Source organism: Anomalospiza imberbis, chromosome 6 (genome assembly GCF_031753505.1).
Source record: "Anomalospiza imberbis isolate Cuckoo-Finch-1a 21T00152 chromosome 6, ASM3175350v1, whole genome shotgun sequence".
Taxonomy (NCBI): Eukaryota; Metazoa; Chordata; class Aves; order Passeriformes; family Viduidae; genus Anomalospiza; species Anomalospiza imberbis.
This window is the reverse complement of record NC_089686.1, coordinates 60,448,162-60,520,250: the sequence shown is the minus strand read 5'-3', so window position 1 is coordinate 60,520,250 and position 72,089 is coordinate 60,448,162. Positions and strand designations below refer to the sequence as shown.

Below are 72,089 nucleotides of genomic sequence, written 5' to 3'. Positions count from 1 at the left end.
TGCCATCCATAATTTACAGGCTTCCTTCCAACGTTGCTGTCAATACAGTATTGCTCTTATCAGCTGCATAAATTATTTCTATCACTGACATAGAATCAAAGAATGGTTTGGGTAGGAAGGGACATTTAAGGTCATCTAGTCCAACCCCCCCTGCCGTGGGCAGGTGATGCCTCAGGTTTGGCTTTTCTATTTCTCACATTCTGTGCTGCTTTAGTGTGTGGGTCTGGGCTTCACACGAGGGGATGGTGAGCTCTCTGCACAGAGCAGGGAGACAAAACAATTCCTGCTCCAGCTGGGCACCAAGGACAAATGACCCAAATCTCAGCCCAAGAGCACCAACAGCGTGGGCTGGAGAGAGAAAAACAAGCAGGATGGGACTGCATGGGCTAAAGCTGGAATGGGACAATGAACTCCAGTGTGCCCATGGAGCAGAGCTGATCACAGTGAGAGCCCCCGGGAGCGCTCGTGCATTTTGGGAGCATTTTGGTTCATCTTGGGTGCAGCCCTGGCTGGGCTCTGGTGCTGCCCAAGGTGGATCCATGGAGGAGATCCTTTGAATAAATCCCTGCTTTATTCTTTAATTCTGTCCAGCCTCTGCTCTAGGTCAGCCTTCACCAAGCATCACAGGAACACCTTCAACTACATCAGGCTGCTCAGAGCCCCATCCAACCTGCCCTGGAATGTTCCCTGGGATGGGGCAACTGTCACCTCTCGGGGTAATCTGTACCAGTGTTTCACCACCTTCATTGTACAAAATGTCGTCCTGCTAGCTAGCTAAATATATCCTTTTTTGGTTTAAACAATTATCCCCTGTCCTAACTCAACAGGCCCAGCTTAAAACTTTTTTCTTTCCTTTCTGATAAGCCTTGGAAGGCCACAGTAAGGCGTCCCCAGAGCCTTCACTTCTCCAAATCCATGTTTCCCCAATTTAGCAAGAAGGATTTTGGGGCACCATGTCAAAGGCCTTACAGACATCCAGGCAGGTGACATTTGGAGCTTTTCCCTTACTGATGTGGCCACTCCATCACAGAAAGCCACCAGGCTGGTAAGTGTCCTGGCTTTGCACCATGACCAAAACCACTGCAGTAAGGCAGGAGCTGCCGTGTGGCTGTCCTGAATCACCTCTCTGTTGTCCATGCTCCTCAACAGAGCTCCTGGGAGGATCTGTCCCATGACACAGACACAGAGGTGAGGCTGACAGGTCGGCAGCTCCCAGGGTCCTCCTTATTTCCCTTTTAAAAGATGGGAGCAAAGTTTTCATTTTTCAGCCACCAGGGACCTCACCTGACTGTGCCACCCTTTCAACAAAAGGAGACATTAATCATTTTAATTCACACTTAAATTGCTGGAGATTATCCACTGTCCATTAGATTTCAACAATACGCAAACGTTAGCTGTTCTAATCACATGCTAAAATACAATAACTACCAACTCTCACAACCATCAGAAAAAAATCAATCACTCCCACACTGATCAAGTTGCTGCCTGTCTCAGAAGCCTTTTTTCTCTTCTTTTCCTGTAATTATGTGTGCCCAGTGTGATTTCAACTCAATATGCAGCCAACCCTTATTCCTCATAGCTGCCTTCAGAAGATGACCAGCTTGTGTTTATACCTGTTTCAGTCCACAGATATGGTTTAGAAACACTTGCTCTTCTCTCAGGGCATGAGGATAGGCTGGAGGAGCTCCTGAGGTTTACTGTTGTCTTTAAAAATCTGTTCCTCAAGCTTAAAAATGTTGTCCCAGATTTGGAAAGGGAGCACTTACTCAAGAAGGAGGGATGAAGTACCGCAGCTGTCAGCACCACTTCAGGCATTTCTGGATCACAAAATCATTCTCTGTCTGCTTTCCCTGCCCTTAAATAAGAACAAAATGAATCTCCAGATAATGCAATTTAGTGGTTTTATCTTTTTCATTTTGAGGCTGGAGGTGAGCTGAGCCCTTCTCTGAACCACAGCAATGAGCCCCATTAGACCAAGCCTGCATTTCCAGCAAATGACCCTGCAGTTAAAGCAGGAGCCCCAAAAAACTCTTAGAAAATCAAGGCTCACGTGAAATTGTTAAGATCCAAATTATACAAGTATCAAAGAAAGCCCATTATGTTATTCCAGGGTTGGTTTTTATGCATCATTTTTTTCTTCCTAATATTGCCAATCCATGTCTGTAAAAATCTTCCTCCTTCTGTTTGCTGAATCATGCCTGGAATCCATATTAGAAGTCAAGTGTAAAAAAAAAATAAAAAGAGGGGAAGCTGTGCTACAGGCAGCTGTTGTTGTCAATGCCCTTTCTTTCCCTGCAATAAAAGTCACACAAAAACTTCAAACCTTGCTGGGCCCCTGCTCCTTACTGTCAACATTACCTCCCTTCAGATCTGTAAAAGGGCAAATCTTTTCCTAGCAACAGCATTAACCCATTCACCGGGATTTGAAAACAGCCGGGCTTTCTTTTCTTCTTTCCCATAGCTGGCAACACCTTTTGCTGTTCCTGCGTGCCCGTGGTTCAGAGTGCTGGTTCAGAGTCTCTTTTTAGGATGAGGAGCTACTCCACAGGAACCCCAACAGGAGCAGAGGCTCAGGGAACTCACCAGAGGACAAGTTCTGCTCTGGTCAAGAACAACACAGCAAGGGAAGGGCTGTGGCAGCACTTAGAGGAGAGGGCTACAAGCACCCAGCCACAGCAGGAAGTTTTACAATCCAGCATTAATTTGAATATGTGGGATTTTTCCGACACCCAAGACATTTTTTTTCTGAATGTCAAGATGATAATTAGGTTGTTAATTGACAAGACTCAATAAACCATGATTGTGCTCCCAGTCACTGTGGAATGCCCCTCAAATAAGAAGGAACACAGGTAAGTATGACCACATAGGAAAGGTCTACAGTTCATTTCACATACATAAAAATAGATACAGAGGTAGCTATATTTTCTAGCAGCACCTAAAATGTTTTATGTATGTGTTTTTCAATCTTCTGGACCAAATTGTACTGTATTCCTTTTTCACAGACTACCAGCTCAATAATCTCATTTTCTGTCATCACTCTGAGGCACCAACACAATTGTCTGCATCTCCTAGCAGACTTTGGCTATGGAGCTAAAGGAGCTTTTGGTCTAAAGTGCTTGGGAGTCACAGGGCTACCAAGCTGTGCATCCTTATCCATGCTAAGAGTGGCCTGTTGAAATCCTGTCTCTTTCTGGGGAAGGGCCTATGCAAAAAGAATGGACCATACCAATCGAAGGCAGGTGGAAGTTTAGCTCCAAATCTGAACTTTCTACTGAGTCCCTCACTGCTGAGACAACACAGAACACTAAAAAACCCCAAGGAATTCAGATTACAGAACTGAAACAATGGTGTGTTGGTTTTTTTTTTTTTCCTTCTTCTTCTTTGCATACTTGTGAAAATGTGGTATCTGTGTCTACAAATGCCAGGCAATTCCAAAAGGGATAGGATGGAGGTCATTTAAAACACACAAACCACCTGGTAATCTGAGTTTTATCATAATGCTACCAACATTTTGTGAGCTACTGCCATGCCTGCTATCCACTGACATTTCTCACACACGACAAGGGTAAAACCTAAAGATACCTATTTGGTGATACATCCAGGCTGAAATGAAATGAGCAATAGAAACCTGATATAATTTTTTAAAACATCTCCTATCATCTAAGAGGCATTTTATCAAAGCAGTTCAAAAGAGTTTTTCATTCAGAAATTACTGAAGGAAGCCTCCAGACAGATGACCACAGTGGGTCCCCAAAAGTGTTGTGATTTTTTTTCTGAAAGGAAGCAAGATGCAGAATCCTGTAATCTGCTCCTCAACCTATGATCTCCTTGCCAGCAGGTGAGGTGGATTTGGAGAGGGGGGGACTGGGCAAGAACTTGAAAGAGATTTACTGAGGGCACTAAAACAGACAAATTGCATGATTCTCGGGCAGGCTCTTGAATCAAACCCAGTCTGAGCCCAGGAGGGTATGTAAATATCATGGATGCATGCCTTGCTCCCAACCCTACCCCAGGCACTGGCTGTGGTCACTGCTGGAGACAAGGTGCTGGGATGTGCCTTCCTCTGAGCCCTTAAGGCTGTTCTTATGTCTCTTTAAAAAATATATTTCACAGTCTTTAGTGCTTCACTTTCCTCTCAAATATCTTTACCTACGAAGGGATTAATTCCTAACAATACATAAATGGCTTTTCTGCTGGATTACAGACGAATTACATCTCAGGTGTTTTAGACAACCTCAGGGTGAGATGACTTTCCTTATACTTCTGTGATACACCTGAGAAAGTGGTGACACATCCAGAGCAATTCCTTTGCCTAGCACTTCCTTCCACATATGCATCATCATCCCTTATTATTCTTATAACTTATATTTTTGTGTGTCACAACGAGGAAGTTGCATAAGGTGATTAATGCTCTGTGACTGTGTAATGACTTCATTTGATTTGTGAAAAAATAATTAGAGAAGAAAGAAACCGCCCTTAGAAAAAGCCATGAGACCAGATGGAACGGTATGTCTTGGGCGTGGGAATGGTTCCACAGCAGTTTTTGGGAAACAATCACTGGGGGATTTTGCTCTCCTGCTCTGCTTGCTCAATCACCACCTCAGTGACCAGTGTCTCTTCTAAATAATCAGAAAAGCTCAGGAGAGAAATTCGTTAGGGAAATTTGCCCTTCTTGGCCAACAGGTTCATCCGAGTCAAGCTTCTCTAAAGCTTTTGACTGGCCAGGGCAGTCCTTCCCCATAACTCGAGTATTTATCAGAGGGTTTGGTTCCTTTGCAGAGGACAAGTCATCATGCTGGCATCTCCACACCCAGGTGGGAGTGAACACAGACCAACCTCTGCCAAAATAATAACAACAATAAGGAGAAATGTGTTGAATAAGTGCTTACACTCAGCCACTTCCTCTGCTGACGAAGGAGGAAGCGAAGGGGAGATTTTCAGAAAACAAAAGCAGCCCAGTGCCATCTATAAGCACCTTGCAGTAGGGGCTTCACCCTTCAGTGCCAGGGATTTAGGACTCCACAGATTGCAACAGACCTCAAAACCCTTGTAACCCTTCCTGTAGGATTTGGAGCAGCAGTAGTTACCCCGAGTTAATTTCTAAGCCCATGTCTCATTAGTGAGGGAGTAAGGCTGTTGGGCTGCGTGACTGCCCCTGTCCAAAATGCTGCTTTAACCTAAGGAATGACTCCATCCAACATATTGGATTGCATCAGCCATACAGAACTGGAACCAGCCCTACAGGGCTCTGGAAGATGTCACTGAAGTATTTGTGCCTAAGCTGGGTATTCAGGCAGCAACTGAAACAGAGTTGAAAGGGAAGGATGGTAGGGATGCACAGATAAAGGTTCTCACTCACCCTTGTGTTTCACTACTGAAGCCTGATTTTGCAGCAACATCAAGTAGGTTCCATCAAAAACAATATCCCCTTCAAAAACAACAAATCCACAAAAAATGAAGAAACATTAGGAGCTGCACTTAGGGTCTAATTCCACTCTCCAGCAAAGCCAGGGTGTGCAGAATAGGATTCCCTTCAATCTTAGAAGCACCTGTTAGCTCACAATCCAAATGATCTATACTGGCTTGTTTAATCAGAAATGATGAGAATTTTAAGTCTTGGGAAAAAAAAAAAAAAACAACTCAGGATTTTAGATTCTGAGCTTTCTCTATTTACCTTCCCTAAAATTCTTAAGCTTCTTCCAACATTAAAATACACCTGTATTTGTGACACCAAGAAAAATGTGGGATTTCAGAAGCCTCTCAGCATTTGCTGGTAGAGAGAACCAGCTGGGACACAAATCGTGTTGATTAACTGTTATTTTAATACACTATTTATGCTTAAAATTTCAACTTAATTAAGTGGCTGGTTGGGGTAGAGATCACAGGGAGATCATATGTTTATTTCTATAATACGAACCAAGCGTGTTCTCAAAATCTTATTTAATTCTGAGAAATGAACTGGGGCAGAGTAACGAGTGCCAGGGATGAGTAATCAGTGCCAGGTTAGGCATGCTTCACTGGCTTGCAAGGGATGGGAAGCTCCCTGCCACAGCAGCTCCTCAGCCCAGACTTACCCTCTCCCTGGCACAGTGTTTGGTCACCGTGGATTCCCACTGTGCTGCTTTTCACCACCTCAGATGGCCGCTTCAGTCAAGTTTATATCAACTATTTTTGGCTTTTTGAGGTAGGTGTCTCCTTGCTCGTCTCACAAAAGAGCTTTGGTTGTGCCTGTGACACCAGCCATAATTCAGACTGGCAAATGCTATTCAGCTCCACGGGGCGTGCTGATGAGTTCCCACAACCATGGCTCAGGCCAATTTCCCAACTACACGTTTCCTCTTGCCTGGAGAGCGTCGGCCAAGAGCTCACGAGTGAGCAGCGCACTCTTTCCTGGAGAAAAGGAGGCCTGCGCGTTGCCCAGGTAGAAATTCAGATGTTGGAGGGGTGCTTGAATCAGGGCTGGCCATGCAGACACAATTAGGGGACGTTGCACCTGCCAGACCTGCAGCAGATATTAACGTTGCTCAGAAAAAAGGGTCGTGAGCAGAGATGTCAGACTCTGAAGCTCCCGAGGAAATTATGCTGTCAGCAAAAGGCCAGGCAGACCCCCGAGACGGGGGAGCACGCCAGGAGGTTCCTTTTGCTGGGAATGCAGAGATTTCCCTGTGGGGAATGGGGGCTGGCAGCTGCACACCTGCCTCCTCTGCAGCTTCCCAAGTGCCTCCCCAGATGGGAGCGTTTGCTGTGGATGGCCCACGCTGCTCCGAGCAGCTTCCTGAGCCCCGTGGCTGCTGTCAGGGGAAGAAACAGTATGTGAAACATGGCATGGTTTCATCTCCCTGAAAGGAAGCAGATAGCACAGTGGATAAAATAATGTTACAGCCCCCATGTGTGGCTCAATACCGGTGCTCAAAAGCATTATTCAGATCCGGTGGACCCACAATAAGCACACAGGGAAGAGCTGTTAAATGCCTCTAAATTACCTTGCAATGAATTCCCTGTGTTTGCCACCAGGTTTTGCAGTCTCCATCACCATGGCATGTAAGTAGCTGATGTAGTGCCTTGCTCCACGGAACGTCTTGTTCCTGAATCAGCTGGGCTGTTCTTTGGGCATTCTCCTTCCTCTTGGACTCTGAAGGACAGACGTTAAAGAGCAAAAGAGCGTTGCTGGAACTTCACCCGTGAAAGGCCACGAGACAGGACGGGAGTGGAGCCACAAGCTTTGCCATGGCTGCTTCCAGGAGATCTGGCTCCAGAAAATGCCCTCAGCAGCCTGTGTCTCCAGTGCTTGGTGGGAGTGAGGGATCCAGCCTTCCCTGCGGCCAGGTGTGGAGGCAGAGCCCAGGGAAAGGGCTTTCCTCTCCCTCCTGCCACTCTGGCTGGGCAGCTGAGCTGTTTGAGGCAAAATGTGTCTGGGATCCGGTGCCAGGAAACTTCTCCTTCAAATAAGAGCCATAAGGGAGGTCAGGGAGCAATCTTACTTCCTAAATGATGGGAGGAGCTGACGGAGTTATTCAGTCACAAGCCACTGAGTGAGAGCACTCAACAGAATGTGAGGGCCTGGGATCCCCTTAGCAGACCCAGTGTCTTTGAAGTGAAATCCTGAAAGAAATCCATTGCAAAGCAGATAAGCCATCCCAGGAAGAGGAGCAATGCCCAGGTCTCCTCCAGGACTCCAGTGAGCACTGCAAAGGCTTTCTTCTTCTCTTTCAGCTTTCCAGAATATGAGTCCTTGGGCTAAATCCAGCGCAAACCTCACCTGATCTGCAAGCTGGGAATGAACCAGAAGAACTGGTAAAATATGAAATTAGGAGTTCATCCCTTCCTCCTGCTTCCACCTCCTCTCCTCCCACCTTGTTTCCTAGAACTACTTATTCTAGAACTTATTCCTCCTTATTCCTAGAACTACTTACTTGTGTTCTGCCACGAAGGGTCACTGCAGGAGCCACACTGGGAGTTCATTGGGAGTGCTTGACAAAACACTTCTGCTACCCAAACCTCAGCAATCCACTTGCAGCAGCGTGAAAACGTCAATACCTGTGCACCGGTGAGAGGAAAAAAAAAATTGCCATACATTAAAAAAAAAATTAGGCTCTCTAATTTTTTAGAGAGGGCCTGAGGTGAGCAATGAGGAGCCTGGAGGTTTGTCCTGCAGTGAGGAGGGAGGGAGCTGCACATCCACGGGATGCCTCAATACAGTTACAAAATGAAGTGAAGGGCACCCAAAGAGGGACATTCTGTCACCTATTCACTTCTCCTTTCGTGAAGCCACACATAACACAAAGTTAATTAAAGCCTCTATCCTGAGGAGAAGGAATGTTCCATTTGGTAAATTTAGAAACAGCTGGTTAGTTTTATCCATTACTTTTGTGCTAACATCAGTTGAGCTCATTCAACTCTCTCTTTTTATGAAGCTGTCCTTCCTATGCTACCTGATAGCTACTAATTGCTGCAACTACATTTCTGAATTGCAAATTTTCTGCACTGATAAAAACTTTGATTGCCTGTCAGCTACACATAAGGAAAAGATCACCAGTGCTAAATGAGGTGTTCCACGCTTGGATAATAATGCCTAATGAATTATTCAAAAAAGAATGCTTGAATGAAGCAAACAATTTGAAGGGTTACTAGCAGCCGTAACAGTTCAACAGCCAAAAGAACAAAAGTATCATCCTGAAAATTACACTAATGATTAAAAAATGCGTATTAATTCTACATTTGGAGAAAAAAGAAATGCCAATCTGATTTTAAAGGTTAATCATTATTTTTTCACTAATGCTCTAATCTCTGGGAAAAACACCCTTTACCAATATTTTGGGAGATATAATATTATGACATAGCATATTTATATAATTTTCCAGGCATTAACCCTCTCTGCAAATTTCAAATTTCACTGTGGAAGAATCAAAATCCTGGTTTGAGAGCCTGTTCCTGCCTACAAGATTCTTTCAAGATGCTTTGATAAAATGCCTCTTAGATGATAGGAGATGTTTTAAAAAATTATATCAGGTTTCTATTGCTCATTTCATTTCAGCCTGGATGTATCACCAAATAGGTATCTTTAGGTTTTACCCTTATCGTGTGTGAGAAATGTCAGTGGATAGCAGGCATGGCAGTAGCTCACAAAATGTTGGTAGCATTATGATAAAACTCAGATTACCAGGTGGTTTGTGTGTTTTAAATGACCTCCATCCTATCCCTTTTGGAATTGCCTGGCATTTGTAGACACAGATACCACATTTTCACAAGTATGCAAAGAAGAAGGAAAAAAAAAAAAAACCAACACACCATTGTTTCAGTTCTGTAATCTGAATTCCTTGGGGGTTTTTAGTGTTCTGTGTTGTCTCAGCAGTGAGGGACTCAGTAGAAAGTTCAGATTTGGAGCTAAACTTCCACCTGCCTTCGATTGGTATGGTCCATTCTTTTTGCGTAGGCCCTTCCCCAGAAAGAGACAGGATTTCAACAGGCCACTCTTAGCATGGATAAGGATGCACAGCTGGGTAGCCCTGTGACTCCCAAGCACTTTAGACCAAAAGCTCCTTTAAATGGAGCCGGGCTCAGGCCCACTTTGCAGCACAGCAGCATCATACTGATGCCTTGGGGTCAGGCACCACTAAAGGTGCTCTCCAGGGAGTGACTGCTGAGCCACGCGTGGCCTCAAGCACACCAAAACACAGCCCAGAGTGTCCGAATTGCTCCAGACTGGCTTTGCTGTGCAGAAGCCAAAACCTCACCGTTCATGAGAGGAGAGATTTGCTAAATGAAAAAATGGGCGAAGGACACAAAACCCACGCGTTCAAATTATATTAAAACCAACTATATTCATAAAACTGCTGTAATATGTAACTCTTTCCATCCCAGAACTGATTGTACCTTGAAAAAAAGTGGATGGTTATTAAGGGAAGAAATATTTTCTCTAAATGCTCCTGGCTAAAATGAGAAGCATAATAGAAAAAGAAATCCTTAACAAACCATGAGAAATTCATGGATGTCCAATGCTGACACATTTTCAGCTTTCATAAAAATATATTTCCAAGGCCAAAAGCGATAATTTATAATGACAGACTCTTTCTGGTTGCCAAAAAGACAGGAAAAAATCTGAGAACTAAATCCTAAAGAGCACCTCCTGCAACATATTAGCCTTACATGAAATACATGAAAAACAGCAGCACGATGGCAGTGTCATGTTCATCTGCTGTGCTGGTGAAACACTCCTGGCTGCTGTGTTTGGAGCTGAGCTAACACAAACACACCATTACAGCAGAGAGGCCTCCCAGTGACAGCACAGTGTGGACAGCACTAAGGAAGGATTTGGAAAACAGCATTTCTTAAAATGAAACCCAGTCAACCACTTAGCTACCTCTGCTGCATTTTTACAGCTATAAAGCCTTTGGTATTAGAGGCCAATTAGTGATTTTATTATAAAGATGTTCAATGTCAAGATAACACTTCTTCTCATTTCTGGCAGTGACACTGAATGGTGGATAGAAGAAATGACTTCAGGAAAGCATAGCTGACCATCTGCTTAGGCCTGCTCACTCACTGATGATTAATCCTTTCCCTCGAGGACAATGTCTCCATGTGTTTCTCTTGCTGTCTTTTTAATGTCACAAAAAGAGGTTGATAAACACATTCAAGTCACAATTAAAAAACATTTTAACTGACCAGTTGCCACTGATGATATTATTAGACAGTTTTAGTCACTCTTGTAACAATGTGTTTAGTGGTGTTGATGTGAAGTGGAGATGAAGTTTCTTTAATGTGCCTCCTACCTATTTTTATGTTTAGGTGACATTTAAATGTTTACCTTGATGCAAACAAGCAGCCTGCAGGAGACAGGGGGAGAGGGTCATTTTTTACTCTGCAAAAGCAAAAACTCTGGAGGACTGCAAGGCAACTGCTGTCCTTCGGCTGGGATGGGGGAGGAGGAGGAAGAGGAGGGGCAAAAGACCCATCAGAGCCTGTGGGATCAGAGATTGCAGTGTCTGTCCTGCAGACCCTAGGAGTTAATACATTAAATTGTGACTCAACAGGAATCCATCAAGTCACGAAAGAGGAGGCGGCAAGAAGAGGCACAGAAAGTGGTTGCTTGTTGAAGGCAGGTTTGACTTCTGATTTCATCCCTTAAGAAGAGGAATTTTCAAAAGCCCTGGGGTAACTTGGAAAACCAGGTCCCATTGACTTTTAACTAATTAGACATATTTTTGAAATTCATGTAGATAATGAGTGAGCAGGCTTACAGCCCAGTCCAACCTGGTGGTGAAATTGATGGCAATGTTTGCTTTATGAAAGACAGTTCTAGTACTTAAGTAGATTTCCTGTGGGTATTGCAGGGAAAAAAAAATAGAGAGGGAAAAAACCAAACCAAACCAAACCCAAAAAAACCAAACAAAAACATTTGTGGTTTATGTAATAAAAAAGCAGTTTACCAGTTCAGAAGGAGCATTTCATGGGATGAGAAATGGTAAGAGAAGAAGAGAAGACAAGCAGGATCTCATAACTCATAATCACTGGTGGACATAACAAATCAGCTGCCATACCATGATCACTGGTGGCTGGACCTTGTGTGGCACAGAGGGGACCCAGTGGAGGAACAGGACTGAGGAGGACAGGTGATTACAGAGGTGAATTCAGGAAGTTTTGTCTGAAGTATTTTTTCTGTATAATGGCAGCAGGAATGGATTCTGAAAGCTTATTTCCTCACTAACCCAAAAAATAGGTAATAAGGAAAAGGACAGGATTTTAAATGCTGGACCCATTAGAAAAAGTTGTTGCCTATAAATGATTTCTTTTAAAATCATCAGGATATATCTGCACCAATTTTCAGTGGAATTGAATAGATGCTTCATAAAGGGAGAAGAGGAATAACCCTTGAAGAGGCTCTCAAGGGATGGTTGCTGACATGGAAAACCATTTGCCCCAGTCAAATTTTTGGCTTTAATCTGAGATGAAGGGTCTAAGTCATTTAAGGGTGTTTCTGTTTACCCCTCAAGCTTCCTGGAGGCAAGAGAGAAGCTTCCGTGATCAATATTATCAAATGGCATGGGGAAGCACAGGGCATTACGTACAAACATTCCTTCTTTTTCAAATCCTGGGGACATCTCGTCTGCTAAATAACAAGTCACTTTCCACATCATAACCCACAAGAGGTCAAACAGACCAATTCAGTGTAGTGGTACAGGACAAAAAGTCTGATTTCTGGTTTATCAGAGTTCTTAGAAAATGGAAATTAGGCAGTAGGTGGTACCTTGAGCACAATTTTGAGGGTGGATTACCACAACAGATTTAAGCAAGTATCAGCAGGTAACAATATCTAAAATTTCATTTAAAGACTTCTTCCTCCAAAAAACTCCTATGCCTAATACAGACTTGTAGTGCTGGATGTGAGAGGTAAATTCATCAATTCCCAACATCTAGTTCATATATCTTCCCTCTTAAAAAATGCTATACCTCATTGCTTTAGGATATTCTTTCCAGTGACAATGGAAATAATCCACTCTCTTTTTAAATTTTCTATCCCCACATTTCCTTTCACTTAAAAAATCTTTTGTTCGAACAATTTTTAACAGAATAGCAAACAAGATTCTTCTTCATTAAAAAAGGCTATCAATTTTTTTTCCAGACCAGTGATAACTTCCAATTAAAATTTTATGACCAAAATGTTCATAACTTAAAACTTTGGAAACCAAATTATTCAAGAGTCTCAAGGAGACTGCTCAAATGTTGAGACACTGAAAGTGTTCAGACATTCAGAAAAATAGGCTTTTTAGTTAAAATCAGCCTGCTAAGTTCAGGAGAGGTCCAATTTAAAATTAAATCATAAGGAAATTGCACTGACAATTTCAAAAGAAGGAATGGATCTGGCCTATGCTGTTGAGCTAGAAACCCATTATTCATAAGATATATTTTAAGAGTTGAATCAAAGGCTGTTTTGTTTGCAATTGAATTCTGTCAGGGGTAAATCCAGAGGAAAGTAAAACGTGCCACAAAGGTAAGCTTTTAAATTTCTTTCTCTTTGTGCATTTGGTTTGTGAGATGTTTCCAATTAATAAAAAGATGACTTGGTGAACAGAAGGCGTAACATGATCCTGTAACAAGGGGCAATTCCTTGCCTTCAAGAAGCACAGCTCAGATGGCAAAAGAAATGAAGTAAAACATTAGGAGGATAGTGACAGATTTTCATAGAGACGTTTCAAAATGTTGACATCCAAAGTAAATTCAAAGAGATTAAATGGCTTTGAGTAGTCATGAAAAAAAAAAAATCACATAGATGTGTCATCAGCATAACACTGGGAGCTGGAACTCAAACCGCCCTGATGGCTAAAAAACAGGAGGAGAAGCACACACCACAGAAATAATAATACCACAGAACCCACCAGCAGCAACCAAAAAGACTAATTCTAATAGGATGTTAATTTTAATGAGTGGCATAGTTCTAACTGTGATTAAGGTGTCAGCAAAGCTCTACAGGGATCCTGTGGTCAGCAGGGCCATGCAGAGGGACTGGGCTCTTGTGATTTGCCCCTGTGGCTGTGGCACCCCCTCAGCTATTATGAATTTGAGCACCCCAGGCTTCTACCCAAAAGTCCCAACTTATCCCTTCCTTAAAAAAAACACCCCCCCCAAAAAAAAAAAAAAACAAAAAACAAACTTATTTTTCTGTTTCTCCTCTGTCACTTGGCAGCCCTGCTCATCTGCTTGGCCACCTCTCCTACAAGTGTCTGAGTGTTTTTCTGGTGGCTCTTTTTGCCTGAAAGCCCTTACCCCTTCTCTTCCTTCCATCCCACATTCCCATGGCCCCTCCCAAACATCAGCTTGTAATTCTCAGCAAGAACGTGCCCGCCACACCAGGCAAAATCAGCTGGAAACTGAGAAGCTAAAGTAGAAAAGTAGACTCCAGCTTGACTTAAGGCAGTGAATTCTGAGATACACAACTGTAAGGTGAAAATAAAGTGTTGGGAGTCACAGCAGCCACACAGGAGGATAACTGCAAGTGCTGGTGTTAACTCTGGAAGACCAAAACAAATCACAGGACACTGCCCTGGGCTGTTAGATCTGGATTAAGTAATTAGTTCATCAGATCTCCCCAGATCCAGCTGTGTGCCTCAAATCTTAGCCATGAAATGTTTAAAAACACAGAGTGCGCACATTGTGAAAAGCCAGATGTGTAACCAAACCCACATCACCCATTTCACTTGAGCCTTGCTACACTGTCCTGTGAAACATCTATTTCATTTATCTTTACTTTACTGCACCAATAAAAAAAAAGAGAAACTGGATGGTGTCACCAGGGTGGGTACTCCAGCACATTTTAAGCTCCAAGACCGAGGCACTTTTCTTCACGCATCCAGCTCACTTCTTTGGTTTGCATCCTAACAAACCCATGAGGTATGGAGAGGAGATTTCAGAAAACCTGAGAAAGTGAGGAGCCTTGGGTCGAGCTGGAAAAACAAGTAATGAATGGGCAGGAGAAGTCCACTGTAACAGAGAGAAAATTAAATGCCAAAGCCAGTCCCTTCTGTTTTCAGCTTTTCCAGTGTTTCTTTCTCCTTGTGTACATTGCCTAGGACAGCCATCATCTAGTAAAGACTATTTTGTAAAATATTCTAGAGGATCTTTATGTTTGTCATCCCTATATCAGGAACAATGTGCATTATTTCACATTTCTCAGTAATAAATTTAATTTGCCATGTGTCAGCTCAATTACTGAGCTGATCTAAGGCACGATGAATGTTTCTTGCCACTCACTTTGTGCTCAGTATGCATCATAATTTAGTATCATCAGCACATACAGTGCATTATGGTGGGCCTTTCTAGCTAGGTAATTTATTTAAAATCAAGCTATGAAACCAGGTATTAATCACACTTAACTCTTCCCTTTTGGGGGGAACCCTCAGCACAGAAAATTCATTTTCTTTCTTGTATTTCTATGCCACGTCCTTCTCAGCCCCTGTTAGGTTCATCTTCAGAAGCAGCCTGTCATGTAGATCCTTATCAGAGATTTTCTGAAAACCTAGATAAAATATGTCATATGCACTGCAATTATCTACTTTATAACTCCTAAGCTCATTAAAGAGGTCAATTAGTCATTATTGCCTTTTTTAAACCCCCTCTGGCAGCCTCAGGTTAGACTTTGGCTCCTTAATGCAGGCAAAGAGAGCGAGTGCTCCCAGGAGCCAAGAGCTCCTGCAGCCAGAGCTGAGCGCCAGCACTTTTAGAGGGAAAAAAAGGGAGAAGAAAAAGAAAGTAACTGCCCACTGTTCCACTCACATATTAAATATTGATGAAAAGACTGAGAAAATAGAGCTGGAAATGTAGAGAAATCACATCTGAGTGAAGGAAAAAAAAAATCACAGGGGGAGCAGGAGGAAGGGCGGGGTAGTGAGCACTGCAGAGCACTTTTGTAAGCAGAAGCTGAAATTAGCAGGGGGGGTATCTATTTGCAAGCAGAACAAATACAATTAGATGCTCCCCCTGCTAATTTTGGCTTCTGATTGCACAAGTGCACTGCAGGGCACACACCTTCCTTAGCATTTGCTCCTGTTCTGTGCTTTCCAGGTGATACCTGAGATACAGCAAAGGAGCAGCCCCTCCATTTTGAGTGCTGACCAGATGAGTCCTAGCACTTCATCCTGAAAATACTCACGCAGATTTTGGGGTGGTTATTGCTAACAAAGCCTTCCTGGCAGCACTGCTTCTGGGTCATGGATGAACCAACACAGCCAAGCATCCAAAAAGTCTCGTGGCTGTCGTCTTCTGCTGCTGCTGCCTCAGTTTCTCTTGGGTCCCAGGCAGGACCACAGAGAGTCGTGTGAAGATGGAGACACCCAGCTCAGTGGGGAGGAGAGGACAGAAATGTGTCCCAACCCCAGCTGAATCTCCACCTAGGACCCTCTGCAGAGCATCTCTTCATTGCTGACCTGTTCACAACTGGCCTCCTTGATGCTTCTGCTGCCATTGCTGTGGTGCAAATTGAAGGAGAGAAATGAAATGGAATAAGAGAATGAAAGAAGGCTATCCCTGCCTTGATCTCATTATCTCTGCTGAAAAAAAATGAGCAATCATGGCAGTGAGAAACAAAATCTCTGAGGAGTGCTACTCCAGGCAGAGAAAGCAGCGTCAGAGGGAAGGAGAGCATTAATATGTGCTTTTCAACCATCTGCATTTCAATTTACTGCTGGACTCTACCTCTCTTTTATTAATTTAGGAGTCTTTATTCTGTAGTCTGTGCTCTACATTTTACCAGATTAGATGTCGATTTTCTTTTTCCTTAGTTCTGTTTAGCAGTGTTTCATAGGATCCCATTTCCTTCTATTTACAAGTTTGTTTTATCTAGATTTCACAGTTGCAGTCTGGGCTGTCCACTATCTCATTCCTGCATGATAAGTGATATCTGCTAAAACTGCACATGAACTCCTTTTTTTCTGTGTTCCCTTCAAATCCCTTCAAAGTTGGCTCATCTGAAATAACAAACTGTTGTCTTGCAACTGGCAATTATTAGTTCTGGCTTATGAGTTTTGATCTCTAAAGTAATTTAATGTGTAACTGTACTATAGTTACTCACAGCCCAGGACTCTATCTAAAGTCCAATTTGGCATTGCCTTCTTAGCTATTAATTGCAACCCAGCTGAGCTGTGCATGTATGAGAATGAAACAATGCTTTGATGAATAAACCTCTGCATCATTTCCTAATACACACATTTTTAAGGGCATCCAGCTAATGAGGACAACTGAGGAAGGTCACACACACTATACTATTTGTGAGAATGTCTTTTGTATTTACTAGGATTCAGGTAAAAAATAAAACAGAATGGATATTTTTGTAGACTAAGCCAATCCTGCACAATGACGGGCTAACAGTTATTAATATCTTTATATCTGCAGTATCCTGAGTTCATTTTATAAATAAACAGTCCTGCTGTTTTTCTCCCTGATCCTTCTGTATCATCCATGCTAAATCCTCTGAAAGGCAGGAATATGTCCATTTGCAGCCAGTCGAACGTACAAAGAGCTGAGTTATTCTAGCAACCAATACTCAGATTTTTTGCATTGCTTCCCAAACTAGAGATATTAATCACTAACCTTGTTTCCAAATGACCCAATATGCACTGGGTATACTTACATGTGCTAAAATTCCTGATGACTTGAAAAGCTGATGGAGCTGAAGTTTATTTGAGAACCTGAAGGAGTCTAAAATAACAGAATGCAAAGAAAAGCTTCATCCTGAAGAAAGGCTGGAGTCTAGACTGCCCTTTGCATCTCCTGTAGGAGACAAACAGGAATAGTTACAAAAGTAAGCAATAATAAATAGCTTCTTGATACTGGATGGGAAATTAGGGAGTTTTGCCTTCGTTTATTTAAAAGTTTCCCTGTTTTTGAAGACTCGGTGTCTTTTTTGGGGGTGGATGTGGGAGTGTGTTAACACATTCCTCTGCTCAAGAATACGATCATGCAAATCTGCTCATTATTGACAAATAACAGCAAAGGTATGGTGCTGCCAGAAGGGTATTCTGTGGTGATCACTGAGGAAACAATGCAATTTCAAATTTGGCTCACACTCCTGGATCCTCTGTAGTAACTCTGGTTCCTGTGAAACAAGACCACCATGGACAGGAGCGCTTGAAGTCCATCACGCTGGACTATGACTATTTCAAAATGTTTCAACACCCAGACCTTCAGGCTTCCAGCAGTCCTCACAGTCTCTGCAATACTCAACCCACTAATTGTTCTGTAGCAAAACCATGTGTCTGGGAACAAAAATCCTGTTATGCTCAGTAAAAGCCACCCTACTGCCAGGCAGCCCTTGCCAGGACCGTAGGCATTAAAAGAAAGTGCTACGTAGATTAAATGTGGGCTCACCTGCCAGGCAGCATATGTTTCACTCCTGTCAAACCCAAAGAATTGAGACAGATGCTTATCTCACCTCCTGCACCTTTTGGAGAGATCGTGTCACGGCACCCCCACCACCAGAACGCTTTGCTGAGAAACACGGCACCCTTTTTAACACAACCTGAGACTTGCTGCTAGAGGTTTGCTTCCACGTCAGCTAGTCTTGGCTATCTTAAGTTTTCCTAAAGTGACATGCTGGAATTCCCTCCACGCCTATCAACCTGGAGATACGTGAGGTGCAGTGAATTGTAAACTTTCACAACTGATTTACATGTTCCAGGTTTTAATACCCTCTCAATTCTTAAACGGAGTAAGGAGGACAGTCTTTAGCTACCTTTGACAGAGATTATTCCAGACATGGCCTATTTTTCATGGTAGTCATTTATTGTACTTGGTAATTAGCTATATGGCCTTCTGCATTGATTTTTTTTTTTTTTTCTGAATCTACTTTAGGTCTTCTTCCTAAATGCTGGATATGGTGTTTAGTGACACCACTTCTGTTTATTCTGCAATCTGGCATATTTGATCATTCATTCATTTCTTCACATGACATCAATTGGCAAGGAATAATCTAAGGCTGGAAATAAAATGGGTTTGGCTGTCATAAGATGGATAAAAGCTCTGGAATGGCTGCCCAGTAACAGGAGTACTGGAGGCCAGAAGTTCAAGTGGTTTTTTTCACATGAAGCTTACCCAGTTTCAGAGAAGGTTTGTAAGACCTGCCATATTCTCTCTGCTAATGAGCAAGGGGGTCCCAAAATACAAAATGCCTATTTCAGGCATTTGAGAGATGAGTGCGCACACACAGGGTGATTCATCACCAAACAAAACATCCAAGCATTTTCTTGAGTGTGTACAAAACAAACAGAAAATTAATCACAGCTTGATTACTTATAAACTTTCCTTTGAGCCTTGGAAAGGCTAACTAATTTCAACAGCACTGTTTCCATGGGGGAAGTCTGACTTCTAAAAAATTGAGGGGCACATGCAGTTGATTCCTGATGCACCATACACTATGCAGTTTGGAAGGCTGCCCACACTGGCAGTCAGATCCTGCTTTATGATATTTTCCACAAAGATCATCCATCACATCAGCTATGTGTTTACTTGCCTACATAGCTGCAGCCTTGCTGGTTTGCTAACCAAGCTAACTTTTCCCCAGGTTTCTGTATTTATCTGGAGACAGATTTCAGGAGGCTGCTCCACCACAACATTCTGCTCTCCCACACTTCCTTCTTGCTGCTTCTGTCTCCCAAGTCTTCTGCTGCTCCTCTCCCCCAGATATGTCTCATTGCTGAAGCTCCTTCCAGCTTTACCTGCATCTCTGGTCCTGTGGTCCCTTTTTTGGGATCATAGCAGGTGACAGAATTCAGTGTCTGCTTCCTTTTGGTTCATTCTTCACCCTCACCACACCTCTGACATTACTGGAGAGGGCTGGGAGCCACAGAAGCCCAGAGAAATACCCTCCAAAATACAAGTCACTTTAGCAGAGGAGGCAAATGACATCCACATCTACAACATCTAGACTACACCTGCAACCTTTGTGCTGAGCTCTTGTGCAGCACATGACAAACATTATCAGCTCCAGGATGGGTGCCCAAAACCCCTGGAGGAGCTTCAGCACGGGACAAGCCCAGCCCCACCTGCCCTGCCTCATGCACTGTAAGTGCTAAGGCCACCCGAAAGAGAGCAGAAAAGCATTTCCTGTGGTGTGTCTGCGAGCAGAACAGTCACCAAGGCTGTGGCAGTCTGCAAAGAGCCCCATGGGACCCATTGCACAGCTCTGTGAAGGTGAAAGGCAAACCCAAGCACAAAGGCAAGAGGAAGCACACGAGCCCAGAGCACAAGCATTTAAACAAATCAATATGCTGCTCTCCAGCAGAGCAGGCTCGGGGCTCTGTTTCACACATTCCAAGCTCCAGTCATGGCCAGCAGCGATGTTTCTGCTGCTGCTGCTGCAGTGGCAGGGCAGTAGAACCTTTCAGAAGGTGTGGGGGCTGGGGTAGGGCTGAATTTGTGTGACACAGCAAAACAGCTAAAGGGCCAGGAGGGACACTCGGGTGAGTACCTATGTCTAATAGTAAGACAAACAGATTCTGTGTCAGATGGGGTCTGTAAAGCTGCCATTGCCTCATGCAATGACAGATTTGGAAGTTGTTTGTATAACCCTTTATATTCCCAAAGTTTGTTCTATGTACTAGCACAGTGCATCCGTGCTCTTTTACAGGAGCTCAAGGAGTGTGGAAGGAGGCTTACCACTCTCAAAGTCTTATTCAAAGCCAAGTCAAAGCCACTGCAGTCTCAGTTTTGTTACTCACAACTATTTTAAGTATTTATTGTTGGAAGTGTGAGGAAAATGCAGAAGCTGAATTGAAAATTGCTGTGAAGAGGTGACAGTTACAGTAACACAATGCCTTTGTAGGATGGACTACTCACAAAATGCCTCATATAACCAGGTGCACAACAAAAGTGTCTGACTGCATCTTGCCATGTATCAGATGAAACATGGAGTACCTATTTGGCATCAAACCCAGCTGCTTTTCCTTCAACATCCATCCCTCTTGCAATAGCTTTAGAGAGAACAAGACACAGAAGCATGAGAGGGCAGAGAAAGAAGACAATGATAAAGATATGAAAAATGCCTGTTTAATTATGCTCCAGATTTTATCTCTGTTTCATATCAGCTCTCTCTCTTTCCCTTCCAAGAGAAATACCTGGCATATGTTTTATTTTGAAAGTAGATTGACACCAAAAAACCAGAGAATTGGCCATGAATGCTGGCATCAATCTCCCTCCACAACAGCCTGGGATTGAGTCAGAGCTATTACTCTCACGTTCAGGTCTGAGGCACTACCAAAAAGGAAGCTATTTCCCCAGCATCCTTCCCAGCAGCAGTATGCACTGTCTAGCAGGGATGTTCCAGAGCACTTCAAGTGCTACAGAATTTTCTCTGACTCTTGCTTTCAGTCTGTTCATTCAAAAACTCAAAGCCAAAAGGAGGATAAGGAAATAAATAGAACTGCTATTCCAGTTTCCTTCTTATCTGCGTACTCACATCCTTCATCTGTTCACTCCATGACAGCACCCAAAATGTTATCTTCCCCACTACAACCACACTGCCTCGTGGAAACCCTTCCCTGCTTAATTTGAACTCATCTCTTTTACTCTCTTTGTACAAAACACAATGTCCCCCACTGTGGCTTCACTTTCAACTTCTCTGCTCCTGTGCCTTCTGCTTGCACGCATCGAAATCTTCCTAAAGATCTGTTGGCTTTTTTATTTTTTTTTTTCTGCTCTGAACTTGAGACAGTCCTTTACAGGCCACCCTAAATATTCCCAATTACTGCTCACACAAGGAATTTAAATAACCTGCAGGGTAACTCTGCAGCCCAGCTGCTGAGCTCAGCACAGGACACCAGGTACTCTGGAACACAAATTCCCATGATTTATAACGGGTCTGCTCCCTGCCCCAGCTTCACCTGGGCAAAGCCCTGCACCCCAGCCTCTTCTGCAACAGGAGGAGGAATGATCCTGTACAGCAGGAACGTGCTCAGAGCCACAGCTGCCTGCCAGCTGCTGAAATGGTGCACTGTGTAACCCACGGAGCCTTACTTTAAAGCTTCCGTTTTTCACCTCCCTTCAACGCTGTTCAAAGTAACCATGGAGCTTTTTACTTGGGTGGGGAGGTGGAGGAGACTGACTTCAGATGCAGCACTTGCTCCCTGAGTATCCCCAGCTCTCACCAAAGTTTCTGGACAGCTAGGATGAAGAGAGCAGCCACCTTAGGGGGTGGGATGGAGAGCACACACCCAACATCCTTCCCCCAGTGATGAGAGGGACCCAGAACCAGAGAGTGCAGTGCTGATCCTAACAAATGCTCCTGGTCTGCTCTACTCTGGTGCTGAAGAGCATCTCTTAACTGAAGATTTAATTTTTTTCTCTTCAAGAGAGCACCTGAGTGCTTTCCTCAGCCAAATGTCCCGGCTCGCCACCTGCATTCCCTGCAAACACCTATGGAGAGCTGAAGGCAGACTTGTGCTGCTTGTTGTAGTTGGGACAGTGATGCTGGTGTCAAATAATGCTGTTTCTATGCTTGGCCCCTTTAATCAAGAAATTTTCCTGAAGCATTTTACTGAACTCTCTTCAGGAACAATACTTTTAGCAGTGCAGATATTCAGTGTGATGGGCTGTGGGACTTGGTGGCAGAGGGGAACAGCTTCAGAAAAGAGACAAGGGTCCCTTCTGGCAAGTTTTGGATGGGACCATTTCTGTACCTCAGGAGCTCACAGGACTACAACTTTTCTTTCTTTTCTATTTTTTTTCCCCAGTTTGTTTGTTTGTTTACATAAAGCTTATTTTCCCCCAGTCATCTAAAAAATAAATTGAGGTACAGCTTAGGTACATTTTTGTTTCTGGACAAATCTCCTTGAGCTATCACTTATCCCTTCCTTCAACATCACACTTCGCTTAAGTGACTTCTCAGAGCTAAGCCTGTATGGAACTGACTGTAGTATTTTATCCTCACTGTGAAATATTCTTCACTTCTGTGACACCAACTAGTCTTGAAATGCTGTAAAATTCTGACAGAAGAAATACCAGAGAACAGTTTTAAAAAGCTTGTGAAGGATCGGTAGGTCCAGAGGTGTTTTTGCAGCATCAGAACAGCTAGGGGACATTTAAAACCAAACGGAAAAAATTCTAGAGGACACAGAGGATTTAGTGTGTTTGAGGGAGTCACCAACATGAAAGGTAACATATTTTGGTGGAGGCTGGAGGGGACAGGAGCTGATGGACAGTATGTCAGCCCTATAGTAGTAGCAGGGGGCAGGCAGTGCTGCTGGAACATGGGGAAAGCAATGAAATGAGAAAGGTAAATGAAGCGAAGTGTAGCATCAGGCAGAGGCCCCAACATCACTAACACAGTTGCAGTGTGCAGTCTCATAGATCCCCTGAGTTTTACATTGAAGAGAAGTGACAAAATCATCAGGAGAGAAATGAGAATGACCAGCAGAAGCCTGAGGAGGAGCAGTGTGAGAAGGGAGTCAAAAACGCTAAAGAGCTGCCTGAGGTTAGTGCTGCTGGACTACGATTTATGAAGGGATATATTCAAAACTGCCTCAAAGGTTAAATGTGAAGCTTGGACAAGAGAATGAGAGAAAAGAAAACCTTCAAGAGTCCAAGATGTAAGCAAACTACGTGGTATGTACAGCTCAGCCAGCACAAGTGTTCTGGAAACCAAATTCCTGAACAGCAGCTCTTTGTTTGGCTGTCTTGAAGTGGCACTCCCATGGCATCCCGATGGCTTCCACTGCTACAGCAACTGTACCACAACAAAGGAAGAGCCCTTAAAATAAGCCCTTAAACAGAAGTTCATCAAAAGCACATCAGGCCTCCAGGATTTCCTTTTCAGATGTAAGCACCAGCCCACGTATGTGCGTACACACAGACGTACGTGTACACACACAGATGAGGATGCGTTTTCTCCTGCTCATCAGAACTCTCAAAAATCCTTTTTAGCTGCGTTTTAAAGTTTTTCTTAGAAATCCAGATACAAATAAAGGTAATTTATGCCAACACGTTCCTCAGCCTCACTTTGGAGACCAAAGCATTACCTCCCAAATAAAAGTCATGGTAGAGTTCTATTTATAAATCCCCCTCTCATTTAGGCTTTTCCCTGCATTCTGGAAGAAGCCATTCCCCTTCCAATGCAAGTGCTCCTATGGTTCTTTCCTGGTCCCACATCCCTGGCTTCCCCTTTGCCTATGTCCAGCTGCATCAAACAGAGTCTTGCCCACCTACAGACTGGGCGTGGCCCCTGAAGGGTGGAGTTTATGGCCAACTCACTTAATTTTTCACCCTCGACAATGATGGGGCTTGTTCTGCTTTTAGTTCCATTCATAGAGCCCTTTCTCACTTAGCTTTGTTACATCTTTAATTATGACCTTAGGTTGAGGTGGTATAATTTTACTTTAAGAGATATGCCAGAACTCAGGTACTGACATCTCCAGGTTTCATAGAAATTGCAGGGATCATAGGAATTTAACCTGATAATTACCTCAATATTCCAAGTCAGACAATTACCACATAAAATAATTATGGGTTGTTGTTTTTCCAAATTCCCTTTGTGGGTTACTGCAGGTGACTGCAGGTTAGAATATATGATGTTAGATAGATATAGAAACAGAGATAAAGAGGTACAATAAACATAAATATGAGATCATTCATGTATAAGGAATGTCAAAAGACAAAGAGAGGCACCTATTTTAAATGCATAAAATAGAAAATACCACATTCCCAGTTAAGGAATAGGAATGTTCAGATCAAGGAGTCTTTTCCACGACCTCTTCAGCCACAGATGTGTTTTTCCCTATAGGGCTTGCAAGGATTGGCACAAATGGGAGCAAAAACACCTTTTGTACACTTCTTGCAGGAAACCTTCAAGAACTGGCCCTTATGTCACCCATATAAATTGCCTCTTACTAACAGAAGCCTTCTTAGCCAGCACTTCATCATTTCCCTTGGTACAATTGTGGTGATTTAAGCTATTAGCTACTACTTCCTAAGATTTTCTTCCTTTAATTAAAAAAAAAAAAAAAAAAAAAAGAAAGTAAGTCCAAAAGGGGAACATTTGAATATACTGCAAACTGATTACATTTTATGGGTTTTTTTTTTCCCCTCTTCAAAATGCCAATGCTTTTGTTATCTCTTGCAGGTAAAGATGCAAGGAAAAAAAAAAAATTACTTGGCGTGGTTTCCGTCATGTTGATCCTTCTGGGTTCTCAGATATTATGATCCATGGAAAGTCTGGATTCATGCTTACTTCTGCTCTTCATTAAGTCAGTTGTAGTTGAATTGCTGGTGGGGCAGGCTGCTGATACAGTAGGTGGGCATGCTGAATAAAATACATACCACAGCTGTACCTGCACTTGTCAGGGAGCCAACCTGCTTTACGCCAGTCTGTTCTCCACTGCTTCCTGGTCATAGCCCATCTGTTTCTGAGTTTATAAAATGCTGAAGAACACAAATATCTGAACCTATTATAGGTAACATGCTTCAATTAAATTCTGATTGTGGAGATGTGCTTAGACTATCATTGGTAATGTATCTCCTTCAAGTTTGCCAGTAAAATAGACACCCATCCCTAGATATTTCTGTGGAATTCAGAGGCTTTTCTGTGTAGTGGCTTCCACATATGGTGCACCTGGCCAATATTCTTGCACTTGCAAACAAAATAAAAAAAAAAAAACAAAAAAAAAAAAAAAAAAAAACAAAACCAAAACAAAAAAAAACCTGCCAAGCCAGAGTTTGGAAGGTTACTAAGACAGATTAGATAAAAACCTACACAGAAGGAGAGGTTCCACAGTAGGAGCCCTCACAGGTGAAGTAAGCCAGACAGCTATTAACCTGAAGTTTTCCAGTAGCTTAAAGCAGTGCTTCACATTTCAGGTGGACTCAGAGATAACACAGAATGATAATGCACACAAAAATGATGAAACTAATAAAAGCTTATCATATACATGTAATTTTTGCACTGGGTGTGAAACACTCAGCTTTTCAAGGACAGTTTCATAAAAACTATGATTTAAAGGAACTCAGCAGGCTGTCAATAACTGATTTAATAGGAACAGACTTTAAACAGAAAAAAATAGGTGAGGGATATACCCCCAGGAAATTTGCTGAGGATACCTACAGTACCTAGAATTAAACTATCTGTCCTCTGGATGTCATCATTGCTCTTTTTTTTTTTTATCCTGTTGGTTAAAGATGCATTTATGTAGAAGATAACCACAGTCCTAAGGAAGGGGTGCATTATTTCTGGTGGCTCAGTGCATTTCCAGTTAGAACTGAATTCACAAGAGTGCGGTCCATATCATTACTATTTATAATCTATCATTAACCTTTTTCTATAATGCAGTGCAAGAAAAAAAAAAAAAAAAAAAAAAAAGACCCCCTGGATACATTGCATTTGACGTGAACTCACATCTCTGCTTCAAGAAGCACTTTATGCCTCTTCACTAAAAATTTCCATCCTTCCATATGTGCAGCTGAGACATAGCTGCCAGTCAGCAATAGTGTTTGCAGTATTTGCAAAAATCTTTGCTTTAACCTGGAACCAGAATTTAAGATTTCAAAATAAGGTGGTTTCTCTGGCAAGGGAATATTCCATTAGCAGTGATGCACCAGAGCAGAAAGGAAAAATATGGAATACACCTTACTGTGACAAGGCTGACCCTGAGAGATTTGATAGAGAAAACAGAGCAATGTGTGGCACTGCAGATATCTACCATATTCCTACAAGATCTTTTAGAAGCTATTACAGCAGAATAGTCTAAGCAGGAGCAGATCCAGGCTGAATCATTCTCCCAGCATGAGGTATGATCTGCCGGATCGGTCCGTGTCTCACAAATGGGATGGGACCTGACTGGCTGCAGACTTGGGATTTATTATCTCTCTGTATCACACAAGCAAAAAGCAAGAGACACAGGAAAATGACAACACCCATGCAAACACACATCAGGGACAAGATGGCAGCCCATGCAAAGCCTTTTCTACATATTCTGTGAACCAATAGCATAAAAGAAAAGGTGTAAAGTCATTATACTCTAAGCAATTGGAAAAGGACCCACGTGGGTTTAACATTAACAAAAGGACTTCTGTCAACCTCAAACAATACACAATAATTCATTCTTTAAGATGGAAACTTGTTCTATCTTTGCAAAGCATATATCTAGGACTTTTCACATCTTGAGCTATCAATAAGTTCTTGTTCTTTCTTGTTCCTTGTGATAAATATCAACATATTCACTTGGTTCTTAACTTCCTAGCTTCCCATGATAAGGTTTTGAAATTTCTCAGCCTTTCTTATCTTTATGTCTACTTTCTGGGGCCTTTCTGCACTTTCTAAAGTATTTTACCTTTTTATATTCCTACAGTATGAGGTTGGATTCAAATCTTCTCGGTACCTTTCAAGTCCAGATGAATCCAAAGACAAGGAGGGGGTGCCTGTCCTGGAGCACTGGAGCTGCTGGCAGGTGGTGCACCTGAACTGGCCCCAGCCAGGTGGGAAGGAGATTGTCACCTCTTCTGTTCTGAGCTGTGCCAGATGCTCATCAGCTGCTGTCAGCAACCCTCCAGAAATCTCCTGGAAAAAGGTTCAATTTTAGCAGCATGGTGGCCACTCCAGAAATCTTAGAAATACAAGTATGATGTCCTTCTCCCTTCTGCATGGCCACTGTCAGAGAGCTACCTAGCACCAAACACCTCTCCAGCTTTCACAGAATTACCATGGAGCTTTCAGAGAGAGATGATGCCCAAGCAGTGCTTAACATACTCCTTCCCAGCAATAAACACTCCTCACTCACCTAATTGCCCAAGGCTGAATTTTCCAGAGGCGTGGGGATAGGTGCTCCATTCCCAGCTCTACCCAAAGTATCAGTTCACACAGCTTTCAGCAAAGCACTTGCACATAGCTCTACAAAAAGAACCTAGACTGAGCTTGCAAGAAACAGAGCTCAAGCCAGCAAAGCAAGAGGCACCTATAGTCTGGTAGTTTTCCATGTGTCTTTGATTTTGGAAACACTCAGAAGCCTCACGCTGTTATCAGGGCTGAGCAACTCAGCATTTTCCTAAAGCCTCAGCCCTAAGAGGATTGTAAAATTCAATAGTCCTGTAGGTAGCTGACAGGTAGAGCAGAATGTGTTAGGTGAGCTAACTGGAAAAATCTTTCAAAATGGGCCCTTACCTTTTTTTTAAGGAAGAAGTGGAGGGTTCCTTCATCCTTATTCTCAATGGCTATTAATGCCTCAGGTTCAGCTTTTGCATTTCTCACATTCTGTGCTGATTTAGTGCGTGGCTCTGGGCTTCACACGAGGGGACGGTGAGCTCTCTGCACAGAGCAGGGAGACAAAACAATTCCTGCTCCAGCTGGGCACCAAGGACAAATGACCCAAATCTCAGCCCAGGAGCAACAACAGCGTGGGCTGGAGAGAGAAAAACAAGCAGGATGGGACTGCATGGGCTAAAGCTGGAATGGGACAATGAACTCCAGTGTGCCCATGGAGCAGAGCTGATCACAGTGAGAGCCCCCGGGAGCGCTCGTGCATTTTGGGACCATTTGGGTTCATCTTGGGTGCAGCCCTGGCTGGGCTCTGGTGCTGCCCAAGGTGGATCCATGGAGGAGATCCTTTGAATACATCCCTGCTTTATTCTTCAGCTCTGTCCAACCTCTGTTCTAGGTCAGCCTTCTCAAGGCATCACTGTGAGGTAAAAAGTCAGCTTCTGAGGGAAGAGCCCATTTCCAAAAATCCTTACTTCTATTTCAGGTGAAACTCAGCAACAGGTGCCAGAAGAGGAATAAATTCCACCCTGCTGGGGGGCTGTGTGTTTCTCAGCAGAGGCCAGCCAAAGCCCCTCCACCTGCTTGCCACAGCCTCAGGACATGGGCCAGCACAGACCTGAACGTGGCAGAGCTGCACCCGCGCAGCACTGACAGGATCAAGCTTTGAGGAAGGCTGATGGCTTGGGACATAGCAGTGTGCCACTTCATGGCTTGTGGATCAGAGCTGGCCTGGGTTTCCTCTGGGGCACAGAGAGACTCTGCCCCTAGAGAAGCCCTTTATATGTCCAAAGGGCTGTGCAAATATTGATGGGCTTATCTCAGAGCAAACCCCCTTGGAGGATGTGTTCTTTATCTTCACCATGGCATCTTCTCCTGACTACCCGAGATTTTCAGGGGAGCTGTGACAATTCATTTATCACAGCCAGTCCACCATTTTGTAGTGAAGTACAAAGCAGAATTATTAAAAGATATATTTTAGGATGTTCATTCCATTGTTTTTAAGAATCCTCTGGAGATGTGAAAACATGGCCAGAAAAATAACCTTAATGTGCTGCCCCATTTCAACACTGGAGTTTTGCCTTGCATGTTAATGTGTATGTTTTCATGCTTCAGCTACACTAACTGTACTCCTTTCCTGTTTCTATTTATTTTGGAAGCAATATATGTTTACTAAATCAGTTGAAAAGTGTTAATGATCAGCTCATAGAATACTAATGTGGATTCAAATTACTTTCACATGAATCAGGACAAATTAAGAAATACTATTTGATCATAAACTGCTTCAAATCCATGTCACAAAAACTCTAGTACCTTGAAACAGAGATTCCTTTCTTTCATTTTGTTAAGACCTCATTAGATAGTTAAATTGATCAAAAAGGTGTGGGGACAAAACCACACGGATTATCCATGGTTCATGAAACAAAGAGAATGGATAAACAAAGAGGAGGGTACCAAAACCAGTTGCTCTACAAGCAGTGCCTCTTCCATGTGCCTGAGAAAGAAGAAGGAGACCTGTAGGTGCAAGGAAAAGAGTGGTGACATGGCTCCAGCCAGCCCTGACCCACAGCACAGCTTTGAGCCCTCAGATACAGACGTGAAACCTGGTAACCTACGAGCACGCCGGGCCAAAATATTCCCCAGAGAAATTTTGATTGCATCCCAGAACGTTCAGGCACCCTCCAGAGACAATCTCATTCCAGTGACATTTCAGCATGATCCTGCCTTGATCTGAAACAAGGCTGTGTTTCAGAGCTGCCTTTCAAGTACATCTTACAGTCTGAAGGTAGGAACTTTGTGGAGTTTTTCTCCTCTACTCTGCCATGCCCACTCACAGGTGACAAGGAGCACGCCACCCCTGGCAAACCAGCCTTTGTGGTGCTGCTGCTGACAGAAAAGCCTTTTACACCCCCAGTCTGTTAAAATCTGCCCTTCCCAGGCTCCCAGAAGCTGGAAGTGAACCTCTCAGTGCTTCATCACTCAGGATGTGGTGTGCTGCCCTAGAAAAACATTTCTGACTTGGGTGCATCATGAGAACGCACACGGTGGTTGCTGGGCAAGTCAAACTAGCATTGCTGAACAAATCAATATTGGAGGGTAAAACCAGTTTGGGGAGGCAAACTGTAGCAGTACCAGGGCACTTGCTGGATCCCAGCACAGTGAAGATGCACAGGAAGAATTTAGCTCTGCTCACCTTTTCCTTGTTTATGATGGAAAAATTATGGGCACAATATTTCCTTAATCGTGGTCATCCTGAATTGTGGTTTAGGAACCTAAGGCAGGATGGCAGGCTGGGTTTGCCTCTTCCACTACTGTTTTGCAGAGACCAGGTAGAACATTCAGCTTCCTCCACTCCTTTATTTCCCTTTTTTTTTTTTTTTTAATTAAAAATATGTACTTTATCATGGAAATTTTAAGCATGACAATTCAGACTCATTTAGGAGACTATCAGAAGGAATAAGCTCTCCAGCCTACTCTATTTCATTCAAGACAATTTTGTCTAACCGATTTTTAACAAATTTAAAACATTGCCCAGATCTACTCTAGCTATGAGGCACTGGTAATCAAGTCAAGCACCATTGACTGTGAGAATAGTGAACTGTAGAAAATGACTTCTCAGCATTATGTAGTGCCACAGCACAATTTAAATAACACGTTCATTATTCAAGGTCTCATAATTCCTACATATAGAAATAGATACAGGGAGCTGAGAGAGGCTTTCAAGCTTTCAACAGTTAAATAAATAAGCAACCTGTATCGTTACAACTGCACTGTGCATTCTTTAAATACCTGATAGCTTGTTGGAAAGTCCCTTTAAAATGAAATCCAGTAATACTAGGTGCTAATTTCAGCTGAGAGATGCATATACAGACAGCTGTTACATATTGATGCTGCTTCTACAGGAATGAACAGAAGATTTGAGAGAAACTCAAATTCTGGGGAGGAATCCCAGCCATTATTATTATTATGTTTATGTACAACAGGGCTCTTACAATTGCAATTACAGAAATCTAATATTAAAGCCATGCTCTTTTCTATAACTTAAGTGCATGTAGGTATTTGTTTCTGCACAAGATGGAATATATTGCAGATGTATTCATATGCATTCAGAAGATTTTAAAGTGGAATTGTTGCAATCACATTCTATCTGACACTTCTGGTAGAACCATGGTTGAAGAAGGGTATTCCACAGTTTTTTTTACAGCACTCAAATCCAGTCTCAGAATTTCCTGTAGCTCAATAATTTTCAATATACTTAGAATATATACTTTCAATACATACTTAGCTCAACATACTTAGAGTAATGTGATTTACAAAATATAATCATGTGACCCTTAATATAGAAATAAAATGTACAGCTATATTAACCTGAGCTGTTTATAAGTAATTTTTAAAGAAATGTACCAATTTAATATTTGCTTTTGTATTTTGTAAGGCAAATAAATTTGGCAAAAACTGTTTCTTCACTATGAGGGCAGCGAGACAATAAAGTGTGTTTGCCAGAGAGGCTGTGGCTGCCCCATCCCTGGAAGTGTTCAAGGCCAGGCTGGATGGGGCTCTGAGAAGTCTGGGTCAGTGGGATTTGCCCCTGACAAGAGGAACTAGATGATCCTTAAGGTCCCTTCAAACCCAAAGCAGTCTCTGAGTCTGTGATTCTATTTAACAAAGACAAACATGAAAGAAAAAGGACAAACAAGTTTCACCCATCAATTCTTGCCAATGCAAAAGAATCTCAAAAGTCTTTCCTACACCCGATACTTGCCCACTTGGGACCTGTTATGTGTGTCTGCTGAATGTAATTTGTGACTGAGAGATTAATTTCTGCCATGCTGCTAAATGTTAAGAATCTCAGGAGAAAAAATTTCTCCTTGTTTCCTGAGGAGAAATTCTGTGTCTCTCGACAGAGCCAGGGCAGGCAGCTGTGTTCTCTCCTTACTGAGGAAGAGATGAGAAACCCTGTCCTCTTCTGACTGACACTGGAGCAAATCTTGCAGAAACCTGGCACTTCTGGGGCACTTTTGAGTTTACTGTTCACTGCTGACCTCACAAGGCAGCCTTCCCAAAGGAAACCACGATTCCCCTCACCTCAGAATACACAGAAATGTCCATGGGTTCCTCATTCAGAGTAGTGCTGCCCAGACACCCACTTACCACCAGGGCAGGGATTGAAAGTATTCTTGAAGCTTTATAAAGCTTTGCTCTGCCATTTGCCATCTTTGATGATACTCCAAGCTTTCCCCTTTGTCTTTTAGCCCCACACATGACTATATAGGCTGCCTCCATCACTCCCTGTGTTCCAGCAACTTCTCACTCCTATTTCCTGGGCCAGCTGTGAACACAATCCCTCCTGAATCCCTCCACTGCCCTTTCCTAACTTCCCTCCTTTATTTCACCACATCACATAGAATTTGCTCTATAATTTTGCCTTAGTATTGTTATCATGCCACATCCTATATTGAAAGCATCCTTTGTTTCTTAGTATTTCTCAATGTAACAAAGCTACTGAAGTTTTAAACCAGGTTTTAGGCATTTCTTCCCATTCTCCACGCTGATCACTTCTTCATGCACAATCATTGCTGAATCCTTGTTCATGACTCAGGGGAGATATTTCATATTTACCAGTGGATAAGAGCACACGTGAACTCTCACCTACTGCAGGAGGCCTTGCAGTACCTTGCTAACGTATTGTTGCCGTACTTCAGCACCTCAAAACAGGATCTGTCCTGCCAACCATGTATTTATGTTTCACAGTACATCCTCATCCTCCTCTGAGTGCTCCTGGCACAGCTGAGCTGTGCAGTTGGATGCTGTTCCTCTGTGCAGCCTGATTTCCTTCAGTGGAAAAACTGGCTCCGAGAGGAGAGAGGATGGTCCCCCACGTTCTGTCAAGTCCTACGGTCTGGATGGCCAGGAGACCATGGTTACAGGCACTCTGTGGAAAACCCTTCCCAGCAGGGCACCACCACACCTCCTTGCTGGTGTGTACTGGCTTTGCTGAGGTACTGCAGGAAGTTGTAGTGGATTTGGCATTTATCTGGCTATTAAAAAAAAAAACAACCCACCAGGCCATGTCATTCCTTCAGTGAGCATATCCTGGGTTCCTGTGCCTCCTCTGCTGCCTGTGATCTCTTCTGGATAGCTAGCTGTGTACATGGACACAAGCCTGTAGGTCAGACTCAAATCCATCCTTGCCCTGCGTCCTGTCTTTGGGCTCTTAGGAGGAGATTCTTAGAGGACAAGAAGAAGAAACAGGACAAATCAGAAATCCCTGTGTACACCCTCTCAGCTTCCAGCAATCAGCTGCTTAGGGGACTTGGAACTGGAGCTTGCCACTGTACCATCATGTTAATAGTCCCCCATGGACCTATCTTCAGTAATATATCTTATTTTTTTGAACTTGTAACATCCTGTGCAACGAGTTCCACAAAATAATTATGCCCTGCATGACAAAAGTTTGCTTTAAATTCCCCGTGTGATTATAACACTGGAAGCCCCTTAGGTCCTGTATTGTCAGAAACAATGCATTAGTCACTCCCTAATCACTTTCTCCATGACACTCATTATTGTGCATATCTCTGTCTTTTTCCCTTTAGTGGATCCTCTGAAGGGTCTGGATTATTTACTCTCTCTCTGTTATATTTCCCTGTACCTCCCTAGTTCGACCTCTTTGAAACACAGAAATCAACCAAATACAAGATGCAAGATGAGGGCACATTAGAATTGTGCCCAGCACAGATGTAGATAGTTTGATTTGGCCAGACTTGATTGTGACTAAATTGTGCTTAGCAAGTACACCTCTAGGACAAAAATCCAAATAAAAATTAAAATAGCATTGGCTAACAAATGGTAGTAGAAATAAACAGACTGGTTTCTCAAGAAATAATGCGTAACAAAACAATAAACTAAACAGGTGGAATAAAACATAATAATATAGAAGAAAATTTCCAAAACTAAACAGGCAGTTTTTATCCCCAACATCTAGTGAAAGATCCTTTGCTCTAGGGGGAAATTCTTGAAGTTTACCACTTCAGGGGAAGGAAAATAAAGGGAAATGCAGAGTTGACTCTCGAGGTCCCTGCGATACAGCAGACAATTGCATCTGCTCTGCTATTGACCCCTTGAACAGGGTTTCAGAAAATCCATGCATTTAAGAAACACTACATGACAGCTTATTACTTCCCAGAACTGTCACTTATCTCTGGCTGCAAGTGACTCAGCTGAACAAATATCACCTCACACTTCATCCTGTATCCATTAGCAACAAGATTGGCTTCCTTATGCATGGTCAGCACAACACCTCTTCTCTTCTGAAAGAAAATTTTAAAAAGGTATTTTTAGGCTGAGCAGCACAATATTTGCATAAAACACTTCTCGAGGCAGCTGCACCTCTGGACAGTTTCAAAGCACCTGTATCAGGAGCTGGGCTCCTCAGCCTTTGCTTTGTCCTGGCAAACTCTGCTGTTCTTCCTCAACCCACAGTGGTTTGAGGCACCTCTTCACTCAGACAAAGAAGTGTGCAGTCACAGGTGGCTGTCAGCAGGCAAAATCCTGCAAGGATGCCACAGCCTGTGGCCACCTCAGTCCCTGCACAGCCTGACTCTCACAAAGCCTAGGTGATCATTGCAAACTGCCCTGTTCTCATAGGTTTTTCTTACTTTTTTCCCTGATGAAGCAAACCTCTCTCATTAAAAATAAAAGAAAGGGTTTGATACAACAGCCAGTAATCAATTTAGCAGCCAGTGATTAAGGCAACTTCACTGGGATCTGGAATTGCCTTCTAAGTAAGATTTAGTACCCTTACCAACCTGCAGAATTAAGCAAGCAGGTCCTTGTGTGGTGCACAGAGCCTGTGCAGGTGACAGAGACCCAGACAAGCTGCCAATAACTGTGCAAGAACAGAGTCCCACACAGCCTGCCCACGCTCTTTTCTTTGATCTTTTGAGTCAGTGGATATTTGGATGTTCTTCGAGGAAACACTAATATGCCAAGGCTCTTCTGTTATCATTAAGAAAACAATGAACAGGTTGAGCAGGTGCTTTACTAATCCAAAAGTTCACCTCTCAGTTGACAGGTAGCTATCAAAAAAAACATGAATACCTGTGTGAAAATAACCCTATGCTTCCAAATAGAGATGGAAAAGTGGAGTGTGATCACTTTTTAGTTACTGAATCAGTGTTTCAAATTCCTTCTGAGCTGTGCCTAACCCCAGTGAACACCCACCCCTCTGCAGGATGGAGGATAAAGTCTCTTCTCTGGTGGGAATTTTAAAGAGATTTTTATGGAATTCTTTCACAGAGCGTGGTCATGGGAGAAGGTTAAAAAAAAAAAAAAAAGCCTGGCTAAACCAGTCTTGGCACGGGACTTATAGTGGGAAAGGGAAGGAGGAGAAAAAGGATTTGGTAGCCATCTGAATTTAGGTGGTCAGGGAAAAGGCTTAAATACAACCTCCAGAGTAGGTGGTGTGAAATGGGGGCCAAATCAGCTTTTCACCCAGATAAAATGAAGGAGCTGCACACAGAGAGAAATTCACAGAACCACTGGGATCAGGAACTGTGGCTAAATTTGACTCTTTGGAGAAGTTACCATAGGTAGGGATTAAAAAAAAAAAAAAAAAGGCTGAAAAAATGAGATCACAATGCCTAGCCAGTATATATATTATACATATATATTTAACAAGGCAGATGTAATTTTTTTCATTTCTCAAAAGATTTGGTTGCAAAAACAATTGCATTTGCATTTTGAATTAATATTTTTGAAATTTTTTGCATTATAGTCTGTTAAAGAACAACACTACTAAAAATGTACAACAGTAAAACATTAAAACCTGAAAAAGCACTTTTATTGGTCATCATATCTGAATATGGATGCATCTAGTAACATTTCCAGTGTTTCTATTATTCTTTAAAAAATGCCTTTTGACTATAATCAGGACAGGAATTTATGAAAATATTGAGGAAAGAAAATACTTTAAATATTTATACTGGCTACTTTAAAGGTATATTAAAAAAAAACAAAAAAGGTCAAATAACAATTGGAGAGCTTGGGATTGGCCAGTTATAATGTGCTGTTTGAATCAGCTTGTAAAATGAAGTAATATCTTTAAAAAGGTTTTAATACAGGCTGACACCAAGTCAGATATGTCAGAAGAGAGAATGTAGGTCACACTAACAACACCGAATTCCATATCCTGAAACGCAGTGACACTGAAAAGGACTTCAGAAAATCAATTTACCATGAATTCCCTATGCAATCTATGGACTAAGGTTAAGACAATACTTGCATGATTATGCAGGAGGCCATGATATTCCAGGTGTGCATCACTGAGGGGACCAGCACTTCTGTGTCCAGTTCTGGCATCCAATTTTCAAATAATGATGATTCTGGGATATCGCAAGGGAATCGAGAATGAGTCATTAAATTATTGGCCATTGTGGAGCCCTCACCTGTGCACAACACACTGCACCAGCCACCCCCAAAGAAGGGGCAGGGAAAACTCACCACAGTGGCAGTGTGGTGCTGGAAGGGAAAATCCTGACACCAGGGGAATTTGTAATTAGCCAGCAAAGCCACAGCTGCCAGTAATGAAGAAAGAGAAGGTAGGCAAATGCAGGCTGGGAAAAAAAAAAAAAAGTCTAGTATTTTAAAAGGTATAAAGTATTAGGTTAAAATTAAGTGCTTGAAGCAGCAATGTAACAAGCTGATGTCTTTCCAGTAAGAATGAGTGCCTTTACAAAAGATGCACTGCAGCTTGTCTGGGACCTGAGGCTGAAATCACATGGCTGGCAGGATGCAAGAAATAACACCAGAGGTTCTTAATAACCAGAAAGCCTCAAAATCATCGTACATTCACTAGACTATGAAGATTTTGACACAAAGAGGAAACAGAAATCTAGGAAAAATAAATGTTTGTGTTTACGTGGTCAGCTGTTTACCAGTTATCTTCAAAGCAGAAGAACACCCAGCAGGTGAAACTGAAACAAAACCCCACATGCTGCTGCCTTAAAAAATGCAGGATCGAAATTATGTCTATGAAAAAAAAATATTTTTGACTGTTTGCTTGTGAAAAGAAGCAACACTTTTTAACCTGCACACAGAAAGAGAGGCAGAGACACAGAGCCAAGAAGCAGGAGGACTGAAGGAAAGACAAATGAGTATTTAAAGATGATGCGTTCAAAGATCCCAAATATTTTACTTACCCCTGTATTCAAAAGAGGATTTTAAGCTGCCATTTCAGCACATCTATTCTCCCATGTAAAAAAAAAAAAAAAAAAAAAAATCAATATTAAAGAATGTTATCAAGGCAGTAAATGCTGAAGCATTTGCATTTAGGAGCAACAGATCTCCAGAACTGGCTTGTGTGCATGCAAATATTTTCAAGGAAGTGTCAGAGTAACTAATTAAAAACCCCTACATCCTTGCTCATTACCATCAGCTCCTGGAAGCTGCTGTGTGAGTATTAGTTTTAAAAAACATGTTGAGCCAGCCTTGAAATTTGCAGCTTACTAAACTTTACCACCAGGCAAACAAAACTCTTAAAACAAAAAAAAAGTACAAAAAGAACCAGACTGCTGTTACATAAAAGGGAGAGAATGGTGCAGAGTTTTTAAAAAGAAAATAAGGCTCAGAATGTAAAACTGCCTCAAGTACAAGCACATCTGATTATTCTACTGCTCTTTCTAAAAACAGCTGATAGCCTTCATCACAAAAAGTGACAAAGGGAACAAAACCAACTTGGGAAGTAAAAATCACTAAAGAAGAAGAAGAAGAAGAAGAAAAGGCTTTCAACTGCTTTGACAATGAGGTGACTCAAAGAACTCTGTTAGGTACAGCACTGTTTAATATGTTAGCAAACAGGAGAAGGGGCTTAAAAATTAGCCAATAACACTGGAATTTGATACAATTATTGAGACTTGTCCAATATTACGAGAATATTATGAACCATTTCAGAAGGGTCTAATAAACAAATTAAATAGGCAAGGAGATGGCAAATAAAGGTCACTGGAGAGAGAGAGAGAGAGAGAAAGAAAGAGAGAGACGTGAATGCATATTAGAAGGAATTTCTCCCATGCATCTGTGCTAAAAGGCCAGCAGTGCCACCGCCTTGGAGCACACACAAAACGTGTTTGGGGGTAGTGCCACGGACAGAGCTGGGAGGGCTCCGGGAGGAAACAGAGCTCTTGTGTGGACCAGGACCTCCGCTGGATTTGTGACCGTTGTGGGGGGAGGTGGAAGGGACAGGAGCCGTGGGCAGCTGGCCGACAATATGTCCATGTGCAAGAGCAGGCAAAGAAATAAAGCAAAACAAAACATGTTCCTTCTGCTTCACCGTAAACAACTCGACCACGAAAAGAAAGACGAGGTACAGCGCAAACTAGGAGATAGCAAGGGCGTTACGATTTCATTTGGTAAAGGAGAGGTTTGGCCTTTCTGCTCAGCATGGCCCAAGGAATTGCAGAAATGAAATGGGTCCCAGAAGAGGCCACAGAAATGATTATTTCGCTGAGGAGAGGGCAGAGGCAGGCTCACCTCCAGCGACGCGTCCATCCGCTCCTGCGGGAGCCGAGCTGGCATCAGGAGACCCTGGTAAGGAGCTGTGGAGAATCACCCTGGGCACCCACCCCGGGGACCAGGGGAGGGTCGGAGAAGGAGAAGGGACATGCTGGAGCCACGTTTGCCTGCAGTTCTCCCAGCCCCTGGGGAGCGGGCTTGGCCCAGGGACACTGCAAGCCCTCGGTACCCCAGGACCCTACTGCGGGGTCCCCATGCCCTCACGTGTGAAAGACCAGCCAGCACAGGAGAGTTTGGAGCCTATTTCAGGGCATTTTCAAATGCCCTAAGCACTCCATCACTGTAGCTGAAGTCCAGAGATGCTGGAATAACATTGGCTTCATTTATGTGAAAACAGGGGCGTTGTGCAGGCAACACAGCAAGTTTTAAGACTAAACAAAATGGTTTTATCTTCATCACGGAAAAAATAACATTTTATCATAACTAAGTCAGTGACAAGCCACAAATTGTTCAGTATTTTCTGCTATAACAAGCAGATACAGCACAGAATAAGAAAATCTGTGTGTTTCACATTATGGTTTTATGTATTGTGCGTTGAGCTCGCCTAGGAGCTAAACAGCGTTTGATTTGTGCCTAACAATAAACAGGAAAAGGATTGCCAATTAAGAATGTGGGGCAGCTATTTTTAACGAAATGTTTTTAAACTTTGGGCGAGGTACGAGAGAAAGGCAGTGCCATCTGTCGGGGAAACGCGGCCGGTTCAGGGACCGCGGGCTCGGCGCTGCTGCGCCTTGGGGAGAACAAAAGCCCGGCCGGGCTTCCATCGCTTCAAAATTGGTATTTTTCCATCCCCTTGTCAGAGAAGCCGCATGCTACTACATGTTTAGGTACTGCTTTTAGCTGCTTCTGAAAGAGGACAGCCAATTTCAGTAGCTGCTCTTCTGGATCGGTACTTCACCTGATTCTGCTAAGTTGCAGTCAAAAAGGACAAAGAAAAGTGTATTGTATGTAAATAACTGGAAAGTTCAAAGAACATGATTATCTTACAGACAATCACAGGCAGAACTCTCCCTTGTTTACTGTAAGAGACGTGCTGCTGAGAGATCTCATTCATTACATCACCTAAGGTCAGGCTCGTTCACTTACCCCAGAATTGTCTTCTGGACTCCAGCTATCCACATTCCTGATGGGCGCCCAGGGAATTCACCTCACCACCTTGTCCCTCAACCACCTTGGAACTCAACCACCTTGTCCCTCAGTTCTCTATGGGTGGCTGGGGCAATTGCTCCCCCAGACCACCTGGTCCCTCCAGCCGGCCTGGCTTGATGCAGGATAAACTTCTGCTGACTAAGAGAGGGAGAGGTGAAACAATCCAGGTGAATTCAACCCCGGACTGCGCCAGCCAGCAGCCGTGAGATGTGTTCAACAGCTCTGTGCTCCTCTTCAGCAGCAGGTGCAGACACCCAGGGACAGGACGTGGGGCACAGGGCAGGGGAAGTCACGGCAGGGCAAATCCACGCCACTTTTGGCCACCCCAGTAGCCACAGACATGTTCCTTCCTTACCATCCCATGAGTCGGCACTCCTGATGTCAAGACTTTGCACTCAAATGGAAACATACAGGACTCCTGCATGGGAGGAAGAGAATCTGAGCTCCACAAAGGGCTAGGCTTGCAAGCTTAGGTGGGCCATCAAGAATTGGGGCTCGGGGGGTTTTTACTCAGCATTTCCACACTGTGGATTTCACTTTAAATCTGTAATTTCACTTTAAACACACAGCAGCCCAACGCTCAAACGCAGGTTTCAATTGTTGCACTGAATTTGAAAGGCAATGTATTTAACATTTAAATACACTGCATGCACCTTATGAATGATTTACTTACACCAGCCTTTCTGGAGATGCAGGGATATTCTCACACCCACACATGCATAGCAGCACTAACACATCCGTGTGTTATCAGCTGAGTCTTCCAGCTAATGATACTTTTCTGTAGCTATTCAGCATGTTGCTGTTTTCATTTACAGGTCAGGGTGGGTGGTGGGTATCAAATATGGACATTTTTGTGCCCAGTGAGGGACTGACACATTGGCTAGGATCACGTTGATGGTTATCCAACACAACTGCAGTAGCCGCTATTTTTGCTCCATTCCCACAGCAGCAATAAAACAGTAGCACGAAACAGAAAGTGACACACCAGATACATTGAACAGCAGCTGCCCTTAAAATCCGAGCAGTCCCCACGGACTGATTTGCCATTTGCAAACGCTACCTTATTTTTTTTTTTTTTTCCTCCACTGAGGGGGTCTAACTAAAAAAAAAAAAAAAGAGGGGGAAAAATGGGATTGTAACAGCAGTAAGAGCAAAGAGTAAGCAGTGAGACCAAAAATACATCACCATGCTGAGGGAGATGTGTGGAAAGGAATGCATCAGTGAGGTGTTTCCTTTATGGAAAAATTATCGGGAATAGCAGGTGGACAATCTCCTGCTGCCCTGTCCAGTCTTTACCTAATTAGTAAAAAAATTGACTTTTTAGGCAATACCAAAGCAAGCAGTTGTGTATAAAAGCCAGGTAAGTAGTGAAAGCACATACCAAAAGTGCCCTTAGGCAGGATTAATGTATAGACAAGCTTTTGGAAAAGCATATTTTTCTGTTTTAAACAGGTAAGTGTGTTTTGAACTAAGGCAGGAAGACTTATTCTCATGGTGTTCCCCACTGCCCTGTTTTAAGTACTGCACGTCATAAGATGTGGAATGGAAAAAGTATTTTTCTGGTGCCAAAGGGGAGAGGAGAACACAAAAGTACCATTTCACTTGTAAGACGTGCACTCTGATATTTTTTCCAGCTGAACTCTGTAAGTGCGCAAAGTCCAAGAAACAGAATATTAATCTTTGATGAAGCAAACCTAAAATGGTATAGGCTTGGATCACAATCATAATTATATCGTATTCAAATGCCAGGGCTCCTTTCTCAATAAATGCACTGAAAGTATTCTGCAAAACAGTATTCCATGGGGAGACTGAACTAACCCAAGATGATATAGAGGCCAACCAGAACCAGAATTGGAGCTAAAAATATTCAATGACCCAATCACTGCATAGCTTGTGATAGTAGCCTTTTTTTCATAACATATGTTCACAGATATGTCATCATCATCTGTTCTCAGGCTAGTGGCAAATAAAGACTTGCAAATTTTCCTATATTTTTCACATCTCTGCTTGTTCCAGCAGCAACATTGCCTGCCTTTTATTCCTCATGTCTGGCATGTTCTAGTAATTTTCTGTCATGCTAAGTTCTTGTGCCCTCAATATTTCTTTGCCTGTCTTTTTAAAACACATACAGCAAGTTTTCTTCTTTTTTCCCCCCTCTCTTATTATCTGCATTACATTTACTTCATCTGATTTAGGAAGGACAGGAATCCCTTTCCTGCACACACCCCAAACAGCTTAAGACTTGAGTCATCCTTTTATTTAATATCAACAAACAAACCAGCCAAATTTGATACTGGATGAAAGTGTAGCTACCAGCATAGCAGAGCTCAGCTAAAAGGACTATCCCCAGTACTTCCAGCCAGGAGACTTGGAAATAAAATACTTCCCAGCTTCTCTGACTGTTCTGCCTGTGAGTCAGGATGAGTCCCAAGACTTAATCTCCTTTTATCCTTTGATATTCCCAGGGACAAGGCAAAGGTGTGTGCAGGTTAGGAGCATGCCAGAGCATGCTGTAAGAGGTCTGGATGATCTGAACAAGAAGGGACTGGGACTGCAGGGTACAGGCATAGAGTGTGACATGGCTTTTGCTATTTCCAGCACTGGAAAGGGGCCTTTTTTTCCAAAATAGTCAGAGTACAGAAAATGGATTTCCGAAGTGTAAGAGCTAGTGAGCATTAACAAGCATTAGTGGCTTGAACCCACAACTAGAATTTTGTCATCGTACCCAATAAGATTTTGAGTTTTGATCGAAAATCTGTTATTCTATGTAGTCCTGGATCAGGAAGCAAAGTAAATAAATCTCTGCAGAACTTCCCACCTCAGTGAATCGACCCAAGTGATTAAAGACAGAACTGTGTTAAGACTTGTGTACTCTCAAAGCTCACAATAGATCAAACCCATCCACGAGGTGAATGTTTCATTTACCTGAGGGATGATGCACCAACCATGCAGATCTTAAGGCTGTGAGTTAAATTTCCCTGATGCTGATGGGAATTTTAACCTCAGTCAAGGAAGTGTCTAGGCCTGAAGGAGCCTAAAGACACCAATAATCACTAGCAGGTGATGATTGTCTGTGCTGAATGATCCCATTTAAAATCCTGCCAGGCATCTATTTGCCTCTTCAGCTCCTTAGTTACTTTTGTGTATCTGGCCTTTGTTATTTGGAGAGTCTTTGGTTTATTCTTCTTTCTATAGTCTTTTGTCTTTGAAGGATTGATTTATTGCTATCTGATATGAGCTACATAATCCAACAAAAATGCCTTGTCTCAACAGTTTATAGTTCTGCTTAAGATTTATGTTTCATCCATACTTCCAAGGAAAGTACTTGCTTTTTCTTCTTTACAATTTTAAATGTTTGCCTATTCAGAAATAAAATCCTCTCTTAGGAAAGGAAGTTAAGCTGAAGTCTGAATCATTTTAAACTCTGAGATGGCTCAGTTTAGGATGTGCTCTTTGTAACATAAAAACATACACATCCCCTGCTGCCCGTGTTCCCCAGTGCATTTTCCCTAATGCACTCAGATTGTTCCTACCCTGCACTCCAGCTCTTCCTCAAACCTTTCTAATTTTTGCCCTGACTTCTCTTTTCTTTATTTAAAACACTGGCCAACACAATTTTCATTGGCTTAACCCTGTCTTTGACTCCCTCTTGTATCTCTAGGGTTCTTTCTCCCACACCTTGGAACGAAGGTTCTACCTTCAGCTTGTGCCTAATTATTTCCTTGGTTGTTTAGTCTCTAATCTGGCACTTTTCACTCATCCTTGGTCACACACTGAAATCCCTCACTGCCTAATGCCCTGGTTTGGAGCCCTCAGTGTGCTGGAGAATTCTAACTTGCACCAAGGACAGAACATGGTCTGAATGTTCAGTGAACCAACAAGGCTTTGAAAGGCGGGGGAAAAGGGACATGATCTTTTCTTCTACAAAAGTTCTGGCCCTGGCTGTTGTGTCTGGGAGCACTTTGCTCTGGAAGATGGTCATATTTTAAGAATCCAAAATAATTTTTAACATCCTCCAGTTCGTGGATACACTCACAAGTAAATACAAAAAGAAGGCCATGTATGCAGTATTCACAGCAATAGAACTCACTTTCAAAATGCTGTGGAAGTGAAAAGCTTCTGAGAAATCAGGTGACCTTTCTAAAGGACCCTGGACCCACCTGTTTAGCTGCACTTTTCATGCCTCAGCTACTTTTCCTCAAAAGCACCAGAAGTTCTTCAGCCTCTGCGTACCTCAGCAGAAGGCACAGACACTTGATGTCTTTTAATGATCAACCTATTAAGTTTGATACCACTGACCTCTGCAGCAGTGCTTACTAAGCACAAAATATGATAATATTAAACATTTTCAAGAGGTTTTTTTATGTTTAATTTCAAACCAAGTACGTCTGATTAAGGCAGTCAATTCAATTCCAACCACAGTTTACATCTAAACCTTTTTGAGGCTTATAATAATCTCCTACACCTAAAAAAAAAAAAGAGTGGTGACTAACATCAAGTGTGCAAGCAAATATTTTTAACCCCAGAGCAAAACCAAGGTGGGCAGGTTGGCTTTGCTGCTCTCAGCTAAGCTACAGATGGGCTTTGTGATGTGATCATTCACATTTACAATGAGTGTCAATCCAACATCTGCTCTTACCATATTGGACTGTGAATATTTCACATCAACAACTGAAATCCAGATGTGTTTGTGTCATGAGCTCTATGCACTCTACTTGAAATGATTTGTCTTTAAAAACAGAATTATGGATGCACTCACGCTTGCAACGGTCTCCTGAAATGTTCCTGGTGCACAGCAGAGCTTTTATGGGAGGATTCAGCCACCTGGGCCCAAGGTCCCTGACATTCTGGGCAAGAGGCACGTGCAGATGGGGACTCCCACCCTTCTCAGCTGCAAGGAGAAGACAAACCACCATCACATTCTGCACCATTACTTTCCCCACTTCTAATTTGATTCTTGCACTTACACCCCACCCCCAAACCCTTACCGTGCAGTCTCTTTTCGATAGCATAACACTTGATATATGGTCACAAAATCAACAAAAGCCACACCTATTTTACCCCCACGTCTCTCTACACAGCTGAGTGATTTTTAAATGGTTATTACAAGCACTACCTGTGTGGCCTGCCACACTTTATCAATTGCCCTGCCTTATTTCTTTTTTTACTCTTCAAGCTGAGGATTTCACCCTGATCACTGGCCTCACCTTCTTTCCCTTATGTAGGGGGAGGGATGAGTTCTGTAAGGAGCAAAAGGGGCAGGATGGGCTATGGAGCTCATCACACAGCCTAGGCATAAAGCTGTGAGGGTTTTGCAAACTGATTTTACAATGAGGACCATGGGGTTAGATCAAATGCTAAACATGGGGAATTTCCTAATGCTTTAACACCCTGCCCCAAAGACAGGGAATATCTCTGGTTATAACAGGGGAAAGTTGTTGCTAAGGTTTAACTCATATCAGAAGGTCTTAAGACCAATTATTATCTTTTTATTTTGTTTTCTTCTTCCACCCAGCCTGGGTTCCAGCTGGTGCTGTGGATGGGGCTCACCTGCACATCTGCAAGAGCCACACACCCAGCTGTTCATCTGTGTATGGAATCAAACAGGGATGCCTGGACACTGGTCCTCAGCTTCCACAGAAAAAAATAGATATTCACAGATTTGACCAACTCCACTTGGAGTTTAAAGTATTGCTGCTTTCAAAGGAATAGGGAGGGAATTCGTTGCCCTGTGTGTGGTAAAACACAGAGAATTTCTCTCTGTCTGCCATTGGCACAGCCCAGCATAGCTCTCAAACTCCCTGTGCCAGAGAGCTTAAAAACACTGCACTGAGGAGGGGAAAAAGACAGCAAAGAGCACAGGGAAGTGCTCACCACAGCCAGGGGACTTACATTTATCCATCTGGATTGCTACTGCGGTTATTTTCCTAATTCTGCTCCATAAAACATTTATTGGGTCACCTTGTTTAGATGTGTGTAACTTCAGAGGCATGTCCCTTGTTTGTTAAAGTACCTGGCACTTCCCATATTCTAAGGAGAATTTATATTTTTAGGCACGAGCCTAAGCAATGGTGCTCTTAAGAAAACAACTATGATCAATCAGGAGTATTCTGACAAATAAATTCTCAGGAAAATACTGATTAATGGAATCCCGCCCTTCCTATTTTTTTGGTTTTTTTTTTTTTTTTTTGGTAGGAGTAAGGTCAGAGAGAAATATTTTTTGGAACTCTAACTTTTTGTAAGGAAAAAAGCTATATAGAATAAAGACATTACTGTATTCACCTGAGACACGGGAGACCTAGATTCAACCTGGAGCTTTATCTGATTTAATTTTGGCCTCAGCAAATCCCAGGTGAATGTCATGACCAACTGCATACATCTCAGCCTTTGGTATTGGCCCAGGGAATTCAGGGAGCCCAGGACATTAAAAATGTTCCTTGGAAACTCATCAAGAAGTCAGGACAATGGCAGGAGTGGGATCCAAATCTGAACAAATAATGGGAAAGAAAAACAAGTGCAAAAATAAATTTGCCAAAATGAAATGAAAGAGATCTCATTTTACCACATGTCAGTCAGAAAATGCTGTGTTCCTCTACTATAAAACCTGGTAAAATAGAACATCTCCATGAGGTCTGAAATCCCCATTTATGATGATAAATAAGCTTTTAATCATCCTCTTGATAAAAATTAATAAGGACCATTAAATTCTGATATCTCCAAGTCTGAGGAAAACTCCAAGTGACTTTATTGAGAATTTTGTCTTGATGAATAAAGATTTTGGAGTTCAGGAGGTGGCCCTGAAATTTCAGGGTCAGATCTCTTCAGCACCACAACTGAACCAAAAAACAGCCAAGCTCCAAGGAATCACCCAGGACTCTGAAATTCTTCTCCTCCCCGTAAGGCATCATGCAGCAGTATAAAAGTCACAAATATAATGTGAGACTTGCCTCCTATTTGCCAAGTTCTGGGCTCCTTTTCTGCTCCAGACTATTGTGCTATCACACCCAATGCCACTGTGGGCTCAGGAAATGCCATAAGATGCCAAAGTCCCTGGTTTCTCAGACTCTGCATTTCCCACGCTGCTTAGATTGGCTTGTCACTATTTTCCTGCTTGATAACTGCAGGGATGAGAATATTAGGAGTGGCAGTCTAATCAGGGACCTCTCTGGGCATTCAACCTGTCAGAGCTGAGCTCCAACTCATGAATGAGCTGCAGTGGGTCAGTGAGAAGCTAGCACATCAACCAGAGCACGAGGCTCCTCTGCAACAGGGCCCTTCCTCCTCACACACCCAGGACAGAAACGGAAGCCACACAATAAAACTAATTTTAAAAATACCAAGACAAAACCAAGCAAGGCTCAAAACCCACACAACAAAGGGCTATTTTCAGCATAGTGAAAACATAACAAAATATTTGCTTGTTCTTTAGACACAGTATCAGGCACATATTGCACTAAAGAGATTTTTTTTTTTTTTTTGCAAAGTCATAGCAAGGATTAGACCTTTTCTCTCACAGTGAATCCAAATATCAGATGTGCACAAATCCTTGTAAATCTCATCAATAACTATTTAAAAATAAATCTATCTATTTCAAATCCCACAAGTACAAGTAAATGAATTCAAATGTTCTCATTGCTCAATTAAATCCCATCCAGAGATGGGTCTGGGCAGCCATGGCCCCAGTTCAACAAACCACTTAAGCATATGCTTAAAACAAGCTCTGGATCAATTCCCAGTGAGGATTAATGCATATTCGTAAATGCTTCACTCCTCTGGAGACCATAGTATGAAATATTGCTGGAAAAGCCTTAAAAAGTAAAAGCACAATTTTAGTCACTTGTTTTTAAATTAGCTTAAGCCACACTGAATATTCCAGACTCAGCAAACTCTCCACAGACAAATGTTTATTTTCATTCCGTAGCACCTTGTGCAAGGGAATTAAAATTTCAGAATGTAGCACAGGGTGGCCAGAGGGAGAGATGAGGACAGAAGGTGGAGGTTAATGCAGAAGGACCCTCTGAGGTTTCCAAGTACATTATAATAGAAAGCACATAAATAGGATGGCCAAGGCAGTAAATAATGATAGATCAATCTACTGCTATTTCTGCAGCCCTGCAAAACGTACATGTCCTGACACTCCTGTTTATCTATTAAATTGAGAATGTGAATTGATACAAAGTGAAGTGTTTTCTTTCCCTCAAGCTTCTTTTGTGCCTAGATGGACGGATGTTCACACTCCACTTTTTTTCCTTTGGTTAACCAGAGAAATAAATTCTTGATTAGACCCACGTTATTCTTGTTTTGCAGAGAATTTTTTTGCCTACACATACAAGTCCTGCTGGGGTAAGCCAGCAGAGACCTATTGACTTAGTGTCGTAGCAAATTACATGGCCCTATAGTCAGATGAAATATTAACTCAAGGGACTGATATTTTCACTGGATCAAAGACCCACTAATGAGAAACAGAACACCGGTTCTCAAAGAGGGTTTAAAAAGTTAGAACAAAACACAGATCCTTTAATACACCGCAGAAGTTGCAGTAACTTCCTGACAGTTTGCTTGCCTACAAACCTCTTAGCCCTGATTTATTAACACGAGCTGCCGTGCCAAGTTCGTGTCATAAGGGATAGATGCTGTGTGCCCACGCTCTGCTTGGAACTGCATAAACGTGATCATCAACTAGACTTGACATCATAATCAAAACAATGAAAATAAGCTAAAGGTGGCAGGCAATATCCGAGAAAATGTATTAAGAAGCTCCGTCTGCGTTAGGAAAAATAAAATTTGTCTCCACTGATGGAGGGAAGGACCTGTTTTTTAAAAGGAATTCAGGTGCTTCAAGGAGCAGATGGATGCACAGTGGGATTTTTAGAAGCTCTTTGATGGCAACTCCCACTGAAATCACTGTGTATTAGGCAGCTAGGTATTTTGGAAAATTCACATTACCTGCATCTTTAAGCACCTAAATACCTCTAAATATTTGGCCCAAAGACAGCTTACTGTAACGTCATAGGAAACAGAATAGTCCCTGCTCAAGGGAAAATAGTTTATTGTATGGTCAATTAATTTTTTAGCAAGAGAAATCCATACAAGCAATTTGTAAGAGAAATTAGGCCAGAATTTCCGAGCTATGACTTGTGAACAGTATTAAGTAATTGAAATAAGAGATCTGGTACACCAAGGAACTCTGGACTTTTTTTTTTTTTTTTTTGCAAGATTATAAGAGAGATGATACCTGTAGAGAGAAGGTGCTCACCTTAAACCAGAGCACATCCAGAATCCACGGGCCTCAGTCCCATGGAACAGGGGAAGATAAATGTGGTAGCTGGGTGTTTGTGAAGGCAGTCAGGCGCTGGTAAGTGCAGGGGCTACAGGAGGGACACACTCCCTGTGGAGAAGGCAGGGAAATGGTCAGAGGAGTCATTTGTCTCTTTGGTCTGGGAGAAAGACACTGGCAGACACAGGTATTGTCCCAAGGAAGCTCTGGAATTCCAAACGTGAATGTGTCAGGTTTTTCAGGACATTTATGTCCACCACTGTGAAAGGAAGGGGACACTGCAGGTGTCACAGAGGTGAGGCACTGCTTCTGATACCACAGGTTTCAGCATTTGTGTTTTTCAGATTCTGTGCTGCTTTAGTGTGTGGGTCTGGGCTTCACACGAGGGGATGGTGAGCTCTCTGCACAGAGCAGGGAGACAAAACAATTCCTGCTCCAGCTGGGCACCAAGGACAAATGACCCAAATCTCAGCCCAAGAGCACCAACAGCGTGGGCTGGAGAGAGAAAAACAAGCAGGATGGGACTGCATGGGCTAAAGCTGGAATGGGACAATGAACTCCAGTGTGCCAGTGGAGCAGAGCTGATCACAGTGAGAGCCCCCGGGAGCGCTCGTGCATTTTGGGACCATTTGGGTTCATCTTGGGTGCAGCCCTGGCTGGGCTCTGCTGCTGCCCAAGGTGGATCCGTGGAGGAGATCCTTTGAATAAATCCCTGCTTTATTCTTCAGCTCTGTCCAGCCTCTGCTCTAGGGCAGCCTTCACCAGGCATCATACCTTTCACAGAAGAGGCAAAAAACAGTTCTAGTGCCACATTGTGCCACCTTCCAGTTGCAGAAGATTTCTCCTGCATCACCAATCTGTGTATCCCATCCATGTCACTTCATCTGAAGTGGAAAAAAACAAGCAGTGACAGAACAGGGCCCTTAGAGTAAGGCTCCCAGCATAATGCAGCCACAAGAATTTAACAAGTGGGATTTACTTAACTGGTCACTAAGTGTTAGCATTGCTCTAAAGATATATGGCTGAAAGTGTTTCTCTGGTTATAAAGGAACAGAACCGAGGGAGCAGAGAAAATGCCTGGCAAGCAAACTCTCTCCCTTTTATTTAATAGCTCTCTTCAGACTGGTAAGCCTAGAAAAAAGCTTCATTAAAGTTAATGGACAAATCTTCCACGAAAAAATTAAGCACTTGATTTTTTGGTCTGAGCACACAAAATTGCTTTTCCTTGCTGGGGTCACCCCAAGATAGCAATCTTCAGGCAGAAGTACATAAATATTGTCAGCTCTCGGGTTGGCTTTGTATCTCAGACCTGATGAGTGACTGGCAGAGTTCACAGGCCAGGTTCACCAGCCTTGTAAGTGGGAACAGCTTCACTGAAGTCAGTGGGAGGCCTGAGCACATTACAGAAACCTTCCATAAATAGAACAGAGCTGTGTCCATTTGTACCAGAAATGGCTGCAGATTGCTGCCAGCAATGAGGCAGAGAACATTTTTCACCTTGTAGACTTCAGCCAACCCACTCGTGAAGAGACCATACAAAAAGGCTGCCCCCAGGTCACTTCCCTAGCTACTGCCATGGCACCCCAGCCCTCTAGCATTTAAAGCCCCTTCAACACCCCGATGCCAACCAGCTTTGCAGTGCCCCCGGTGTGCTGCTGTGCTTGCTTTTCAATAGGTGACTCAGGCACAGAGTGTGACCTTCACCAGGTCCCAGTGTGTCGGAGTCCAGAGCATCCCTTTGGCTGCTCCGGATGCCTCCAGACCCTGGCAGGGGGCTCAGGGACCTTGGCAACAAGTCAAAACCACCTGTGGCTTCGATTTTAGCCCATGGGAGAGGCTGCCAACCTTATATGAGCAATTACAAGCCAAAAGGGCTCGAGTAGTGCAATAGGGGAATTGACACAGGGTGAAAAAGTAGAATTTTGGGGTTTTTTAGAATGTAATTCAGGGGTACAAGATGGAGGAATCTGGGTGTGCCCTAGCCTTTTCTTCCTTCCTCTTGTCCTCCATGTCTCTGTGTGATAGTGACACTTTTCTATTGGTCTAAGATAGGGACACACTGTCCAACATAGATTTTGGGTATTGGAACGGGAACAGTAAACATGGTACACGTAATTCTGAGTATATAATGTGGGAGACGCCCGGGGCAGACTGCCATGGCTTCTGTGCTAGGTGGACCTCGGCAGGTCAGAGAGAAACTATTATAGATAAGAAGAAATAAACAACCTTGAAAACTCAGCTTCACGCATTCCAGACCTTTTCTTTGGCTGCTGGGCTAGGGAAAAAAGGACTTTCACACTGCTGGGGTCCTGCCAACACGACCCCGACACCAGTGGGTTGATGGGGGGACACAGCAATGTGCTGGGACAAAGAAAGGTGAATGTCATCCCTTATATAATATATTTAACACTCAGGCTTTACCCACATTGGGCATTTTGGAGAAGAAATGCTTTAAAGAGGTTCTTTATACATTCACAGTACAGACAGAAAACTTAAAATTAAAAAAGCTCAGTTGACAATACATGCTGCCATTTTAGATGACATTTGTGGCCAGATAAAAAAGGGCACAAATTCCATCCCAAGCCAGGCAAAACTGCAGCTAAGGGTGGGACTCTGCACAAAGACAACTGCACTTTAGTACCACACCTGAGGTGAGACATAGCAAACACAATCTGCAGTTCCCATTTGGGTGTTGCCAAGTGTAAAAACAGCATTTGAGATGTCCTGTTCTTGCCAGACACGAGTGATGCAATCAAAGCTAAAGTACCCTGCTGTGAAGTCTGCAGCTCATACAGGGAGCACAGTGTAACAGAGACCACTTACACAACATGACACTACTGACTGCCCTTGGAACAAGGTTGGCAGAGACCCCTCTGGATGAACAAGGAGCAACAATTTCTCATTAATGGACTGTTTCTGAAATTTTACATGCGATCTTATTATAATATCAGGATGATTCTGCTATTTATTCAAACTAATACAGTTAAGAGTAGAAGAACAGATGGATTTTGATGTATAAGTGATCCGTTTTGGCAATTTTCAACAGTACCTAAGAAAAGTGTGTTGTGTCATGGCTTCTTTGATCACTTTTTCTACAAGTACAATAGCAGGAAATTCAGTAAAATACTCCAAGAGAGATTTCAAAAAACTGGGAGAATTTAAAGGATCTATTGGTGGCACTGTCAGGCTGCTCAGCAAAACACACAATATTTTAATAGCCACTGTCAACTCTCCAGCTTTTAGGCAGAGACCAAATACTATGAGTCTGAGGATCCTCCTATGAGGAGGCTGAATACTTTTATAGGCACAAGGAAAACTGACTCTCTTTGACAGAAGAAAAAAATTAAAATTTTGGGAGGGTTTAGGATTAACAAACTTCATGTTTTTCCCATCAAAGTTAAGGGGAAGAAATCCAGTACTTTGCTGTACAAACCTAGCAGTCCAGACTGACAGTTCTAAGTGCACTACAGGACAGAATGGAGTGCACAGGGACCTGATGTTTGTGGCTTTCCATTTTGATCCTCAGCACCTGTTGAAATTCCTACAAAATTATTCTAATTTGTTCCCCAAAACACACTGGCCCAAACAGACTGTAGAGTTCTAAAAGTTCATGTCCTGACTGACCTCCTGAAGAGAGAGTTGATTGAATGCCTGCTTTTCAAAGGTGAGCTTCATGTTTCAGGAAGAACCTCACCACAATGGATAATCTAGCTTACCTAGACTCTAAATGTTTCACATTTTGCTTTCAAACCCCAAAATTTGTTAACACTAACAGTAACAAAATACCCACGGTGGTGACACTTCAGTCCTGGAAATAAAATGCTGTGAGGCTTCAGAGCTCCCAACAGCCTTTAAATATGGAGATGAGTATGTATGAGCCCACGATGCACCCAGGAAAACGTTATTTGCTAATAACAGCTTTCATTGCCCATCCCAGCTCAGGACTTTACTCCTTGTGAGCAATCGTGGTCACTGCAACTTTCATGTTCAATATTCCTGCACTCCGGCACAGCTTTTTTGTTCTGCTCCACCCACAAGGGCTTTCCTAACTGAAATAGTAAATATGTAATCTCCATGTCATTAAAGAGAGGCTGGCCAAAGGGGGGAAATGGGAAAATGCTAATACCCATCATGCTAATCCCTGCACTCTGCTGCTTCTTAACACCACAGTGAGCCAATGGAATAATTAAAACTGATCAGTGTAATTGTTTCAACATTAGATGCAGAATTTCAGATTATAAACTGAGCAGCAGCAGAGATCACTGGAAAGTCAGTGTAAGTATCACCACCCTTGCCTGTAGGAAAAGTGCTGAGAGAGAAGATAATATTCTGATTCATGGTGTGGTAAAAGTACTCCAGCATTTTCCAGTAGGCTTCTCTGCAAAGCTACCATGCCTAAAGTGAACTTGAAAAGGTGTTCTTCAAGAACTCCATAGTAAAAATGAAGGGAAAAGGATTTTACTGCTTTTTTCCAAAGCATGCTGGCACCACTTGACAATTTTTTGTCACATTGATTCATATTCACTTCTTCCCCTGAGAATATAAGAATTCCTCAGCTTTCCTTATCTGATTTCTACTGTCAAACACATCAGGAAGGATGTACCTCTCCATAATTCAAATGTTTTCCTGCCCACCTTAATTGTGTGTCTCTTTTCTGGATGTAACATAGGAAGAATGGGATGTCTCGAAGGGAGACTTGCCCTGGATGTCCTTACAAGGCAGGTGTACATGATCACTGAAGGGTAAATCCCACACATAATTCTTCTGTCATCAATTTACCTTACATCTCCATGCCTCATGACAGCCATTTTAAAGGCCTTGTCTACAGGGAATATTGCCATGAACTTCCTTAGACTCTGCAAGGAGTGACAGGAAATCTATACCGCCAAGAGAAAGTAATTCCAGCTGTTTCAGGAGAAAGCAAAATGGTAAATTCATGCTCCTCAGAAGCAATAAAACAAATCCTGATTTAGATAATTGTCTTAACACAGGAGTTGAGAACAACTTCACATTTCTGTGGAAGCCAGTTAAAATCTCACATATTACCATGTGCCTTTAACAACTTCCAGTGAGCTGATAAGAAGCTCTGTTGATAACAAGAAGTTGGTGTGTAAGACTAATTGCTAGAAAAGAGTAGGTGTTCATCTCTGTGCTTCAAGTTTCACAGAGCTCTATCAGACTGCAGACCCTGGAGCTTGGATGTGTGTGGATTTTTGGTTATTCTGAGTGTCAGAATATGTGTTATACAGAAAGCATTATTTGTGCTACATCTTCAAGGGATTAGGGCTCTGCAGCATCCCTACCCTTTAAATTCCAAATGTCACACATTGCTAAAGAAAATCTTTAAAAATACCTAAAATTAGGTCTGCAGCACTGGATTGCTTTTAGACAGCAGCTTTCTGAAATGTCTTCACCCTGATATGCTGTGGTACCCACTGAAGGTTGTAAAGAGCAGTAGAGAAAAGGACAAAAAAAGAAAAGAGATACCATAAAAACACAGAACAAGAAAAAGAAAGAGACAAGGATGTAAAGGGAAGTAAGATGAGCCAACTGTTAAAGGAAAGATGTTCTTACCCTATAAACTGGGGGCTTCTGATAAGAGTGGTGTGAAAATATGTCAAGGTATGCCTCTGCTAAATAACTGCTGCTTATTTTATTTGCCCAGCTTCCCCAGGACTGTGTAGAGTGCACAAAATACGTTTTGTCTACTGGATCACCAGTGGGCCAAATTCCCATTGCTCACTGAGCAGCCACAGAGCTGACCCCTTGCTCAGCTCCCATGTTTAAATCAAACCATCCCTAAACTTCATTGTGAACATATGAGTGCCTCAGAATAAAGTTATATACAGGTAGGTGTACAAAGGAGGTGCTGAGCTTGTTTCTTTCCATACAGGACAAACATAGTGGAGGGGAGTGTGTGCATGTGTGTGTGGGGAAACTACAAATCTCTCATCAATTAAATTAAATGTCAATCCCATCAACAGAAAAAAAAAGGAAAGGAAAAAGGATTTCCATCCTTTTTCATAGTCTCTCAGCATTCCAGAATTTCTATAGTGGAGATTTACCTTCTTTTAAAAGAAGAAACTTCCTAAGATATCTGATTCTATGAGACTTTTTCAGGCTGATCATTATTCAAACAATTTCTCATTTAGTTAAACTACTGCATATGATAGAAACCTTTCATTCAGTGCTGTATATAATTCCTTGATGCTCCCAGCAAATATGTTATGACTGTATGGAAAAAACCCACCACCCCCCAAAAAATCCCTCTCAAAACCTGGAAGAAGGTAACTGTGCTTGAGAGATGCTACTTTTGCCTTTCTTTTCCTTGCCCTCTTTAGAAAAATTCAAACTTGACATAATCCTGCCACTGCCTACTGCTGGCTGAAGCCCCTTTTGTTAAAGTCAGAGAGAATCAGAATAAGGTTTTAAAAAAACCTGGGAATAAAAATAAAACAATCACCCAGCAAACAGAGTAAAAAGGAATTGCATACAGGCATTTGTATCAGTAAACTTGAAAACCATCATCTGCTGTCTTCACTTAATGTCAATAGTTACTGATGTCCACTTTCATAAATATCATCTTGTAACTGGCTTTTCATCCCTTTCCACACATGCCACCCCTCCCCCTCAACAAGCACTCAGTTGTAATACATGGGAAAATTGAGCTTGGGAAGTAAATTTCAGACTGTACTGGCAAATCTTAAGATTTCCACACAGGGCTGGCAATTTACACTGATAGCTAATTTGACCATTAAAGAAGTTATTCTGGTCAATGAGTTAGTTTGTTTACAAGTAAAAAGAAACAGTAACTGTGAACTAAAGTGCTATTTGAATATCCCTTATTTACAAACTCTGGCTCAGCAAAGCTTCCAGTGGTTACATTTGATTGGAACCGATTCTGTGGTACAACCCAAATACAGGTTATTTCTGAGTATCTGACTAAAATAACACATATTGCTAATAAACTGTAACACTGTACTCTACCTCTTTCCCCCAAAATCTTTAAGGGAAAAAAAATATAAAATCCATAAATATACATACATTGTTGATGTGCCTGAAGGCCAAATGAATATACTTAGTGCTACTTGAAATAAGAGTGGAATGCTGCTGAGACCTTCCTGAAGTAGCTAGCAAAAGGCCTGAGGAGCAGAACACAATAAGCGTTCAAAACCATCTCACAATGTAATAATCAATGTGTAATATGAGCTAGGGGTTAGTTAAATAAAATGTGAAAGCTGTATTAATGAACCCTTTCGCTGTCCAACACAGCATTTCATTTTCTTTCCTAGGCTGCATAATGCAGGGCTTGGGAATAAATTATAGATGAAACCCCCATCATATGTTTATAAATACACTAACATTAGCATTTTACTTCCTCATAAATCTGCAGCAAACATTCAGGCACAAGATAGAAAGCCCTGTAAAACAATGATATATTCTCTGCTTGCAAGACTTGCCTAGTGGCCCATTCATTTTTACCGCTGTTCTTCAAACATTACTTTCTTCGCTCATGCCCCCTCATTTAAAATCCATTTTAATTTAAAGATGTTCCATGCAGTCCTAGTGGTACATTTACTCATCCTGGTTATACATCATGGAGCAGGGAAAAGAAAATTGTTTAATCTAGAGATACGGTTCACTGTGGTCACCACTGAACAGTGGAGTAATTACCAGATCAGCTCCGCTAAAAATGCACTCAGGGTGTTCTGTGACCTATCATCTTCTAATCTGCATAGTGAAGTATAGCTTCATAACTATAAATTGCTGACTTAATTAAAACCAGGACCTTTCTGTCATTTAATTACAGGGAGAAAGGTTATTGCTTAAATGCAATTTTCCAAATGTGATTTCTTAACAGTTATTAACTGCTTCACCATCATTTATTGTTTCAGATTTTTCAATTTGAAAATAGTCCCTGTGACAGAAGTAATGACTTCATGAAAAACTCAATCTAGATGGAGCTGAGCAGACCCATTTGTTTCTCGTAAGTGGAGCAGACAGAAAACTTGAAAATGTCACCGGAGGATGCTGTGATTGCTCCACTTTACAGGAGTAATTAAAAACCAAGAGGTTGTATTAAAGGTGAAGGGAGGAGGTTTATTACAATTTCCAGGTTTTTCCCCTTACCAAAATATTGTCTGTGCCTTTTCAACTCTGTTAGGAAAGGTTTGGATTAATAATTAATAGTTTATCCCAATCCAATACACAATACTAGTACCAGTGCACTAAGATAAACTCTGCAGTTTTCTATTCATCTGCCAAGAGCCTCCTTAATTTGAATAGAAGCAAGTTCCATACAGTTTCCTTCTGCATATAAAGCTTTTCATTCCCAAGAACTTCTTGTTTCCATTAAGTGTGTAAGTGCATTTTAACTAAAATTTGAAGGTCTACAACAGACCTTCTCATCCAAGAATGAACTTGATTCTGCAAGGCCACTTTTTTACCAATCTGAGTCCCATGAGAAAATAAAATCAGTATCAAGACCTCCCCTGCAGAGTGCTGCATGAAATTCTGCTTGAAGGACTAGCCCTGACCATTATAACTCACAGGAACAGCTAAAAACCTGCAAGTCCTCTTGCAGGGTACTGCAAATACAAGGCAAGGTCCCTCTCCCAATAAAAGAAAAAAGACAGAAAAAAAGGGAGAGAAGAAAAAGAGAGAAGAAAAAAAGAAAAAAAGAAAAAGGAAGAGACAAAGAGAAAAAAAAGAAGGAAAAGGGAAAAAATAGGAGGGGAAAAAAAAGATTAAAAGAAGAGAGAAAAACACAGATGCTTGTTGTTGCCAGGACAACAATTTCTCGCTCCCAGTAAGAACGCATTTTTAATCCGAATTTTACTTGCATCCCCTTTTGTCTAATTAACAGTCCTCCCAAGATATTTGTGACTTTTTCATGAAAGAGGTTTTGCAGATCAAGGGATTTTGTTCAAGAATACCAGAGGAAGAGAAGAAGCTTTCTACCAGGCAGTCACACTCTTTCCCCTTGAGGTGAGACTCTACATTCCCATAAGGTTTCCCTGCCATCACTGCTGGGGGCTTTAAGGTACCAGAGGAGCTGGCAGTGGATACCACAGGCAGCACTACAGATCCATCCATTTTAAACATCTTTGAGATGCCACAAGAACATTATAGTCTGCAATTCATTAATCCTTCAACACCCTCATTAGTGAGGAGAGAGCTGCTGCCCCAGCACACTGGAGCTGAGGGATAGAGGCTACATCACCATGGTCCAGAACCTCCAGCTCCAGGTGAAGGCTAGGAGAAGAGAGAACTTCTTTCCTGAACAAACAAGTCATAAGGATTCCTTTCCTGCCCAGTTTTCCAAAGCATTGCACTGCACATGGACTAATTGTGAGACTCTGAAACTGAGTGGGAGCTGCTCCTTCGCAGGCAAATTCTGTGGAGCAGTTTGGTGCAGATATTGAGGGTAGGCACGAGCCATGTGGCAATGTTTGCTCTCCCTGCAGCAACACAGCTGAGCATTGCCCATTCAGAATTTGCTCTGCTTTTACTACGAAACACAACAACCAAAATATTTTCAAACCACTTGTCACGTCTGTTCCAAATTGCATTGCTGAGTGGAATACAAGCTTTTGACTCTTCTCCCCCCCACTCTTTTTTTTTATTGTGAGGACAAATCACGTTTTTGGTTACCCACCAAACATATGTGGCATTGGTTTTGTTCCCTGACTGGTAGACTTGCATAACTTAGCAATGGAATCAAAACTGTAAACAGACAACATATGTGCATGTCCGATGTGCAGTTTGCTTTCAGCTAATGATCAAGCACTCTGGGTTACAGTTTGCCCTTGGCAAGCATCTGTACTAGCATAGCTTGAATCCCTACATGTTTACACTCCACACTGGCAGGGGAGTGGCAGTGTGGCACAGGGAATAGCACAAGGGAACGTGAATTACCTATTTTCGGACTCTGGAGATGGCCTTTGCAAGAATAAAAACTACACGGATAGAAAATCAAAGAGAGACAGGAAAAAACTGGAAGATTTCAAGAGAAAATGGGAAAAATAAAATGTATCCACTGTAGGAAGAGAACAGGGGAAGGGAAAGTGGGATACAGCCCCATTGCCTGGAACAAAAAGGCAAGAGCTCTGAACAGAAAGCACAAGATACAAGCAGTCTTGACCAGGACTCAAAACCTGGAATTTCCTGCAAGGCCAAACCAAAATCTTCGAGATAAACACTGTGGCCCTGCCTGTTTATTTAGAAAGCAGTTGTTACTGCCAGTGTCGTGGAATTCTATGGCAGGGCTAAGAAACTCCATGATTTTTGTGACCTTTTCCTTATGCAGAGGAAAGTCTCCCCTCTTTCCAAGAGACCCGTCAGAGTGCAGGATTATCTCCTAAAGAGAACAGTACACCTTCCACCCCCGTTTAAAATGAAGCTAGAAACTGTACTATAAGGACACCAGTGCAACCAGAGGGGTTTACTAACAATTTTCCAGTCTCAGCTCTACACTCCAAACACTCCTGTGTCCTTCCCAGTGCCAATAGCCACTCTGCAGGTGGAGAAACGAAAGCCAGTGCCTGACACTGCAGACCTCCTGGTATGTGTCCTGTGCAAGCTGCAGCAGAGCTCCTTACTATCACATCCATGCTGGGTTTGAGTTTTCATAAAGCCCTTACACTTGCTCAGAACTCCAAGGAAACTGACCTTCTCTAAAAGGGCCCAAAACACAGAATATAACCATGGCTATCTTTTGTTTTCAACCCTTCTCAAATATTATTTTATCTCTGATGGCATTGTAAACGGGACTAGTCTGAGACTCAGAGACCGAGTTCCTGATATCAGTGTAGTACAGGTGCCCCCCAAAGGAGAGAGAACTTTCCAGGCTTTGATCCCTCTTACCCAAGTTTAACTCACATACAAAAGGAAGCAAACCTAATAAATTCCATGCGGCATTTTTTATTTACCCGTGCAGCTGCCGAGGTTCACAAGGCAACAGGACACACAGCACAGTTCAAAGAATTAGAAGAATGAGGAGAGAAAAGGACAATCACAGTTTCTTTACAAATATTTTAGGACTCAATTCAAGTGAACCCACTAACATCAAACTTGTGACTTCTTTAACACCTGAGAGATTCTCACAGGTTACTGTAACGTAGATACTGTTTTAGTGAACACCAAAATAGCAAGGGATGCCCATAGGTAATTTAAATTTATTGTTTTGCCTTGGATAAGCTGGGGGGCACCAGTGATCTGCTCTGAAGCAAAGTCCTTATGCTCACATATCTCCAGAAATATGCAGTCCTGTTTCACAGACAGAACTGGCTTGATCATGTGAAATAAGACTCAGTTTAGGTAGGGCCTGCCAAAGCAGGTGCTTACAGAAACCATCACACCACGCAGTCTGACGAGCTTTCCATGTTTTCCTATGAATTACAAAAACATGTACTCCCAGAGAAGCAACACCTGGGTTTCAAACCGCACCATCATAAACAGGGCACAGCGGCCACGCGGGTTAATAGCCTGAAAATAGAGAATGAGCCCTTTTTGTAATCTCCTACGGTTTGTTCCTTTGATTAATTGAGCCCATTCAATTTCCATTTCAGACTATTAAGAAGTCTGTAGCTTTAGCTATTTTTGTCTGCGAGACTCAGCCTGGAGATTTCAGAAGCTTAACATTCTAGCTGCATGTCACTGCAACCATTGTCTCTTGTCACAATTCTAATTCTATGTTCTGATAATAAAATTTCATTAGTGTCTGCACATCCTTTGCCTTACCTTTGAAGTACTGTCTTGTGCTGAAACGATTAGCAGTACTTTACGTCATATCACTTGACTGTTTGACAGCCATTGTGAGTGAGCTAAACGGGGAGAAATTAAAATCTCTGACAATTTCCATTACATCTAAATTGCTGAGAAATTAAGGGATATTTACTTTTACAAATATTAAAGGTTGTTTAAAATGTAAACTGACTTCTTTTTATTAGTAGATTCCACAATGTGCTAATTCAAAATGACTACATGGCCTTATGTGAATAAATTACCAACTCATTTTCCAAAAGCGAAGGACATTTCCTCCAGGCTGCTTTTTGACTGTTTGTGTCGGTAGAAAAAGAAAACAAAAAAACTTATGAATATTTCAGAACAGAAGATATTCCTTGGTGCCTGTATTCTGTGCTTCATCTTAACACAATAATGAGGTTATCCCTGTATGATATGATTTTTTTTTTTTTAACAACAAGCATGCCAAGAAGCACTGAGTTTATCACATGATGTTAATTTATCCTGGGAGGGGTCCCTCCCTGAACAATGTCTTGAGCCCAGCTAATCCAGACCATCACACCCCACATGCCTGTCCCTACAATGACAGAGCTTAATTTTGAAAGTAATTTGGATTTTTTCTGGTCCTGAGGATTTACATGCTTGGTGTCACAGTTTCTTCCGTGATTTGGTGTTCCCTCAAACCTAAGTGGTCACTGTCCCTGCAGACTCCAAAGGGACACGAGCAAAAGAGGTGGTGAGATGTTTAACACACCTACGTGGGCTTGTGGGGTCTCACCACTCACATTTCAGACACAAATACATTGCTAAAAGTCTTCTGGCTGTTCATTTAACCATCCAGAGCTGCAGCTCAGTTGTGATTTAAAACCTGAGTCAGTGCAGCTGCCTAGAGTTATTTATATTTCAGGTTGGGAATGAGCATGGTTAACAAAGTTATGACTTTTTTAAATCTCAGCTGAACTATTATGGGGTGACCAAATGCTCCTGTACATTTTTAATTGCAGCAAAGAAAATCTAGTCATGGTTCCTCCACTCTAAAACCTTTCCTTTGATTCCTCAGACCATCTTCCACACTACCATTCTTTCCAGACTGATGAGCCTTAATTTCATCATTTATTAGAGTTTTTAATCTTCAGTTATTTCTGAGACTTTTCTTGGTGTCTAATCACAGTTTTCTTCACATTTTTTTTAAAGCTCTCTGCAAAAGGTCCCAAGACAAACACTGCTTCTAAAAGTCCTAGTGCTTTGCCTGGCAGATAGCTCTTTTATAGACTCCATTGTAGACAGCACTCACACGATCATTCTGGGGTGAAACCCTAAATGGCTGCTCACAGTGTGCTGGCATGGTGAATTCAGTTTATTCCACAAAGTCTGGCCCCTATAAAAGGGGCAGAATAGTTACCTACCACATAGGATGTGGTAAGGCTTAATTTATTAGTGCTGTAAAGCATTTTAGACCCTTAGAAGAAGGGTGCTACGAAAACATAAAGCGCTATTGCCATAAAACATTTGTCTGGCTGAAAGCCCTCACTGGTCTGCTTGAGGAACAAAGAGGGATGTAGGGAACCAGAGCATTTCCCATTAAGAAAAAAAAGTACTGCTTTCATTTATTTGGTGTCAGCATGCGTATTCTCAGACTCCTGGTGATGGAGGAGGAGCAGTAAGGCTATTGCATGAAACATTACTATTTGAGTAAAAGATTACTAGGACATGGAAAAGCACACGAGCTATTTCCCGTCACCCAGCCACATTTACCAAGAGAAACAGCTCTGCAAATGCAGGAACTTTAAAAATTTTAAGTCCTTCTGATCAAAGCAATTCGTTATGGATAATGCAAACTGTGTAAGGAATGCTGTGCAAGGATGTGAAAATGAAGAAAGATTACTATATTTTTGATGGCTCATTGTTGGCAACTGCTTTGTTTGGTTGGGATTTTTGAGAAGCAAGAATCCCAGCAGTAAATGCAATCATGTTCACTGGCTGTCACCAAAGCTCACTGTGTCTGAAATTCTTTCTTACATGCTTTGCTGAATCAGTACTCCACTACATGAAATATACTTTGATCTTGACAGTGGTTCAAGTCTTTTCCTTAAAGTCAAAGCCCATTTTGGTTTTTTTGCTTTGATGCACCATCAAGCTCATGCACATCCTTTGTCAAAATATATCCATATAATAGGGTTATAATAAATAGTTCTTTTAACAGTTCATTTAGGATTCCAAAATGATGAGGTTTGCAAAATGCAAAGAAAATAATCACTCAGGTTTTTTTAAAGCAAACAAACTGCAACAACCCCTGAATTAATACTACAACCGAAAGAAAATTAAATCTGAGATAAGTTTATGTGACCAAAAGGCTTTGGGGCAGGACACTGCAATATGCTAAAGACACACTCATAACCACAAGGTACATTTAGGACTCAAATCACATATGAGTGGCACATTTCAGATGTTCTTCTGCTCCTTAAAATAGATATGAACTTCCCAGATGCTGACAAATGGCTACTCTGTAAATGGCTAAAGAAAGATTTCTCCTTGTTCATATTTCATTTTCTTTTCCATTCTATGTCATGTCCAGCTCCTGCTCATTTGCTACTGAGTCAAAAATAGAGTTACTCCATGAGGAATGTTGATATTTTTGATCTGCCCAGAAGACAACACAGCATGTGACAGAACATATTTCATACAAGATTTTCATTGAGCTCACTGGAAATCTCCATATAGGTGCTCATAATTTGGGCTCTACATTTCAGTTCCAGGAATCAGAGGTTGTAAGTCTCAAATGGACCTTTCAGACCTTTTTACCCTTCAGCAAAAAAACTCCATCACAATATTCCTCCAGCAAATTGGAAAGATTCAGAGGAGCATCTCAACTTTTGGGAATATACTTAGATCAAACTTCCAAACGTCTTCCAACAATATAAAAACGGAAATAAAACTGGCAGGTGCATCTTTTGCCATGTCCTGTAACATAAAAATCAGGGGCCACTTCATTGAAGTGGTTGGAAGTCAAGAAGATAATCTAAATATATATATGATATATATATATATTTATCTACAGCCATTCTGTGAAGTCTGCTACTCACAGCTGGACTTCCAAAACTTTGCGAGGAAACTGGTAATAGCATCTAAAATGAAAAAGCACAAAATGAGCTTCACTTTAAATTACATTTAAATTAACCAGTTATTGCAATAGCTCAGGTGAATTCACTGTGCAATGACCAGCTGCACAGCAACCCATTTTCTGCCCTCCCTCACTGGGATTGTGCTAGTGCTGCTCTAGAAACTGATATAAATAAATATCAGTGTGATACTCCATACCTTTCCCTGCTGCACAGCAATGTGTAAGGGTGCCTGGAAAAGGGATTATCCTCATGATCCCATGGACAGACACTGACCTCAGGGCACGCACACGGAGCTACTCCTTGCCAGCAAAACCAAGGCTGGCTCTAGGTTGAACACGGGTTTTGCCACCAGGGAAACGGCAGCACCGAGCTCCCAGGGAAGCCGCAGAATTGATGTCTGTGTCACACCACTCAGCAAGCGTCTGCCTCACTGACAGCAGACCTCTGACAAGTTTCTAAACCATGCAAGGGTGGGCAATTCTGCCCCCAGGGCACAGCTCTTCCCCTCAAAGTATTGTTTACATAAATAAATTTAGCCCCCAGTTTGGCCTGCCCCATACTGCCAGCCTTACAGTGTCATTTCTGTGTCTGTCCTACGCAGACTAACAAATTTAAGAAACCCTCCCTCCCCCCTCTAATTGACTTTAGCCTTGAAAATCTCGATTTTAACAGAACAGTTTCACTGATTGCAGAGTGCAAATGGGAGATTGTCACTTGTTTTTAGAGTGCTTGCTTTTTACAGTGAAGAGCATGAAGTGTACCAGCAACGTTAACCTTCCGGAAACACACAATATTTAAATTACACTGCTCAGAGCACAGTAATTGAGCCAAACAGACATAAGTTCACATCCCCTGAGCTTTCAACGTAGCAAATGCTGCCATCAATCCCTCTCAAGTGCCCGAAGGATGGTTCATGTGCCCAGAATGCTGTGTATTTTTTCCCCGACCCTAGCTGTAGATTTAATAAACTAAAAACTTCCTCTTGCAAGTCTTACCTCAGCCATGTAATCTAGGGATAGTCAGATTGTTGGCCAACTCAGACCTTTCTAACATGCTTAGCTGAAACCCTGGGTAAACAATGAAATACCACTCCATACACTTTCTTTGCCACATTCTTGAGCGAGCAGACTGACAGGAGCCCGTGCACAGACCTGATCATACATTTGCTTAACTGCCATGTTTATAAAAAGTCTCCAACTTATTAACAAGCATTTGAAGAAAAGATGAACCAATCACTTCAGAGTCCTCTATTTGGTTATGAGCTGTGGCTAGTAACAGAAACAAGACTTTCCACAAAGACTGTAGTGAAGCTTCATCCTTCAGAGGTCCAGACTCCTGCTCATCAGCCTTTACTACATTACTTAGAACCAAAGTAAAGGATGACCCACTTGCCTACTGAATTCCTCACAAAAACGTACTTTTGTCATCCCTTTTGCCATTTTCCAAACATCTGAATCTACTTTGCACTCATATAGGAATATTACAGACACCAAAACACAGAGTTGCCACACAGCTGTTGCTGCCAGATGCCTCAGCCTAGGTACTGCTGGATCCCAAGATAAATGAATCTAATATTCCTAGAAAGGGAAGGACTGTCCTGCCTGTAAGGTAAAGTCAGGGCACATTCTTACTTGCTACACACCACTGCAATGACTCTGATAATCAGAAGTACCCACTAAGATGCTTTATACTAAGACAACAATTCCAATTCCAGTAACCTAGTACTGAGTGAAACATTCTATATATCTATATGGGTCTATCATAGGTCATTTCTAAGGTGTAAATGTGACCTAGGGTCATGTTTCAAAAGGCATCAAGAAAAGCAGCAGCTACATGTTTCCCTCTCCTCTTTATTTGGTACATCCTGCACTGAGTTTCTGGACTTGCTGCACTTTGTGGCAGTTTTGACATTTTAAGTTCTTGTGGGGTAAAGTGTAACCTCTGTGGAGAGCCTGCACATGGCACACGAACCACTCATCTTCAAAGCAAGGTGCATTCACCCTGTCTGAGAACATCAAAAAGTGCTGTGCTCTCCCTGCTGGGTTACACAGGCACAAAGCAGATCAGGCAGAGACACTGGCAAAAACATTTACTCGTCTAAGAAATCCAAACACCCTTTTTAAAACTTAAGGTCTAAATTATCTTTTGTGAGGACATGCCTTATATTCATGAATAAAAGAAACACCTTTGTTGTGTGTTCAGGACATGTGATTAAGCATTTTTTGTTTTATAATATTTTAAAACCTGGCTTCGCTGATGAATCCAACTCTCAATGTGCAGGTAATGAGCAGATGCTCAACACTGTCTATTAACTGTCCTATCAACCCATCAAAATGACATATGGAGGCTTAATAACAGATTTTTTTATAAAAATTTTATAAGTCCAGGTGTAAAACACATGCTATGTCACAAATATAAAGGGTTCCCCAATGTCAGCTGGAGCCCGCTCTGCTGGGTTTTTGCAGAGTAGGTAACCTGGACAAAGCTTCGTCCATCTCAGATAATGCCTGAACTTCAATTCTACCTGCTTTGGAAACAAATTATATCAATTATTCCCACACTCCAACCTAAATAACAACACTTTTTCACTCTACTTCTACGCGTGCATACCATATCCTACAAGAAGGAACAACAACACATGCCTGCACTCTCAACTCCACATTTCTAATGCACAAATCAAAAGTATCCTCATAAACAAAATGTTTGGAATCTCATTCCAGAGGCAAGCATTGCTGGTTTGAGTCTCTCCCTACTCTCAATGCAGTATGCCTCATTATAGGCTAACAAACTCTTCCAAAATAAGATACCTGGGGAGATAGTGATCACTGGAGCTGTAGGGTTTTTTCCCTAGGGGAAGTAAAGTTGATGGTCCAGATCCTGATCCAGCAATATCCAAATTGACTAAAACAAAACTGTTGTTGAAAACAGGCATGAGCTGAAGTATGTTGCAGAATTTGTCCTTAAATAGATAAAAATTATATATATAGATATATAGAAAAGCCTGTAGACATAAAAATCCTTTCCTCCTCCAAAAGCATCCTCATCTCAAAGTAAATCTGTGGTGTAAAATCACAAAAGTAAATCTGTGGCCTTACTCTTGATCACTGTACTCAAATTCATAAAAGCAGCAGTACAATTTAAAAAAAAAAAAAAAGTACTTTAATGCATCGTTTATCACCCTGTCCTTTTACAAGTATTGTTAATTAAAAAGTCTCATTTATTGTCTTTCTTGTTCTGGGCAGACTTGTATGTGGTGTTCTCATTTCTAAAGAGAAAAAAACTTCAGAACACATGAAGCCACCCTCCTCAGTTTAGAATAAAACCATCTCAAGAACCTTAGTTCTATCTTTGCCTTTGTAACTTTTTCTTCACGGAGACTTCTCGAAATCAAATGCTGGTAAAAGCCCAAGATTAGAGTTGTTATTACTATCAAGCACTCGGGGCGTGTGTAAATTTACTTAGCAGAGTAAAGAGATAAGATACCCTTAGAGTCAACACAAGAGGTGACAAACACGAGGGCGGCAAAGAGGGAGCAGGAGGGTGGCAGAGGGCGGTAAGAGACGCGCAGCGAGCCGCTGCCACGGCAGAGGCAGCCGGCAGGCAAGGAGGGAGCGCGTCCTGCCCGTCCGACAGCAGGTGGGGCTGCTGCAGTGCGGGCTGCCTGCTCGCAGGGAGACGGAGAGGACGGGGAGAGGATGGAGAGAGAACGGGGAGAGAACGGGGAAATGGAGAGAGGATGGAGGGAGGATGGGGAGAGGACGGAGAGAGGATGGAGAGATGGAGGGAGGATGGGGAGAGGACGGAGAGAGGATGGAGAGATGGAGGGAGGATGGGGAGAGGACGGAGAGAGGATGGAGAGATGGAGGGAGGATGGGGAGAGAACAGAGAGAGGACAGAGAGATGGAGGGAGGATGGGGAGAGATGGAGAGAGGATGGAGGGAGGATGGAGGGAGAGAACGGAGAGAGGACGGAGAGAGGATGGGGAGAGAACAGAGAGAGGATGGGGAGATGGAGGGAGGATGGGGAGAGATGGAGAGAGGATGGAGGGAGGATGGGGAGAGAACGGAGAGAGGATGGAGGGAGGATGGGGAGAGAACAGAGAGAGGATGGAGGGAGGATGGGGAGAGAACAGAGAGAGGGGACGGAGGGAGGGGACGGAGGGATGGAGAGAGGACGGAGGGAGGATGGGGAGAGAACAGAGAGAGGACGGAGAGATGGAGAGAGAACGGAGAGAGGATGGAGGGAGGATGGGGAGAGAACAGAGAGAGGACGGAGAGATGGAGAGAGGACGGAGAGATGGAGAGAGGACGGAGAGAGAACGGAGAGAGGGAGAAAGGATGGCTCTGGAGTTCCCAACCTGCAGGAAACTGACGGCTCCAACTCAGAACTGGCCTGGTTTTCTCATCGCTTATTTCATCGTTCCTCTTGGCCTCGGCAAGCCTTAGCCAAAGTCCCCAGTGCTTTTCTGTGTGTGACTAAAACACTGATTCAGGAAGACCCAGGCCAGACACTCTTCCCAAATCTGGATCACATCTCCTGTGGCAAAGGTAGTGATACACAGCCAGCCTACACCTATGGGGACCACACTTGAACGACTCCTGAAAAACTGCACTGCATCTCATTTAGAGCACATGGTAAACCAAAGGCAGGTGTTTTTAATACCAGGGCCATCTCCATGTGCAGGTCATTCCCACTGCCCTATCAAATTTAGGAGCATGTAAAAACAATGCTCAAAGCAGAATGTAAGAAAAAGTCCTGAAGACAAATCTTGTTAACTGAAAGTCTGATATTATTTTCAAGTCCAAAGGTCCAGTTATGTGGGACTGAACGAGAAGCTGAGGCCTTTTTCAGGAACAAGAATGGGGATGGAAACTTGGTGCCTGGTTTATCATCCCAAACCCACAGCAAGGACGAGAGAAGCAAGCTCTGGGCTTTGGCAGGCAGGCAGAGCTCAGCGAGAAGCACTGGCTGGCAGAGCAGAGCCCAGGCACTGTGCTCAGCTCTCGTTACCCTGACAGGTTACATGAGCCATGGCACAGGGAACACCAGGGGAGCCCGGGATCGCTCCGTGCCAGGTAACAGCCACACAGCATCAGGTGGGCTTGGAGGTCTGCTTTTCATGCTCTACTTCCACCACTTCCGAGGCACTGGCAGGATGTTCTGCAGCAGGACACAGGCTCTGCCAGCACTCTGTATCTTCCAGAATCAGGCACCCATGGGAGGGTTTCTGTCGCAGCATAGGTCACAGTTGAGATGGCCACGATACACAGAGTGTCACCACACAATTTCAGAAGGCTTTAAGCATTCCCCAAACACAGTAACACCTTACCTCATCAGAACGCTCCAACCCACACAGAGTAACACCCGAGCACTTCAGGAGGCTGCAAGTGTCTCTTGTCCTTCAGCCCACCCTTTTATCTCCTCCTGCTGATGCACTGCACCTGTGTGCCTCTGCTCCCCTGTGGCTGCTCAGCACACCTGGGCACTCCATGGCTCGTTACCTTCAATTGCATTCACCTGTCCTGCACAGCTGCACCCACTGGGCATGGGGTACAAACTGTGTACCTACAGGTTTAAACAGTTCTGGTTATCATTTTTCTGGTGTGGGCTCATACTTCCAGCACTGCAGTGGAAACACTATTTTGTCCCCATCCCTCCCCTGACAGCAAAGTTGCTCTAGATAAAGCTACTCTTCTCTGTGTGTGCATCATTTTCCATCTTTAGACTCTTAGCATTGGTTCTATATGTGCTGAGGATGTGACTGGATGGATATTCATAATACCCATGTAAAACACTATCCCTGTTTCCTAAACTAAATGAGTGCATCCCATCCACAGCAGCATGGTACTCAGGACAAGAGACAGATGCATAAAGATAGGCCAAACTGTACTTTTTCCAGAGAACCTAATAATTCCACTCTTTGAAGAGCAGCACACAGAATCAAAACATACAGGAGTGGGGCTGGCCATGTCTCAGACACCCCTGAGGTAGCTACAAGTTCTTAACAAGTGCACAGCACCTCATCAGGCCCAGGGTCCCTGCCTGCCAGCCACAGGACAGCAAGGGGATGCAGGGAACAAGAGCAGCAAGAGGGCATGATGCCAAGTTAGGGACTCCTTGACTTTTTTTCTTTTCACTGAATGATGCCACCTTTCCACCACCTGTGTGATGCCCCTTTGCAGGGCCATGCACAACTCCCTGGTGACTGCAGTGTCTGAATTTGGAGACACAGCTGGGTTTTCCACTCAAACAGGAAGAAACAGACAGACAGAAGCATGAAGGAGAGCCAAAAGAAGAAATAAACGGTTAGAGGCACTTTCAGAAGGAAAACAGGCAGAAGAAAGCACTGCTCTTTGCCCAGCAAGTTTTGCACACCCAGTAAAATGCCTGGCTACAGCAGAGGCACGCCTCTGGGACAGGAGGAGGGGGAAGTTACTGTCTGGAGGATGGAAAGGGCAAGAGACAGAGTTTCAGATTTGCACACACCCTCCTCTGACCAGTGTCTGCCTCACAGCCTTCGCAAATGTGCTCCCTCCAACACATGGCCTATTTTCTCACTGACTTGTGTTGCACTGGGACTGCAAGAAGCCTCTGAAACCTGGGGGTCTGCTTCTCCCCCACAGCCATTTTTACACCAAGTTAGTGTCACTTTTCACAGCAGGCTTAGTCCCAGTTTGCACTTTGCTTGAGAGCAGCATCTTTCCAGATGCAGCAATGCTGAATTAGTGTCAACATTCTTTCCAGAAGCATCATTTCAAATAGATGCCTACCCCTCACCAGCAGAAGGGCACGCTCTTAAATGTGGTAATTAACAGGCAGCACTACAACAAATGCCATAAACATTAATAACAGGAAATCCTTAGTAGATTTCCTGCATCTATTGGTAGAGGGTTTGTTTTTCATGGGAGACAAAGCAGTGACTGTGTGTAAATTATGCTCATGTCAAGTGTTAAAATGCAATAATACACCACCCTAGAACATGCATAGAAATGACTGCCTTGCTATGCATTTTGTACTAAAAGCAGTAGTTTAATCATCAAAGTAAATCTGAATGGGCTGTTTTACACCCTCATCACAGGAGCTCTTACATGTTCTTATTTGGAATCAGCTATTCACATTTCCTTCAGAAAACCAAGACCAAAGGGCACAAAGAAGCTTCCTCACTCACAGCAGATGAATGCCTGCAATGAAGCCCAACTACACCACCTAGAATGAAGTCCATGCTTAGTACCTGCAGCAGTCAGAGCCACCATATTCAAACAACAGACCTGGCTGTCCACTCTCTATCCCACCTGGATATTGCCTGCCCTACCTGTGCTGGAAAAGGAGCCTCATCTGTGAACAAAATTCCTGAAGCACTCCCTCCTCAGGACAATCCAAACTCCTTTATGCACTACTTCAATACAGAAAGCTAAGGTGAGGCCTTTGGAAACAGAATTTCTTCTTTCTCATCTTTTGTGCTTTGAAGCAGCAAAGAAAAATGTCACAGTCTAAACCTGGCTTCTGAAGGTGTCTCTGCCCACAGCAGGGGTTTGGAGCTACATGACCCCCTAGAAGTCCCTTTCAACTCCAACCTTCCCATGCTTCTGTTGCTTCAAGATATGCCAACACAACAGCTCTCTTCCTCCAGGTGTTTTGTCCTATTTCTCTATCTCTGTCCTCTGAAGTTGCCAGCACAGGATAGAAATTTCTGCCACTTACCTTGTGGGGAAATCCCTGCTGGGAAGGTGTCGCAGCACAGGTCACATTTGAGTCGGCCACGATACACGGAGCATCACCATACCATTTCAGAAAGCTTCAGCCCACACACAGCAACACAAGAGCACTTCAGGAGGCTGCAAGTGTCTCTTGTCCTTCAGCCCACCCTTTTCTACCGTCCTGCTGATGCACGGCACCTGTGTGCCTCTGCTCCCCTGTGGCTGCTCAGCACACCTGGGCACTCCATGGCTCCTCACCTTCAATTGCATTCACCTGTCCTGCACAGCTGCAGCCCATTAGGGATGAGGCTCAGCCCCACTCCCCACCAGCACACACTGAGTGCCTACAGAAAGGGTCAGGTGTGGTTTGAAAACTGGCCCAGGCAGGATCTGACATTTCCTCCCAGAGGTCACCCTCACAGGGGCAAGTTGACTTTGGCTGGAGCACTGTGTGTTCTGGCCAGCCCAACAGGCAGGCAAATTCCCAGGGACTCCTGGCAGGGTGAACCAGAGCAGCCTGAGGCAGGGATGCCTGGGGCAGAGACACTGAGTCCAGCACAGAGCCCAGTGCCCCCATAACAGCCTGAGCCAGCTTACAGGGAGGTTGGTGCCAAGGCTCCTGTACGACACGGAATCCAGCTTGCTCAAAACAGCGTCCTCTGTGTCACTGCCAAACCCCACAGCATCTCGGGTCCAGTGCTAGTCATGCTGCTGGTGGCAGGACACATTTATAGGGTCTGTTGTTGAGGCTCTGCCATTTAGTGCTTTGTTCAGTCAAGAAATCCAAGTTGGCTTAATCTTATTGT

At 42.8% G+C, this 72,089-nt stretch overlaps 2 long non-coding RNA genes across 3 annotated transcripts; both read right to left on the bottom strand.

The window, feature by feature from the left end:
* Positions 1-5,453: 5,453 nt before the first annotated feature.
* Positions 5,454-8,083, bottom strand: LOC137476700 (uncharacterized). Of its 2 annotated transcripts, none has more exons than XR_011000534.1 (3): positions 7,914-8,083; positions 6,984-7,484; positions 5,454-6,502 (listed from the first exon to the last, which is right to left on the bottom strand). It is a non-coding gene; the product is annotated as an uncharacterized lncRNA (long non-coding RNA). The 2 variants fall into 2 exon arrangements; XR_011000535.1 differs by having other exon boundaries at positions 6,984-7,132; positions 7,914-8,062.
* A 36,518-nt stretch (positions 8,084-44,601) lies between these two features.
* LOC137476699 (uncharacterized) lies at positions 44,602-71,322 on the bottom strand. Its single transcript, XR_011000533.1, has 3 exons — positions 71,288-71,322; positions 45,725-45,928; positions 44,602-44,682 (listed from the first exon to the last, which is right to left on the bottom strand). It is a non-coding gene; the product is annotated as an uncharacterized lncRNA (long non-coding RNA).
* Between the last annotated feature and the right edge of the window lie 767 nt (positions 71,323-72,089).